At 40.4% G+C, this 72,089-nt stretch overlaps 3 protein-coding genes across 3 annotated transcripts; 1 reads left to right on the top strand and 2 right to left on the bottom strand.

Moving 5' to 3' along the window:
* Positions 1–41,325: 41,325 nt before the first annotated feature.
* On the top strand, positions 41,326–46,388 carry LOC107809775 (uncharacterized). The gene is made up of 6 exons (XM_016634465.2): positions 41,326–41,657; positions 41,759–41,793; positions 43,922–44,104; positions 44,671–44,721; positions 45,958–46,016; positions 46,108–46,388. The coding sequence occupies exons 1-6, from the start codon at positions 41,578–41,580 to the stop codon at positions 46,207–46,209; spliced, it is 510 nt and encodes a 169-aa protein (XP_016489951.1). The 5' UTR covers positions 41,326–41,577; the 3' UTR covers positions 46,210–46,388.
* A 109-nt stretch (positions 46,389–46,497) lies between these two features.
* LOC107809774 (uncharacterized) lies at positions 46,498–47,806 on the bottom strand. Its single transcript, XM_016634464.2, has 4 exons — positions 47,399–47,806; positions 47,105–47,307; positions 46,936–47,005; positions 46,498–46,852 (listed from the first exon to the last, which is right to left on the bottom strand). Exons 1-4 carry the CDS (start codon positions 47,604–47,606, stop codon positions 46,698–46,700), a joined length of 636 nt encoding a protein of 211 aa, XP_016489950.1. The 5' UTR covers positions 47,607–47,806; the 3' UTR covers positions 46,498–46,697.
* Positions 47,807–49,193: 1,387 nt separating this feature from the next.
* On the bottom strand, positions 49,194–54,126 carry LOC107809776 (adenine DNA glycosylase-like). The gene is made up of 8 exons (XM_016634466.2): positions 53,533–54,126; positions 53,378–53,437; positions 52,913–53,032; positions 52,740–52,837; positions 51,788–52,326; positions 51,573–51,679; positions 50,450–50,577; positions 49,194–49,503 (listed from the first exon to the last, which is right to left on the bottom strand). Exons 1-7 carry the CDS (start codon positions 54,004–54,006, stop codon positions 50,494–50,496), a joined length of 1,482 nt encoding a protein of 493 aa, XP_016489952.2. The 5' UTR covers positions 54,007–54,126; the 3' UTR covers positions 49,194–49,503; positions 50,450–50,493.
* Between the last annotated feature and the right edge of the window lie 17,963 nt (positions 54,127–72,089).

Below are 72,089 nucleotides of genomic sequence, written 5' to 3'. Positions count from 1 at the left end.
TTGTCTATATCCCCATTTGGCTTATGTTTTATCTTGTATACCCATTTGGATCCAATAGCCTACTTCCCTTCTGGTAGATTTACTAGCTCTTATGTATGGTTTTGCTCTAGAGCTGTTATCTGTTCTTTCATTGATATTATCCAGTTGTGGTCTTGAGATGCCTCAGTGAAATTCTTTGGTTTCATTTGGGCTGAGAACAATCCCAAATACTACTGATATCCTGGTGACAATCTGCTATAATCCACATAGTGGGATACTGGATATGAACACTATCCAGAGGGTCTACTTGTCACATAGTCCCTGAGCCAAATTGGAGGTCTGGTCACTCTCTTCCCCCGCCATTGTATGTAGGTTGATCCATCATATTTGGTTCCTACATTGGTGCAATTTCATCTTCAGTTTCAGCATGAATCTTCAGTGTGTCATCCATAGTTTCTGCAATTTCTGTAGGATTTGCGGGAACTATTGGCTCAGGTTATGTATTACCAGTATCATGGGTGTGTGCTTCTATTGGGGGATTTGTGGTATTTGTGGGATTTATGGTATTTGGCATGGTATTTGTGGGATTTGCGGTATTTGGTAATTCAGGTTGCAAAACCTTTCCAGTGGCTCTGTTATGGGAACAAACAACAGATCATAATCACATGCCTTCCCCATTTTGAAAGGGAAAGTGGTTTCCTTAAAGCTGACATCTCTGCTCATAAAGAATGTCCTTGTATCAAGGTCAAACAACTTGTAGCCCTTTTGAGTATCAGAATTCCCCAGAAACACTGCTCTCCTTGCTCTTGCATCTAATTTGTCACCCTTAGGAAAATTGATAGCATAGCTCAAACACCCAAACACCCTTAGATGTTCTAGTTTAGGTGCTTCCCCATATAGCAGCTCATAGGGTGTTTTCCCATTCAGAACTGCAGTAGGTAATCTGTTAATAAGATAGACTGCAGTCTTGACACATTCTACCCAAAAAGTGACTGAAACTGAGCTCTGTATTTTCAGGGATCTGGCCATTTCTAATATATGCATGTGCTTCCTTTCTACCACACCATTTTGGTGTGGTGTATATGGGCAGTTACTTTAATGGACTATTCCATGTGAAGTAAACAACTCATTACATTGTGAATTGAAAATTTCTGTCCCATTATCTGATTTAAGCCTTTTCACAACAACTGCAAACTGAGTTGTTATCATAGCCAAGAAATTTTTCGATACAACTACAACTTCACATTTTGATTGTATCAAACACAGCCATGTAAATCTACTGTAGACATCTACAATAGTAACAAACTAAGAAGAGTGTAAATGTTTGAAGGCACAACTAGATTTTTGCTCACTACTAGGAAATTTTAATCTGCTCTGCTTAGCCATAGGACACACCATACACTCTTCTTATATCTTGTCAGTCACTTTGTTCTTCAGTAAGGCAATGTGCTTCATTGCTCCTATTGAGGGGTGTCCCAATCTCAAGTGCCATAAAGTTGTCATGTCTTCATTTTTAGTTATTGTCGCTCCCATTGGTGATTCCATTCCTCACCTTAGAATGTAGAGGCCATTACTCTCTCTACCAATCCCCATTACCTTCCCACCATAAAGTGCCTGAAACACACAGAAGCTAGGGAAGAATGAAACTGAATATGAAAGTTCCCTAGTTAATTTCAACACTGACAACAAATTAAACTTAAAATCTGGCACATGTAACGCATTAGTGATCTTGTAATTTCCTAGTATCTATGTGCTCTATGTATTAGCTATGTGTGATCTCCCTCTAGTTGGCACTTGTACCTTAGTATTCTACAGTTTATCTATGTGTCTGAGTTCTTGTAACAACTCTATGCAATGTATAATATGGTGTGAGACACCTGAATCTACTATCCACCCACAACTATATATATTGGATAGTAATGAAACAGTAACTGCCATGTTGCTACTGCATCCATCTTGTGGAGACTTATTTAGCAATCCCATTAGTTATGATTATTCTTCTTCTGTGAAGAAGTGTCCTTGAACTTGCCTTTCACCTGCTATGTTGTTGGCATAGGATCTGAAGCCAGTGTTGTTCTGATTTGTTCCTCTGAACTGCCCTTGTTTGAAGTTGTTGTTTTGCCACACTCCACTTTGTTCCCCTAATTTTTTCTTACTTTTAAAATCTACTGGATAACCAACAATTTTGTAGCAATTTTCCTTTAGATGCCCTTTTGTCACGACCCAAAATCCATTGGTCGTGATGGCACCTAACCTAACCCGCTAGGTAAGCCAATTATTAACTATCCAATTTCAATTATATTAACAAGACAATTAAATGAAAGTAATTTACGGAATTTTATACGTTTTCCAAGGACTGGAAGTACAAATTATGAGCTTCTACGAATGGAGTTTACAAAGCAACAATGAAACAAATACGCAGTCTATTTGAAAAGTACATAAACAGAGTTTTATAAGTTAAGGCTACCACGAACAAAGGAGGCAACAACAATAGGGACGTCGGTACATCTTCAAGTCCCACAACCATCGAGCACAACAACAACAACAACCGACATCTGCACGCAATGTGCAGAAGTGTAGTATCAGTACAACCGACCACATGTACTGAGTAAGTAACAAACCTAACCTTAGGTTGAAAGCAGTGATGAGCTAACACAATATCGGGTCCAATGCCAATATTTTCACAATAGTTCATAACAACATAATACAAGTAAAAAAATAAGATATCTCAAAAATAAAATACTCAGCTCGTTCACAATTCCAGAAAATGGTCATGCTTTTCAAATATCTCAGTGAAAGAAAATCTCAAATCTCTTGCCGAAAATGCCAAAAGTACGGGTAAGTTTGAAAACTGTAATTTTTCCAAATATCCTTTCCACAATAAATAAAATGTCTCATTTTCTTTCCAAATAACAAGTGTAAAGTGCCTCTCCAAACCCACATATCAATGTGTATAATAAGTAATGAATGACGTGATACTATCGACATGAAAAAAATGCATCTCTATGCATGTATGTCATGTATGCATGTAAATGCCATGTATTTCAGAGATGATACATGTACTCACACTCTCAGAGTAGCCAATATCATTACCTCGCATCCTTTCCTACTAAGCTTAATACTCATCACACTAAATCACTCAGCATTGTGTAATAACCGCTGCGATGTGCAGCCCGATCCATATATATATATATATATAGTCGACTGCGCTCACTGGGGGTTTACAAACCCCGGAGGGGTTCCTTCAGTCCAAGCGCTATATCGCTGCGGCGTGCAGCCCGACCCAATATCGCTGCGGTGTGCAGCCCGATCCAATGTCGTTGCGGCGTGTAGCCCGATCCATATACATATATAATCAATATATCATTGCGGCGTGCAGCCCGATCCATATACATAAATATAATCAATATATCACTGCGGTGTGCAGCCCGATCCCATAAAGTATAATAGATATAATATGTTGTGGCGTGTAGCCCGATCCAAAAATGTCACTCTCACTCAGGCCCTCGGCCTTACCTAGTCATGAATCTCTCCATTCTCACTCACAGGCACACAATGTCATGAATCTAGCTCGGCAACAATGATACGATGTATCAATAACAACAACTGAGACTGAGATATGATATGAATGTATGAATATGATTGAGTACAAAAATATCAATGGAAATCAGTGAGATAACAGCCAGAAATAACCATTATGGATACAAACAATATCAACATGAAGCCTAAACATGATATTTAGAATGATTGACAACAAAATTACTTTACCACATGGTGAAACACAAATATCCACAAAATAGGGCCACTATACAGGGCCATGGGAATAACAGAGTCCCAATTCACAGGGTGCATGCCCACATGCCCGTCACCTAGCATGTGCATCACCTTAAAACCAATTACATAACACATCGTTCGGGGTTTCATACCCTCGACACTAAGCTTAGAGGAGTTACTTACCTTGAACGAGCCAATACCAATGTCGAGCAGGCCAAGCGATGCTCCAAAAATGCCATCCCATGCATTCCGACCTCCAATTGGCTCGAAACTAACCAAAAATAACTCAAATACATCAAGCAATGTTAAAGGAACCAATCCCAATCAAAAAAGGTCGAATCTTTAATCAAAAGCCCAAAATCGACGAAAAAGCCCAACCCGGGCCCGCACCTCGGAACCTGACAAAACTCACAAAATCTGTCAACCCATTAAATTACGAGTTCAACCATACTAGTTTCACTCAAATTCGACTCTGAATCAATGTTCAAAACTCAAAAATTCCTATTATGAAACTTTAGGCCAAAACCCCCAATTTCTTCTTTAAAATTCATCAACCAAAAGCTAAAATCGAATATAGATTCATGAAATATAACCAAAACCCAGTAGAGAATATAGATTCATGAAATATAACCAAAACCCAGTATAACCAAAACATATGCTGAAAAGAACCTCGAAAAATTGACCAATTCCGAGCTCCCCAACTCAAAATATGTTAAATGCATAAAACCCTCGTTTTAACACTGTTCTGCCTCGTTTCTTATGCCAAAAGATCTCGAAACTCACTTTTGATACCTCCAATGGATTCCTTGTGAATTCTAGTCAAGTTAGGCTCTTGAATCACTCCATTTGACCTTATATTGAAGGAGATATGTTGGTTTCAATATTTAGAAATAGTGTAGATTTTTAAATACGCAGCAGTGGCAATTTCGTAATTAATCTGAAAAATCTATCAACCCAATTCTTAGTATAATGACCATAAAATCCTCGTATGATGCCTAAATTTGAAGATTCTTTTTGCTATGGATCCGTAATTACGATACGGATCTAATGCTTCAATAAAAATAAAAATAGGAGCTCATTTGTTCAATGTGGTACCATTTATGCTCGAAGAAACGATGTCGAAACATAAGAAAAATGAGCGTAACACAACCCAAACCTATTCGAAACTCACTTGAGCCCCTTGGGACCCTGTCTAAACATACCAAAAAGTTCCACATCATAATAGCGGACCTACTCGAGGCCTCAAAACACACATAACAATATCGAAATGACGAAATGCACCTCAAATCAAACTTAATGAACTTTCGAACTTTCAACTTCCAAAAACTCACGCCGAAACATATCAAATCAACTCGGAATCAATCCAAATTTTGCACATAAGTCCTAATACATCATACGGAGCTACTCGTGCCCCCAAACTACCGATCAAAGTGCAAATGCTCAAAATGACCGGTTGGGTCGTTACATTCTCCCCCACTTTAACATACGTTCGTCCTCGAACGTGCCTAGAGTTGTTTCAAAAGCCATCAAATCGCTGTGTAACCTCACTATGCACATACCCGGAGATGATCCCACATCACCCTATCTCATATAGATCTGATAACACAACATGACTGAAATTTTATAATCCAACCTAGCCCATAAGACTTCGAATCCAATTTCCACATCCAAAATTTTCTATAAGATCAGAATCTCGCATCTACACACTGTGTAAATATGAACAAGTTGTATTAAGCTATAGCCATAACTCGAGATGAAATCACATGATATACCATATAACTCAAACATTCATAGCGATAACTTCTAATCACAGTAGCTGCTCTAAACAACCCAATACAAGTAATAAACCTTTTATCAAACAGAGCCTCATTCTAACACCTTCATATACTGCCAACGATGAAAGAAACACGCACAAACTCATAACCATTTGTCAGACCAACAAGTTATGGAACTCCCTCTCCTTTGATAGGAACTATAGCAAATTTCTAAGTAGATCAACATCAATATCCTTCCAAATATACTGCAGTCTGATCCGATAGCACCCATTCTAGGTATGATGACCTCATCTCATCCAACATAATCACTCTAGTGACATGACATATTAATATAGTCTAAAGCCGCAACTCATGCAATCTGCGCACCAATAAGCAACATTCCAAATGTAATCAATCATGGAAAATGACTAAGCTAAAGGAACTATCTCACAAGCTCAACAGGTACCGCCAAAAAGCAATGCTAAGAACCTATCACACACCGTAACACACAAATCTAACACATAGGATCATGTCTCAACATAACTTCGCTACAATATCTCTGCTACAATGTGTGACCCATCCAAATGCTGGTCCATATTATGTACCTCGAGTCACCCTACTCAAATCAATAACCATGCAAAATTCGACATCAAGCACCCAAAGTGCATTACCATAACCACGAAGAGCAAATAACACAATACCACAATTAGGAAAGAACATAGCCAACGCGCAATCAATTATACAATACCCAAATACTCATCTCGCTCAAATTCCGCTATAAAGCTCAAATAAAACCGCACCATATATGCATAACTAACGAATCACAACTGCTCGTGGTATAGAAGAGTAACTCATAGATCATTTCAGAACACGAATAATCTCAACAACAACCAGATGGCACATCCCTCAGTAATAGCAGTATGGAGCCAACTAATCCGACTCGGTGTAGAATACACATCCTAATTGGGCCTACCAATGGACCCCCAAATCAACTTTGGTCACCCACAAATAGATAAATAATTCTCTGAAAGTCCACAATGACTGAATCATAACACATACTATCACCTGGCTAGCTTCGGCCACACTTCACAGTCCACAACCATGCAACAATCTGCTCCTGAGAGCTCCCAGTCTCCAAATCCATACAACACATGAATCACCATATCTGATCCCAACTCTACCACCTTAATGTCTAACACATCTCTCATATACGATCATCCCGCGAGGAATACTTTTATAATTCTTCTGTGCCACAAATCAAAAATTTGAACACCAGCAGTCGATCAACTAGGAGAGTGCCGCAATATCAATGAAGTATCCATAAATAAAATACATCCCCCTTCTGAAATGTATACTCTCATCAAGCCATAGCAAATAGTAATATTATTTACCTAGTCATCTGAAACTGTCCATGTTGCCTAAGGACTCATGACCTCCCCTTCAAAACTGAACCGTGATCTTACACATGCAAATCTCAATCCTACACAACACATCGCATATACTATGCCATCATATGAAAAATACGAGAACTTCGCACTCCTAGTCACAAGAAACTACTCACTCAATTAGCCAAGAACTTTCCATTTGATTTCATCCGAGGAAAATCACTATACATCACATGCTCCTCACACCAGTAGAAAATATACATCTCAAACCGTGGTAGAAACTATTGAGAACTCTCCGAAACCCATTTGAACATAACCAAACTATCAGAACTGAATCTCTATACCTCAACCAAGCCACGCAGGCCACCAAAACCCAAGAGTACCACCACAAAACACCTGTAGAAACTCACTACCTCATAAGGACCAAAAGAGCCAATCGCATCCATTACCATGCCGATCCAACCTACTACCAAGATGTCCTATTTATCCTAGTTCCTTCTTAATTACCTTCAAATTGATACTTCTCCTTGCCATAATACCACAATCTTCAACCAAGACTCACCACACGAGACCCTAACATAAACCACACCGCCCTAAGGCTCATAAGCCGTTGAATGCTCTTAATCACCCCAAAAGTACCACAACTTAGATACCCACTCTGAAGAGACCTTTTGCGATCTAAAACTATTACCTTCTCCTTCCTGATACTGATATGTAAAATCTATAATGATATAGAAATGCCACAAGTCCTGACATCCACCAATATGAATATTAGTTTCTAGCCAAATACACATCTTGAAGATTCCCAATTGCCACGCTCAAATGTTGAATTCATTTGAACCATTCTCGAGAGTCTTCCACTCTACTCAAATCTCAATTAGACTGACCAAATAGACCGAACGACCCGTTCCCCATTAGCACTCCAACATCCAAGGAAGTAACTCCACCTTAATGCAACTAAATAAATTTCTGCTCCATACACATTACATCCTTCATCAATAACAACTCAAATCATTCCGTGATTCTCATATACTCATAAAGTTTACCCAGAATTTCCTTTACTCAAGTCATCCTTGATCTCACCCTCTGCAAAACATAACTCATTTACAAGTATACCTCAAACCGAAACCAATACAACACATAACCGTGAAATCAACTTATCAATAGCGGACTCCCCTATTTGGCTCAAAGCCATAGATCAAAACACGCCAAAACTTATGATGCCCATACTTTATTACAGCGATAATATCGCAGTACGGTTCAACTAAATCCTCCATAAGTTCATGCAACACAAACCATATAATACCTCAAATCATTTGCAAATCTCGTATTTATCCTCGTAACAGTCAAGCCCACTCTCATAAGTGATCCAAACTCAAATTGCAACACATATTTCACTGGTAAAAGAGAACTCCCAACAAACAATCATAGGGATCACATAAACCTCAGGATATCCCATAGGAGATAGCCCACCTGCTTTGCCTCAAACCTACCTCTCTCTATACCCTTCCACGGTCATAAACATTATGCAATCACTTAATCTTCCTGAGTTTGAACTCATATCACGACATGAAATCTACTTCACTCCTTAACTAATCAACATGAAAAGACCCTTCAACACATCCATAACTCAAGACTATACATTAAATCAAGTACCAAATAGTTCTTTCTACACTCCAAGCAGACCCCTCTCGTCATATTCAACCATATGAACACATCTCGCAGTCACATCATACGCATCATGTAGCCATCTAGCCATAAATTCTACGAATAAGGACATTGCCGGACATATAAATCCAAAAGCACGTGCTCACACAATCAACACCTCTATGCTCAAACCACAGTCTAAACCCTGCCTCAAGTCCTCCAGACTGGCTCATCATCAGCAAACTGAAATTACATCTTGCACCTCTTCCATGGAATCACAATCCGTCGATGTACAACTGATACCGAGCGCTCACATGCGCATACGAATGCATGGAAGGAATTCAAAGAATTACACTTCAAGCTGAATTAATGTCGCACGATAAGGAAAGAAAGATGGGAAGTATATCCTAAATGTCCTATAGGCTCTCGAAGATAGATATGGACATCATCATACCGATCCGCAAGACTCTACTAGACACTTGCTCATGACCTGTAGAACCTATGAACCTAGGGCTCTGATACCAACTATTACGACCCAAAATCCACTGGTCGTGATGGGACCTAACCCAACCCACTAGGTAAGCCAACTATTAATTATCTAATTTTAATTATATTAATAAGACAATTAAATAAAAGTAATTTACGAATTTTTATACATTTCCCAAGGACTAGTAGTACAAATCATGAGCTTCTACGAATGGAGTTTACAAAGCAACAATGAAACAAATACATAGTCTATTTGAAAAGTACATAAACAGAGTTTTATAAGCTAAGGCTAACCCGAACAAAGGAGGCAGCTACAACAGGGACACCGGTAAATCTTCAAGTCCCGCAACCATTGACCACAACAACAGCAACTGACATCTACACGCAATGTGCAGAAGTGTAGTATCAGTACAACCGACCCCATGTATTGTGTAAGTAACAGACCTAACCTTAGGTTGAAAGTTGTGATGAGCTAACACAAGATCGGGTCCAATGTCAATATTTTCACAACAGTTCATAACAACATAATACAAGAAAAAAATAAGATATCTCAAAAATAAAATACTCAGCTCGTTCACAATTCCAGAAAATGGTCATGATTTTCAAATATCTCAGTGAAAGAAAATCCCGGATCTCTTATCGAAAATGCCAAAAGTACGTGTAAGTTTGAAAATTGTAATTTTTCCAAATATCATTTCCACAATAAATAAAATGTCTCATTTTCTTTCCAAATAACAAGCATAAAATGCCTCTCCATACCCACATATCAATGTGTATAATAAGTAATGAATGACGTGATACTATCTAGCATAAGGAAAATGCATCTCTATGTCGGTATGTCATGTAAATGCCATGTATTTCAGAGATGATACATGTACTCACACTCTCAGAGTAGTCAATCTCATTGCCTCGTATCCTCTCGTACTAAGCTCAATACTCAGCACACTAAATCACTCAGCACTGTGTAATAACCGTTGCGGCGTGCAGCCCGATCCATATATATATATATATATATATATATATATATATATATATATATAGTCGACTACGCTCACTAGGGGTGTACAAACTCTGGAGGGGCTCCTTTAGCCCAAGTGTTATATCGCTGCGGCGTGCAGCCCGATCCATATTGTTGCGGCGTGCAGCCCGATCCATATACATATATAATCAATATACCGATGCAGCGTATAGCTCAATCCATATACATAAATATAATCAATATATCAATATGGCGTGCAGCCCGATCCCATAAAGTATAATAGATATAATATGTTGCGGTGTGCAGCCCGATCCAAAAATGTCACTCTCACTCAGGCCCTCAGCCTCACCCAGTCATGAATCTCTTCAGTCTCACTCACGGGCACACAATGTCATGAATCTAGCCTAGCAACAATGATACGATGTATTAATAACAACAACTGAGACTGAGATATGATATGAATGCATGAATATGACTGAGTACAAAAATATCAATGGAAATTTGTGAGATGATTGCCAGAAATAACCACTATGCGTACAAACAATATCAAAATGAAGCCTAAAAATGATATTTAACATGATTGACAGCTCAATTACTTTACCACATGGTGAAAACACAAATATCCACAAAATAGGGCCATTATACAGGGCCATGGGAACAATAGAGTCCCACCTATCAGGGTCGCTTTTACCACCTATCAGTTTTCAGGAGCTGCTTTCACTTGGTGAGAGGATTTTGAGAGGCGTAGGCCTGTTGGTGCAGCACCCCTTTCCTGGCAGCAGTTCTCTATTCTCTTCCTAGAGAAATATGTGCCGCAGTCCCGTAGAGAGGAGCTGCGTAGGCAATTTGAGTGGTTGCGACAGGGGGATATGACTATGTCACAGTATGAGTTGAGGTTTTCTGAGTTGGCTCGTTATGCCATCTAGTTAGTTCCGCCCAATCTAGAGAGGATCAGGAGGTTTGTTGATGGTCTTACTTATCAGCTCCATATTCTCATGACCAGGGAGAGGGTGACTAGTGCCACGTTCGAGGAGGTCGTTGATATCGCCCGTGAGATTAAGTCTGTTCGTCGACAGGAGCGAGAGGAGAGGGAGGCCAAGAGGCCTTGAGGATCTGGCAGCTATAGTGGTGCTCCTTCGAGGAGCCAGTTTCAGCATAACAGAGGTCGTTCATTCAGGCCTGCTCAGCTAACTCGCCCAGGTTATCATGGGGCATCTTCGGGTCATAGTTATCACGGATCTCAGCAGGGCCAGTCATCACTTAGTGCCCTTCTAGCTTAGAGTTCGACCCGTGCTCCATCAGCTCAGGGCTCTTCTATGCCGAGTGTATCTGCTAGTCACTCCGGTGCGAGGGGTTCCCTTCAGTCCCCTTCTCCAGCACCTGGGAGTTGTTTTGAGTGTGGTGAGATGGGTCACATGTGGAGGCAGTGTCCTCGTCGTTTTGCTAGTTCATCCCTACAAAGGGGTCAGTCATCGGCTTCAGCGCCAGTTTCTTCATCACCAACCGCTCCGCCAGCTAGGGGTGGAGGTCAGTCAGCCAGGGGTCGCCCTAGAGGTAGAGGTCGATCAGGGGGCAGTCAGGCCCATTTCTATGCACTCCCAGGCAGACCCGACGATATCGCTTCAGATGCTGTTATTACAGGTATTGTTTCAGTCTGCCACAGAGATGCCTCTGTATTATTTGATCCCGGTTCCACCTTTTCTTATGTGTCATCATACTTTATTCGCTATTTGGGGATGCCCCGTGAGTTTCTTGATTTACCTATTCATGTTTCTACCCCGGTAGGCGATACTGTTGTTGTAGACCGTGTAAACCAGTCGTGTGTGGTGACTATTGGGGGTCTGGAGACCCGAGTGGATCTATTATTATTGAGCATGGTGGATTTCATATCATTTTGGGCATGGATTGGCTATCTCCCTGTTGTGTTATTCTAAACTGTCATGCTAAGACAGTTACGTTGGCTATACCGGGTGTGCCACGGATCGAGTGATGAGGTGTGACTGATTATGTTCCTAGTAGAGTGATCTCGTTCTTAAAAGCCCAACGTACGGTTGGGAAGGGTTGTCTTTCGTATATAGCCTTTGTGAGGGATGTCGGTGCTGAGACTCCCAGTATTGATTCTATTCTAGTTGTGAGGGATTTTTTCGATGTGTTTCATGCTGACATGTTGGGCATGCCATCGGATAGGGATATTGATTTTGGTATTGACCTGGTGACGGGCACTCAGCCCATTTCTATTCCGCCGTATCGTATGGCACTAGCGGAGTTGAAGGAATTAAAGGAGCAACTTCAGGAACTCCTTGATAAGGTGTTCATTCGGCCTAGTGCGTCACCTTGGGGTGCGCCGGTTCTGTTTTTTGAAGAAGAAGGATAGCACTATGAGAATGTGTATTGATTATAGGCAATTGAACAAGGTAACAATTATTAACAAGTATCCTTTGCCTCGCATTGATGATTTATTCGACCAGCTTCAGAGAGCAAGAGTGTTCTCCAAGATAGATCTCCGTTCAGGTTATCCCTAGTTGAAGATCAGGGATTCGGACATTCTTAAAACAGCTTTCAGGACCCGATATGGTCATTATGAGTTCTTGGTGATGTCTTTTGGGCTAACCAATGCCCCAGCAGCATTTATGCATTTAATGAACAGCGTGTTCCAGCCTTTTCTTGACTCGTTCGTCATAGTCTTCATTGATGATATTCTGGTATATTCGCTTAGTCAAGAGGAGCACGCGGAGCATTTGAGAGTCGTGTTGTAGAGATTGAGAGAGGAGAAGCTTTATGAAAAATTCTCCAAGTGTGAGTTTTGGCTCAGTTCAATGGCTTTTTTAGGGCATGTGGTGTCCATCGAGAGTATTCAGGTTGATCCAAAGAAGATAGAGGTGGTTCAGAGTTGTCCCAGGTCGTCCTCAGCCACAGAGATTCACAGTTTTCTTGGTTTGGCGGGTTATTATCGCCGGTTTGTTTAGGGATTCTCATCCATCGCATCGCCCTAGACCAAGTTGACTTAGAAGGGTGCTTCATTTGTATGGTTGGACGAGTGTGAGGAGAGCTTTCAAAAGCTCAAGACAGCTTTGACCACAGCTCCAATGTTAGTTCTGCCATCAGCTTTAGGTTCATATACCGTGTATTGTGATGCTTTGAGAGTTGGGATTAGTTGTGTAATAATGCAGGAGGGTAGAGTTATTATTTATGCTTCTCGTCAGTTGAAGCCCCACGAAAAGAACTACCCCGTTCATAATTTGGAGTTGGCTGCCATAGTTCACACATTGAAGATTTGGAGGCATTACTAGTATGGCATATCTTATGAGGTGTTCACTGATCATCGCAGTCTTCAGCATTTGTACAAGCAAAAGGATCTTAATTTGAGGCCGCAGAGATGGTTGGAGTTGCTTAAAGATTATGATATCACTATATTGTACCATCCGGGAAAGGCCAATGTGGTGGCCAATGCCTTGAGCCAAAAGGCAGTGAGTATGGGGAGTTTGGCATATGTTCCAGTTGGGGAGAGACCTCTTGCCGTTGATGTTCTGGCCTTGGCCAATCGGTTCGTGAGGTTAGATATTTCGGAGCCCAATCGGGTATTGGCTTGTGTGGTGTCTCAGTCTTCCTTATATGATCGTATCAGAGAATGCTAGTATGATGATCCGCACTTGCTTGTCCTTAAGGACAGAGTTCAGCATGATGATGCTAGAGATGTGACCATTGGTGATGATGGGGTGTTGAGGATGCAGGGTCGGATTTGTGTGCCCAATGTGGATGGGCTTCGGGAGTTGATTCTGGAAGAGGCACATAGCTCGCGGTATTCCATTCATTCGGGTGCCGCGATGATGTATCAGGATTTGAGACAGGACTATTGGTGGAGAAGAATGAAGAAAGATATTGTGGGATTCGTAGCTCGGTGTCTCAATTGTCAGCAGGTGAAATATGAGCATCAGAGACCGGGTAGTTTGCTTCAGCAGATGGATATTCTTGAGTGGAAGTGGTAGAGGATCACTATGGACATTGTTGTTGGACTTCCACGAACTTTGAGAAAGTTCGATCATATTTGGGTGATTGTGGATCGGCCGACCAAATCCACGCACTTCATTCCTGTGTGTACTACCTATTCCTCAGAGCGGTTGGCAGAGATCTATATCCGAGAGATTGTTCGTTTGCATGGTGTCCCAGTTTCCATCATCTCAAATAGGGGCACTCAGTTTATTTTGCAGTTTTGAAGGTCTGTACAGCGAGAGTTAGGTACTCAGGTTGAGTTGAGCACAGCTTTTCACCCTCAGACGGACGGGCAGTTCGAGCACACTATTCAAATATTGGAGGAAATGTTGCGTGCTTGTGTTATTGATTTCGGAGGGTCATGGGATCAGTTTCTACTACTTGTAGAGTTTGCCTATAACAACAGCTACCAGTCGAGTATTCAGATGGCTTCATATGAGGCTTTGTATGGGAGGCGGTGTAGATCTCCAGTTGGTTAGTTTGAGCCGGGTGAGGCTAGGCTATTGGGGACAGACTTGGTGCAGGATGTTTTAGAAAAGGTGAAGGTAATTCAGGAGAGGCTTCGTACAACGCAGTCGAGGCAGAAGAGTTATGCTGATAGGAAGGTTCGGGATGTGTCCTACATGGTTGGCGAAAAGGTTCTGTTGAAGGTTTCATCCATGAAGGGTGTTATGAGATTTGGGAAAAAGGGAAATTGAGTCCTCGGTTCATTGGGCCTTTTGAGGTGCTTCGGAGGATTGGGGAAGTAGCTTATGAGCTTGGTTTGCCACCCAGCTTGTCGAGTTTGCATTCGGTATTTCATGTTTCTATGCTCCGGAAGTATATTGGGGATCTGTCTCATGTTTTGGATTTCAGCACAGTTCAGTTGGATGATGATTTGACTTATGATTCGAAAGTTAAGGTCAAAGGATATAGCTTCAGTGAAAGTGCAATGGAGAGGTTGGCCCGTGGAGGAAGCTACCTAGGATACCGAGCGGGAGATGCGAAGCAGATATCCTCACCTGTTTGAGGCTTCAGGTATGTTTTTTGACTCGTTCGAGAACGAACGTTTGTTTAAGTTAGGGAGGATGTGACGACCCGACCAGTCGTCTCATGAATTACTGCTCTATTTCCCCATTTCTGCTTCTTTATGCTTTATTTATCCGTGTTAAGTGGTATCGGGTTGGTCGGATCGAGTTCGGAAATGATTTGGTAAGGTTTGAGACACTTAGTCTCTTTAGAGTGAGTTTAAGTTGGAAAAGTCCACCGGATGTTGACTTGTGTGTTAGAGGGATTGGATGTGAGTTCCAATGGTTCGGTTAGCTTTAGGAGGTGATTTGGAACTTAAAAGTGTGATTGGAATGAGTTTTGGAGGTTCGGAGTAGATTTAGGCTTGAATTGGCGATATTGGATTTTTGACGATTTCCGGTTGATAGGTGAGATTTTGATATAGGGGTCGGAATGGAATTCCAAGAGTTGCAGTAGTACTGTTGTGTCATTTGGGACATGTGTACCAAATTTTAGGTCATTCGGACGTGGTTTGTTCGGGTTTTTGATCAAAAGCGGAATTTAGAAGTTTTTGGAAACTTAGGCTTGAATCCGATGTGTTTTGGTTGATTTGATGTTGCTTGAGGTGTTTTGCAGATTGGTACAAGTTTAAATAAGGTTTTGGGATATGTTGGTGCCTTTGGTTGAGGTCCCGGGGGCCTCGGGTGAGTTTCGAAGGGTTGAACGAATCATTTTAAGTTGAAGAAAATTGCAGATTTTGGTTTCAGTTGTTGCAGGTATTTTACTCTTCGCGTTCCCGAGTAGACCCTCGTGTTCGTGAAGAGTCAGTTGAGGAAGGTGGAATTTAAGCCTTCGCGTTCGTGAGGAAGGCTACGCATTTGCGAAGGGCTAAGGGTTTGTGCATCGCGTTCGCGGGGGAAGAGTCGTGTTCGCATAGAGCAAAAAGGGCAGCTGAGCTTCTGTGGATTTTATTCATCGCGCCCGCGAGAGGCGAAATGCGATCGCAAAGATTGGTCTAAGCAAAGCACTGCGTTCACGATGGGGATGTCGCGATCGAAAGTATTATTCATGTTTCTATGCTTCAGAAGTATATGGGGGACCCGTCTCATGTTTTGGATTTCAGCACGGTTCAGTTGGATGATGATTTGACTTATGATGTGGAGCCAGTAGCTATTTTGGGTCGTCAGGTTTGAAAGTTGAGGTCAAAGGATATAGCTTCAGTGAAAGTACAGTGGAGAGGTCGGCCTGTGGAGGAGGCTACCTGGGAGACCGAGTGGGAGATGCGGAGCAGATATCCTCACCTGTTTGAGGCTTCAGGTATGTTTCTTGATTCATTCGCGGACGAACGTTTGTTTAAGTTAGGGAGGATGTGACGACTCGGCCAGTCGTCTCATGAGTTACCGCTCCGTTTTCCCCCATTTCTTCTTTATGCTTCATTATCTATGTTTTATGGTATTGGGTTGGTCAGATCGAATCCGGAATAATTTTGGTAAGGTTTGAGACACTTAGTCTCTTTTAAGGGAGTTTGAGTTGGAAAAGTCAATCGGATGTTGACTTATGCGTTATAGGGCTCGGATGCGAGTTTCGATGGTTCGGTTAACTTCGGGAGGTGATTTATGACTTAGGAGTGTAATCGGAATGGGTTTTGGAGATTTGGAGTAGTTTTAGGCTTGAATTGGCAAAGTTGATATTTTGGCGATTTCCGGTTGATAGGCGAGATTTTGATATAGTGGTCGGAATGGAATTCCGAGGGTTGCAGTAGCTCCGTTGTGTCATTTGGGATGTGTGTGAAAATTTTTAGGTCGTTCGGACGTGGTTTGGTTGGGTTTTTGATCGAAAGCGTATTTCGAAAGATTTTAGAAACTTAGGCTTGAATCCGATGTGAGTTGGTAGATTTGATGTTGTTTGAAGTGTTTTGATGATTGGAACAAGTTTGAATAAGGTATTGGGTCATGTTGGTGCTTTTGGTTGAGGTCTCAGGGGCGATTTCGGGTGGTCGTCGGAGAAGTTGAAAGGTTATTGCAGCTGCTGAAATTTTTCTGCTTCTGGTGTTTTTGCACCTGCAGTTTGGGGACCGCACGTGCGGTGCTGCACGTGTGAAAGGGGGAACTGCAAATGCGGATCTGAGAGGAAGAGTCGGGAACCGTAGATGCGGTAGGTGGACTACACCTGTGGAGTCGCAGATGCGGTTTGCGGCTAGTAAGTGAATTCCGTAGAAGCAGAGGATTTGACCGCATATGCGGTACCGCAGAAGCGGGTTTTGGACCGGAGATGCGGAAAAGCCTGGGCAGAACATATAAGTTATTTCATTTCGCGAGATTTAGCTATTTCACCATTTTTGACTTCGGCTTGGGAGCTTCTTGGACGATTTGAGAGTGGGATTTCAAGAGAACTTCATTGAGGTAAGGAATTTGGACCTAAAACGCGTTCCTATGCTATTATTTCATGGATTAGAGCTAGAAATTATGGAAATCAAATGTTAAAATTGGGGAAACTGGGGCTTGAGAACTTAGGCCTTTAATTGTGGATTTGAAGGACCATTTGGGTCAGATTTGAGAACTTTTGATATGTATGAACTCGTGGGAGATAAGGAATCTATTGATGTAAAAATTTTTGACTTTCGAGACGTGGGCCTAGGGGTCGGGTTTTGGTAATTTCGGGATTTGTGCCCTTTATTAATTGTTTTCTCTTGGGCTTTGCCCCCTTAGCATACTTTGACGTCCTTGTTCTGATTTTGGATAGATTCGACGCGCCTGGAGGCGGCCGATTCGAGGGGCAAAGGCGTCGCGAGCTAGAGATTTAGCCGGTTCGAGGTGAGTAGTGATTGTAAATGATGTTATGAGGGTTTGAAACCCCGGATTGCACATCGTAGTGTTATTTTGAGTTGAGGCACACGCTTGATGACGAGCGTGGGGTCGTGCACTATTGGGGATTATGACTTGGTCCGTCCCGATTGATGATTTTACCGCGTATTTGATTGAAAATTATTTGCTATCATCATTATTTGGGCTGAATGTCATATTTGGGCCCAGTGCCAACTATTTGAACCCTTCGGGGATTTTTATTGATATTTCCTCACTGTTTTGACTTTATACTTGAACTCAGTCATGTTATTTTCCACTGTTTTACTACTAAACCCTGCCTCAAGTCCTCCAGACTGGCTCATCATCAGCAAACTGAAATTACATCTTGCACCTCTTCCATGGAATCACAATCCGTCGATGTACAACTGATACCGAGCGCTCACATGCGCATACGAATGCATGGAAGGAATTCAAAGAATTACACTTCAAGCTGAATTAATGTCGCACGATAAGGAAAGAAAGATGGGAAGTATATCCTAAATGTCCTATAGGCTCTCGAAGATAGATATGGACATCATCATACCGATCCGCAAGACTCTACTAGACACTTGCTCATGACCTGTAGAACCTATGAACCTAGGGCTCTGATACCAACTATTACGACCCAAAATCCACTGGTCGTGATTGGACCTAACCCAACCCACTAGGTAAGCCAACTATTAATTATCTAATTTTAATTATATTAATAAGACAATTAAATAAAAGTAATTTACGAATTTTTATACATTTCCCAAGGACTAGTAGTACAAATCATGAGCTTCTACGAATGGAGTTTACAAAGCAACAATGAAACAAATACATAGTCTATTTGAAAAGTACATAAACAGAGTTTTATAAGCTAAGGCTAACCCGAACAAAGGAGGCAGCTACAACAGGGACACCGGTAAATCTTCAAGTCCCGCAACCATTGACCACAACAACAGCAACTGACATCTACACGCAATGTGCAGAAGTGTAGTATCAGTACAACCGACCCCATGTATTGTGTAAGTAACAGACCTAACCTTAGGTTGAAAGTTGTGATGAGCTAACACAAGATCGGGTCCAATGTCAATATTTTCACAACAGTTCATAACAACATAATACAAGAAAAAAATAAGATATCTCAAAAATAAAATACTCAGCTCGTTCACAATTCCAGAAAATGGTCATGATTTTCAAATATCTCAGTGAAAGAAAATCCCGGATCTCTTATCGAAAATGCCAAAAGTACGTGTAAGTTTGAAAATTGTAATTTTTCCAAATATCATTTCCACAATAAATAAAATGTCTCATTTTCTTTCCAAATAACAAGCATAAAATGCCTCTCCATACCCACATATCAATGTGTATAATAAGTAATGAATGACGTGATACTATCTAGCATAAGGAAAATGCATCTCTATGTCGGTATGTCATGTAAATGCCATGTATTTCAGAGATGATACATGTACTCACACTCTCAGAGTAGTCAATCTCATTGCCTCGTATCCTCTCGTACTAAGCTCAATACTCAGCACACTAAATCACTCAGCACTGTGTAATAACCGTTGCGGCGTGCAGCCCGATCCATATATATATATATATATATATATAGTCGACTACGCTCACTAGGGGTGTACAAACTCTGGAGGGGCTCCTTTAGCCCAAGTGTTATATCGCTGCGGCGTGCAGCCCGATCCATATTGTTGCGGCGTGCAGCCCGATCCATATACATATATAATCAATATACCGATGCAGCGTATAGCTCAATCCATATACATAAATATAATCAATATATCAATATGGCGTGCAGCCCGATCCCATAAAGTATAATAGATATAATATGTTGCGGTGTGCAGCCCGATCCAAAAATGTCACTCTCACTCAGGCCCTCAGCCTCACCCAGTCATGAATCTCTTCAGTCTCACTCACGGGCACACAATGTCATGAATCTAGCCTAGCAACAATGATACGATGTATTAATAACAACAACTGAGACTGAGATATGATATGAATGCATGAATATGACTGAGTACAAAAATATCAATGGAAATTTGTGAGATGATTGCCAGAAATAACCACTATGCGTACAAACAATATCAAAATGAAGCCTAAAAATGATATTTAACATGATTGACAGCTCAATTACTTTACCACATGGTGAAAACACAAATATCCACAAAATAGGGCCATTATACAGGGCCATGGGAACAATAGAGTCCCAATCATAGGGTGCACGCCCACACGCCTGTCACCTAGCATGTGCATCACCTTAAAACCAATTACATAACACGTCGTTCGGGGTTTCATACCCTTGACACTAAGCTTAGAGGAGTTACTTACCTTGAACGAGCCAATACCAATGTCGAGCAGGCCAAGCGATGCTCCAAAAATGCCATCCCACGCGTTCCGACCTCCAATTGGCTCGAAACTAACCAAAAATAACTCAAATACATCAAACAATATTAAAGGAACCAATCCCAATCAAAAAAGGTCGAATCTTTAATCAAAAGCCCAAAATCGACGAAAAAGCCCAACCCGGGCCCGCACCTCGGAACCTGACAAAACTCACAAAATCTGTCAACCCATTCAATTATGAGTTCAACCATACTAGTTTCACTTAAATCCGACTCTGAATCGGTGTTCAAAACTTAAAAATTCATATCGTGAAACTTTAGGCCAAAACCCCCAATTTCTTTTTTAAAATTCATCAACCAAAAGCTAAAATCGAAGATAGATTCATAAAATATAACCAAAACCTAGTATAGAACACTTACCCTAATTCATATGCTGAAAAGCACCTCAAAAAATTGCCCAATTCCGAGCTCCCCAACTCAAAATATGTTAAATACATAAAATCCTCGTTTTAACATTGTTCTACCTTGTTTTTTATGACAAACGATCTCAAAACTCACTTTTGATACCTCCAATGGATTCTTTGTGAAATTCTAGTTAAGTTAGGCTCTTGAATCACTCCATTTGACCTTATATTGAAGGAGATATATTGGTTTCAATATTTGAAAATAGTGCAGATTTTTAAATACGCAGCAATGGTAATTTCGTAATTAATCTGAAAAAATCTGGCAACCCAATTCTTAGTAAAATGACCATAAAACCCTCATACGATGTCCAAATTTGAAGATTCTTTTTGCTATAAATCCATAATTACGATACGGATCTAATGCTTCAATAAAAACAGAAATAGGAGCTCATTTGTTCAATGTGGTACCATTTATGCTTGAAGAAACGACGTCGAAACATAAGAAAAACGAGCGTAACACAACTTAAACCTATCTGAAACTCACTTGAGCCCCTTGATACCCCGCCTTAAATATACCAAAAAGTTCCATATTATAATACGGACCTACTTGAAGCCTCAAAACACGCATAACAATATCGAAACGACGAAATGCACCTCAAATCAAACTTAATGAACTTTCGAACTTTCGACTTCCAAAAAGACACGCCGAAACATATCAAATCAACTCGAAATGAATTCAAATTTTGCACATGAGTCCTAATATATCATACGGAGCTACTCGTGCCCTCAAACTATCGATCGAAGTACAAATGCTCAAAACGACCGGTCGGATCGTTATACCTTTATATCCACAATGTTCACATACTAGTCTTGGAGGTTTAGGTCTAACCATTTGAGCCTTTACTGCCAACAGATTCAATGGCTCTTTGTTGTTAACTACACCCAAAGTTCTTTGGCTTTCCTCTTGTGTAACAATAGCATACGCTTCATTCACTGTAACACCAGGTCTCCTTGCTAATATATTGATCCTAATGTTGCTATAACTCTCATTCAGTCCCATCAAAAATTGCAATAACTATTGGGATTTAAAGTGTTCAATAGAAGGTCTTGCCTCCTCACAGTCACAGCTTGACAGTGGAGCTAAAATGTCCAGTTCATCCCAAAAATCTTTCATTTTCGAGAAGTAAGTAGTGACTTAGTCTGTACCCTGCCTCATTATTGCAATCTCCATCCACAAATGGTAGATTCTCGTTGGATTCGATCTATCGAACCTTTCTTGGAAATCATTCCATATTTCCTTTGCATCCGAAGCAAACATTATGCTAGGCATCAATTCACTCGATATTTTACTTCTATCCATGATAGCACAATAGCATTGCATTTTTTTCATTGTTCAGCTAATTCTCCTCTATATCTACTCTTCGCACAATTTCCGTCTACAAATCCTAATTTTTCTTTACCTCGCAGAGCTAATTTCATAGCTCTACTCCATAAGGCATAATTTTCAAGTCAAGTGAGTTTAACGAGAATCAGAACCAAAACTGGTGCATCTCCGGCCTGGAGGAATAGTGGATAGTTATGATCGAGCATCGTCATCTCATTTCCTGCCATTATATTTAGCGAATTGAGCCAATTGAGATTCCTTTCTCGTTGTTTTTTTTTTATTCTCAAAAATCAAACTTTCCGGTGAGAATTACTCAAGTCTTCACGTCGGAGCTCCGGTCACACGAACATTGCTCTGATACATGTCAAAATGGCAGAGGATCAGTTAAGAGAAAATGTCATGGAAGGCAATGGAACAGTGGAAACTTCTAGAGAATTTTTTGTGTATTTTATTTTTGTGTTACATAGAAGGAAGTGAACCTTCCTTTTATACAGAGTAGACAAAGATGACAGTTGGACACACAATAATCACGTGTCCTTTCCACTAACTAACTAAAACTAACTCCAATTGTATTTGTATACCTTTCCAATAAATATATATATATATTATCAATTTAAAATTTAGTAGCTTAAAATAGCTAGAATCTCAAACTTATAAGTTTCAAATCATAGCTCCGTTTCTATAAGTTAATGTTGAACTGATTGAGACTCTTAATTAGTAATGTAGAAAGATAGCTTCGAATTCAATAGGATACAACTAAAAGGGTCTCATGACAAGATAATTGGATTCTATTCCCCAAGAACCAGCAAGATACTATGTCCATGGGTCCTCCAATGCATCCCCTACATACAAGGGCAAATTCATGGTATTTTCGTCAAATTGGATATTTTATATACATAATTTGCAGAATTTATCCAATGTTATATATTGGACCGCATGCTTCAAAAAGGTTGAATGATGCACTTTATGAATGATGAGTAATTTATCCAAAGGAACAAGGATCAATTCCTACTTAATATTTTTCCACCCTTTTCTCGGTAGTACACTCATATTCTAGAAATTCTAGATCCACCTTTGCTTACATAATTAGAAGATACTTACATTCAAGAAGTAATGTTCATGAAGGGAAAAAAAGGCATAATATATTGGGACTCCCCCTGAACTTGATACTTTTTATTTGGTATATACCTGAATTATTTTGGTCCTAATTACTCCCCATAACTTGGCAGTTTGCTGGCGTTCATCCTCTAGACGACCTCAGCCCAAGGAGGTATGATGCACTCGTTGCCACGTGAATATTATTTGTTATATATATCTTTTTAAATTCATTAATTTTTAAAAAATATTTTTCCAGCTAAATTTGTATAAAGTGCGTTTAGAACCTTATTATTTAAGTTTATTTTATTTTAGCTAAACATAATGAAGTTTTGTCCAAATTTTCTTTTTACATATTCGACCCGAAAAATATGCAGTTGAAACAAATTGTCAACACATCTAAAGATGAAATATAAAATATACAATTAAGATATATTATTTTGGCTAAAAATACGTATTTGACTAAAAATAATTTAGTTCTAGCAAATTTTTTATAGGTTTCATAGGAAAAAAGTATATAATTGAGATAAATAGTAGTTGCATCTAAATAATAAATAAAAGAGACTTTCATAGTTAAGGGGGATTTGCATCTATACCCGCTTTTTGGGTCACGTTTTTAACTTGTGCCCGCTTTGCAAAAACAATTGCAAGCGTACCCACTTTTTTGCATAACTTCAGCATACGGGGCTGAAGTAGCAAAGGCAATCACGCAAAACTTCAGCATTCTAGTAGATGGGCATGAAGTAGCAAGTGTGTTGAACCAAGTGTACTGAAGTTTTTATTTGTAATTGTTGAACTTAAGCATAGTAGCTGAAGTTTTCTCTATTTGTTGAAGTTTTTGTTTGTAATTGCTGAACTTAAGCATAGTAGATGAAGTTTTGTTCTCTATTTGCTGAAATTTTTGTTTGTAATTGCACAAAATAAGCTAAAGTTTTTTTCTCCTGGATTCATTAGTTTTGTCATTAAGTTTTTTCAAAAACTTCAGCAGAAGATGCTGAAGTTATTTAGTTCATTTATAAAAACTTCAGCACTGAATAAGCTGAATTTTTTTGTCCTGGATAAACTTTTTCAAAAATTTCAGCAGAAGATGTTGAAGTTATTTAGTTCATTTGTAAAAATTTCAGCACTAAAAGCTGAAAATTTTTTGTCCTGGATTCATTAGTTTTGTCATAAAGCTTTTTCAAAAATATCAGCATAAGATGCTGAAGTTATTTAATTCATTTGTAAAAACTTCAGCACTATTGTGATGACCCGGCCAGTCGTCTTATGAGTTATCACTCTGTTTCCCCCCATTTCTGCTTCTTTATGCTTCGTTACCCGTGTTTTATGGTATCGTGTTGGTTGGATCGAATCAGGAATGATTTTGGTAAGGTTTGAGACACTTAGTTTCTTTTAAGGGAGTTTGAGTTGGAAAAGTCGATCGGATGTTGACTTATGCGTTAGAGGGCTCGGATGTGAGTTCCGATGGTTCGAGTTAGCTTCAAGAGGTGATTTATGACTTAGGAGTGTGATCGAAATGGGTTTTGGAGGTTTGGAGTAGTTTTAGGCTTGAATTGGCAAAGTTGATATTTTGGCGATTTCCGGTTGATAGGCGAGATTTTGATATAGGAGTCGGAATGGAATTTCGAGGGTTGCAGTAGCTCCGTCGTGTCATTTGGGATGTGTGTGCAAATATTCAGGTCGTTCGGACATGGTTTGGTTGGGCTTTTGATCGAAAGCGTATTTCGGAAGATTTTAGAAACTTAGGCTTGAATCCGATGTGAGTTGGTAGATTTGATATTGTTTGAAGTGTTTTGATGATTGGAACAAGTTTGAATAAGGTATTGGGTTATGTTGGTGCTTTTGGTTGAAGTCCCAGGGGCCTCGGGATGATTTCGGGTGGTCGTCGGAGAAGTTGAAAGGTTATTGCAACTACTGAGATTTTTCTGCTTCTGGTGTTTTCGCACCTGTGGTTATGGGATCGCAGGTGTGGTGCCGCACGTGCGGAAGGGGGATCCACAGAAGCGGATCTGAGAGGAAGAGTCAGGAACCGTAGATGCGGTAGGTGGACCGCACCTGCGGAGTCGCAGATGCAGAGATTGGATCACAGATGCGGTTTGCGGCTGGTAAGTGAATTCCGCAGAAGCAGAAAATTTGATCGCATATGCGGTACCATAGAAGCGGGTTTTGGACCGCAGATGTAGAAAATCCTGGGCAGAACATATAAGTTATTTCATTTTGCGAGATTTAGCTATTTCACCATTTTTGACTTCAGCTTGAGAGCTTCTTGGACGATTTGAGAAGGGGATTTCAATAGAACTTCATTGAGGTAAGGAATTTGGACCTAAAACTCGTTCCTATGCAATTATTTCATGGATTAGAGCTAGAAATTATGGAAATCAAAGATTAAAATTGGGGAAACTAGGGCCTGAGAACTTAGGCCTTTAATTGTGGATTTGAAGGACCATTTGGGGTCGGATTTGAGAACTTTTGATATGTATGAACTCGTGGGGAGATGAGAAATCTATTGATGTAAAAATTTCTGACTTTCGAGACGTGGGCCCAAGGGTCAGATTTTGGAAATTTTGGGATTTGTGCCCTTTATTGATTGTTTTCGCTTGGGTTTTGTTCCTTTAGCATACTTTGACGTCCTTGTTCTGATTTTGGATAGATTCGACGCACGTGGAGTCCAATTCAAGGGGCAAAGGCATCATGAGCTAGAGATTTAGCTAGTTCGAGGTGAGTAATGATTGTAAATGATGTTATGAGGGTTAGAAACCCCGGATTGCACATCGTAGTGCTATATTGAGGTGAGGCACACACTTGATGACGAGTGTGGGGTCGTGCACTATTGGGGATTGTGACTTGGTCCGTCCCGATTGATGATTTTACCGCGTATTTGATTGAAAACTATTTGGTATCATCATTATTTGGGTTGAATGTCACATTTGGGCCTAGTGCCAATTATTTGAACCCTTCGGGAATTTTTATTGATATTTCCTTACTATTTTGACTTTATACTTGAACTCAGTCATGTTATTTTCCACAGTTTTACTACTCAGCCATGTTTACTCAGTTTTAATACTTAAATGACATTTTAAATGATGTTTGGGCTGATAAACACTGTTTTACTATTGCCCGAGGGGCTTGTGAGGATTTTTGACTGAGTAAGGCCGATGGCTTATGTTGTGAGGAAACACTGATACTAATTTGAGGCCGAAGGCCTAGTTTGATGCCATGAAATGACTTGTTATTGCACTTGGGCCATAAGGGGCTCCTCCAGGAGTCTGCACACCCCCAGTGAGCGTGGGTACCCATTGTGATGTGAGATTGAGCCCGAGGGGCTGGTATTGTTCTATGTGATTGCCCGAGGGGCTGGTACTGTTCCGAGATGTTGCCCGAGGGGCAGATTTATTGATACTGTGCCCGAGGGGCGAACTTCTATTTTTTTACTTTACCTTAATTATCTTCAATTACTTGTTTACTTGTTGAAAGAGGATTTTACTTGACTTTCCACTATTTTACCGCTTTTAAATGGTTTTACTGCTTCATTTTAGAATGCCTTGTTCCTTACGTGTTTTCTTACTTTCAGTCGTTATTTACATTTGCTCCTCACTGAGTTGGAGTACTCACTTTACTCCCTACACCCCTGTGTGCAGATTCAGGCGTAGCTGGTTCCGGTCTCGAGTGCTGATTCCTCCAGCTTCAGGCGGGCCTACGGAGATTACGAGGTAGTTATTGACGTCTGCAGCCCCGTGTCTCTACTCCTTTATCATCTCTATCTCTTTTCAGACATCTGTACTAGCTTATAGACTTAGTAGACTTGTATTATGACTTATAGATGCTCATGACTAGTGACACCCCGATTAGGGTTGTGTATGGGTGTTCTTCCGCGTATTTATGTTATCATTGTTATTTCACATATATTTTATCATGATTAGACCGTTTCTTAAATGCTTAACTATTAATAATTGGAAAATGGAGTATCGGTTGGCCTTGTCTTCACGAGAGGCGCCATCACGACCGAGTCCGGGTTTGGGTCATGACAAGTTGGTATTAGAGCCTAGGTTACATAGGCCTCACGGGTCATGAGAATGTTTAGTAGAGTCTCGCGGATCGGTACAGAGATGTCTGTATTTATCCTTGAGAGGCTGCAGAATCTTTAGGAAAAACTTCATATTTTTGAAATTCTTGTCGTGCGAACTTGTTGATCAGAGTACTGAACTTCAGTTATTCTATTCTCTCACAGATGGTGAGGACACACGCTACCGAACAGGGTGGACGACCACCAGTGCCACCAGTTGTGGCCACCAAAGGCCGAGGACGCGGCCGTGGTTGTGGTAGAGGCAGAGCAGCGAGGGCAGCACCTATAGATCCACCAGCTGCCCCAGCTTAGGATCAGGCTCCAGCAGCACCAGCTCAGGTACCAGTTGTGCCTATTGTGATTCTGGGTCTTCAGGAAGCCTTGGCACAGATCTTATCAGTTTGCACTGGCCTAGCTCAGGCGGTTTCAGCCACTACAGCCGCAGCTACTTCACAGGCCGGGGGAGGCAATCAGACTCCCGTCGCTCGCACACCTGAGCAGGTCGTGCAGGGACTTCATATGCCAGGGGCGCATCCAGCCCAGCCGGTTCTAGCTGCTTAGGACTATGTGGTTCCTGTCATACCGGAGGATGAGCAACGTAGGTTGGAGAGATTTGGTAGATTATAGCCTCCGACCTTTAGGGGCGTAGAGGGCAAGGATGCCTAGGGCTTTTTGGATAAGTGTCAGAGGATGCTTCGTACTGCCGGTATTCTGGAGACTAGCAGGGTCGCTTTTACCACCTATCAGTTTTCAGGAGCTGCTTTCACTTGGTGAGAGGATTTTGAGAGGCGTAGGCCTGTTGGTGCAGCACCCCTTTCCTGGCAGCAGTTCTCTATTCTCTTCCTAGAGAAATATGTGCCGCAGTCCCGTAGAGAGGAGCTGCGTAGGCAATTTGAGTGGTTGCGACAGGGGGATATGACTATGTCACAGTATGAGTTGAGGTTTTCTGAGTTGGCTCGTTATGCCATCTAGTTAGTTCCGCCCAATCTAGAGAGGATCAGGAGGTTTGTTGATGGTCTTACTTATCAGCTCCATATTCTCATGACCAGGGAGAGGGTGACTAGTGCCACGTTCGAGGAGGTCGTTGATATCGCCCGTGAGATTAAGTCTGTTCGTCGACAGGAGCGAGAGGAGAGGGAGGCCAAGAGGCCTTGAGGATCTGGCAGCTATAGTGGTGCTCCTTCGAGGAGCCAGTTTCAGCATAACAGAGGTCGTTCATTCAGGCCTGCTCAGCTAACTCGCCCAGGTTATCATGGGGCATCTTCGGGTCATAGTTATCACGGATCTCAGCAGGGCCAGTCATCACTTAGTGCCCTTCTAGCTTAGAGTTCGACCCGTGCTCCATCAGCTCAGGGCTCTTCTATGCCGAGTGTATCTGCTAGTCACTCCGGTGCGAGGGGTTCCCTTCAGTCCCCTTCTCCAGCACCTGGGAGTTGTTTTGAGTGTGGTGAGATGGGTCACATGTGGAGGCAGTGTCCTCGTCGTTTTGCTAGTTCATCCCTACAAAGGGGTCAGTCATCGGCTTCAGCGCCAGTTTCTTCATCACCAACCGCTCCGCCAGCTAGGGGTGGAGGTCAGTCAGCCAGGGGTCGCCCTAGAGGTAGAGGTCGATCAGGGGGCAGTCAGGCCCATTTCTATGCACTCCCAGGCAGACCCGACGCTATCGCTTCAGATGCTGTTATTACAGGTATTGTTTCAGTCTGCCACAGAGATGCCTCTGTATTATTTGATCCCGGTTCCACCTTTTCTTATGTGTCATCATACTTTATTCGCTATTTGGGGATGCCCCGTGAGTTTCTTGATTTACCTATTCATGTATCTACCCCGGTAGGCGATACTGTTGTTGTAGACCGTGTATACCAGTCGTGTGTGGTGACTATTGGGGGTCTGGAGACCCGAGTGGATCTATTATTATTGAGCATGGTGGATTTCATATCATTTTGGGCATGGATTGGCTATCTCCCTGTTGTGTTATTCTGGACTGTCATGCTAAGACAGTTACGTTGGCTATACCGGGTGTGCCACGGATCGAGTGATGAGGTGTGACTGATTATGTTCCTAGTAGAGTGATCTCGTTCTTAAAAGCCCAACGTACGGTTGGGAAGGGTTGTCTTTCGTATATAGCCTTTGTGAGGGATGTCGGTGCTGAGACTCCCAGTATTGATTCTATTCTAGTTGTGAGGGATTTTTTCGATGTGTTTCATGCTGACATGTTGGGCATGCCATCGGATAGGGATATTGATTTTGGTATTGACCTGGTGACGGGCACTCAGCCCATTTCTATTCCGCCGTATCGTATGGCACTAGCGGAGTTGAAGGAATTAAAGGAGCAACTTCAGGAACTCCTTGATAAGGTGTTCATTCGGCCTAGTGCGTCACCTTGGGGTGCGCCGGTTCTATTTTTTGAAGAAGAAGGATAGCACTATGAGAATGTGTATTGATTATAGGCAATTGAACAAGGTAACAATTATTAACAAGTATCCTTTGCCTCGCATTGATGATTTATTCGACCAGCTTCAGAGAGCAAGAGTGTTCTCCAAGATAGATCTCCGTTCAGGTTATCCCTAGTTGAAGATCAGGGATTCGGACATTCTTAAAACAGCTTTCAGGACCCGATATGGTCATTATGAGTTCTTGGTGATGTCTTTTGGGCTAACCAATGCCCCAGCAGCATTTATGCATTTAATGAACAGCGTGTTCCAGCCTTTTCTTGACTCGTTCGTCATAGTCTTCATTGATGATATTCTGGTATATTCGCTTAGTCAAGAGGAGCACGCGGAGCATTTGAGAGTCGTGTTGTAGAGATTGAGAGAGGAGAAGCTTTATGAAAAATTCTCCAAGTGTGAGTTTTGGCTCAGTTCAATGGCTTTTTTAGGGCATGTGGTGTCCATCGAGAGTATTCAGGTTGATCCAAAGAAGATAGAGGTGGTTCAGAGTTGTCCCAGGTCGTCCTCAGCCACAGAGATTCACAGTTTTCTTGGTTTGGCGGGTTATTATCGCCGGTTTGTTTAGGGATTCTCATCCATCGCATCGCCCTAGACCAAGTTGACTTAGAAGGGTGCTTCATTTGTATGGTTGGACGAGTGTGAGGAGAGCTTTCAGAAGCTCAAGACAGCTTTGACCACAGCTCCAATGTTAGTTCTGCCATCAGCTTTAGGTTCATATACCGTGTATTGTGATGCTTTGAGAGTTGGGATTAGTTGTGTAATAATGCAGGAGGGTAGAGTTATTATTTATGCTTCTCGTCAGTTGAAGCCCCACGAAAAGAACTACCCCGTTCATAATTTGGAGTTGGCTGCCATAGTTCACACATTGAAGATTTGGAGGCATTACTAGTATGGCATATCTTATGAGGTGTTCACTGATCATCGCAGTCTTCAGCATTTGTACAAGCAAAAGGATCTTAATTTGAGGCCGCAGAGATGGTTGGAGTTGCTTAAAGATTATGATATCACTATATTGTACCATCCGGGAAAGGCCAATGTGGTGGCCAATGCCTTGAGCCAAAAGGCAGTGAGTATGGGGAGTTTGGCATATGTTCCAGTTGGGGAGAGACCTCTTGCCGTTGATGTTCTGGCCTTGGCCAATCGGTTCGTGAGGTTAGATATTTCGGAGCCCAATCGGGTATTGGCTTGTGTGGTGTCTCAGTCTTCCTTATATGATCGTATCAGAGAATGCTAGTATGATGATCCGCACTTGCTTGTCCTTAAGGACAGAGTTCAGCATGATGATGCTAGAGATGTGACCATTGGTGATGATGGGGTGTTGAGGATGCAGGGTCGGATTTGTGTGCCCAATGTGGATGGGCTTCGGGAGTTGATTCTGGAAGAGGCACATAGCTCGCGGTATTCCATTCATTCGGGTGCCGCGATGATGTATCAGGATTTGAGACAGGACTATTGGTGGAGAAGAATGAAGAAAGATATTGTGGGATTCGTAGCTCGGTGTCTCAATTGTCAGCAGGTGAAATATGAGCATCAGAGACCGGGTAGTTTGCTTCAGCAGATGGATATTCTTGAGTGGAAGTGGTAGAGGATCACTATGGACATTGTTGTTGGACTTCCACGAACTTTGAGAAAGTTCGATCATATTTGGGTGATTGTGGATCGGCCGACCAAATCCACGCACTTCATTCCTGTGTGTACTACCTATTCCTCAGAGCGGTTGGCAGAGATCTATATCCGAGAGATTGTTCGTTTGCATGGTGTCCCAGTTTCCATCATCTCAAATAGGGGCACTCAGTTTATTTTGCAGTTTTGAAGGTCTGTACAGCGAGAGTTGGGTACTCAGGTTGAGTTGAGCACAGCTTTTCACCCTCAGACGGACGGGCAGTTCGAGCACACTATTCAAATATTGGAGGAAATGTTGCGTGCTTGTGTTATTGATTTCGGAGGGTCATGGGATCAGTTTCTACTACTTGTAGAGTTTGCCTATAACAACAGCTACCAGTCGAGTATTCAGATGGCTTCATATGAGGCTTTGTATGGGAGGCGGTGTAGATCTCCAGTTGGTTAGTTTGAGCCGGGTGAGGCTAGGCTATTGGGGACAGACTTGGTGCAGGATGTTTTAGAAAAGGTGAAGGTAATTCAGGAGAGGCTTCGTACAACGCAGTCGAGGCAGAAGAGTTATGCTGATAGGAAGGTTCGGGATGTGTCCTACATGGTTGGCGAAAAGGTTCTGTTGAAGGTTTCATCCATGAAGGGTGTTATGAGATTTGGGAAAAAGGGAAATTGAGTCCTCGGTTCATTGGGCCTTTTGAGGTGCTTCGGAGGATTGGGGAAGTAGCTTATGAGCTTGCTTTGCCACCCAGCTTGTCGAGTTTGCATTCGGTATTTCATGTTTCTATGCTCCGGAAGTATATTGGGGATCTGTCTCATGTTTTGGATTTCAGCACAGTTCAGTTGGATGATGATTTGACTTATGATTCGAAAGTTAAGGTCAAAGGATATAGCTTCAGTGAAAGTGCAATGGAGAGGTTGGCCCGTGGAGGAAGCTACCTAGGATACCGAGCGGGAGATGCGAAGCAGATATCCTCACCTGTTTGAGGCTTCAGGTATGTTTTTTGACTCGTTCGAGAACGAACGTTTGTTTAAGTTAGGGAGGATGTGACGACCCGACCAGTCGTCTCATGAATTACTGCTCTATTTCCCCATTTCTGCTTCTTTATGCTTTATTTATCCGTGTTAAGTGGTATCGGGTTGGTCGGATCGAGTTCGGAAATGATTTGGTAAGGTTTGAGACACTTAGTCTCTTTAGAGTGAGTTTAAGTTGGAAAAGTCCACCGGATGTTGACTTGTGTGTTAGAGGGATTGGATGTGAGTTCCAATGGTTCGGTTAGCTTTAGGAGGTGATTTGGAACTTAAAAGTGTGATTGGAATGAGTTTTGGAGGTTCGGAGTAGATTTAGGCTTGAATTGGCGATATTGGATTTTTGACGATTTCCGGTTGATAGGTGAGATTTTGATATAGGGGTCGGAATGGAATTCCAAGAGTTGCAGTAGTACTGTTGTGTCATTTGGGACATGTGTACCAAATTTTAGGTCATTCGGACGTGGTTTGTTCGGGTTTTTGATCAAAAGCGGAATTTAGAAGTTTTTGGAAACTTAGGCTTGAATCCGATGTGTTTTGGTTGATTTGATGTTGCTTGAGGTGTTTTGCAGATTGGTACAAGTTTAAATAAGGTTTTGGGATATGTTGGTGCCTTTGGTTGAGGTCCCGGGGGCCTCGGGTGAGTTTCGAAGGGTTGAACGAATCATTTTAAGTTGAAGAAAATTGCAGATTTTGGTTTCAGTTGTTGCAGGTATTTTACTCTTCGCGTTCCCGAGTAGACCCTCGTGTTCGTGAAGAGTCAGTTGAGGAAGGTGGAATTTAAGCCTTCGCGTTCGTGAGGAAGGCTACGCATTTGCGAAGGGCTAAGGGTTTGTGCATCGCGTTCGCGGGGGAAGAGTCGTGTTCGCATAGAGCAAAAAGGGCAGCTGAGCTTCTGTGGATTTTATTCATCGCGCCCGCGAGAGGCGAAATGCGATCGCAAAGATTGGTCTAAGCAAAGCACTGCGTTCACGATGGGGATGTCGCGATCGAAAGTATTATTCATGTTTCTATGCTTCAGAAGTATATGGGGGACCCGTCTCATGTTTTGGATTTCAGCACGGTTCAGTTGGATGATGATTTGACTTATGATGTGGAGCCAGTAGCTATTTTGGGTCGTCAGGTTTGAAAGTTGAGGTCAAAGGATATAGCTTCAGTGAAAGTACAGTGGAGAGGTCGGCCTGTGGAGGAGGCTACCTGGGAGACCGAGTGGGAGATGCGGAGCAGATATCCTCACCTGTTTGAGGCTTCAGGTATGTTTCTTGATTCATTCGCGGACGAACGTTTGTTTAAGTTAGGGAGGATGTGACGACTCGGCCAGTCGTCTCATGAGTTACCGCTCCGTTTTCCCCCATTTCTTCTTTATGCTTCATTATCTATGTTTTATGGTATTGGGTTGGTCAGATCGAATCCGGAATAATTTTGGTAAGGTTTGAGACACTTAGTCTCTTTTAAGGGAGTTTGAGTTGGAAAAGTCAATCGGATGTTGACTTATGCGTTATAGGGCTCGGATGCGAGTTTCGATGGTTCGGTTAACTTCGGGAGGTGATTTATGACTTAGGAGTGTAATCGGAATGGGTTTTGGAGATTTGGAGTAGTTTTAGGCTTGAATTGGCGAAGTTGATATTTTGGCGATTTCCGGTTGATAGGCGAGATTTTGATATAGTGGTCGGAATGGAATTCCGAGGGTTGCAGTAGCTCCGTTGTGTCATTTGGGATGTGTGTGAAAATTTTTAGGTCGTTCGGACGTGGTTTGGTTGGGTTTTTGATCGAAAGCGTATTTCGAAAGATTTTAGAAACTTAGGCTTGAATCCGATGTGAGTTGGTAGATTTGATGTTGTTTGAAGTGTTTTGATGATTGGAACAAGTTTGAATAAGGTATTGGGTCATGTTGGTGCTTTTGGTTGAGGTCTCAGGGGCGATTTCGGGTGGTCGTCGGAGAAGTTGAAAGGTTATTGCAGCTGCTGAGATTTTTCTGCTTCTGGTGTTTTTGCACCTGCAGTTTGGGGACCGCACGTGCGGTGCTGCACGTGTGAAAGGGGGAACTGCAAATGCGGATCTGAGAGGAAGAGTCGGGAACCGTAGATGCGGTAGGTGGACTACACCTGTGGAGTCGCAGATGCGGTTTGCGGCTAGTAAGTGAATTCCGTAGAAGCAGAGGATTTGACCGCATATGCGGTACCGCAGAAGCGGGTTTTGGACCGGAGATGCGGAAAAGCCTGGGCAGAACATATAAGTTATTTCATTTCGCGAGATTTAGCTATTTCACCATTTTTGACTTCGGCTTGGGAGCTTCTTGGACGATTTGAGAGTGGGATTTCAAGAGAACTTCATTGAGGTAAGGAATTTGGACCTAAAACGCGTTCCTATGCTATTATTTCATGGATTAGAGCTAGAAATTATGGAAATCAAATGTTAAAATTGGGGAAACTAGGGCTTGAGAACTTAGGCCTTTAATTGTGGATTTGAAGGACCATTTGGGTCAGATTTGAGAACTTTTGATATGTATGAACTCGTGGGAGATAAGGAATCTATTGATGTAAAAATTTTTGACTTTCGAGACGTGGGCCTAGGGGTCGGGTTTTGGTAATTTCGGGATTTGTGCCCTTTATTAATTGTTTTCTCTTGGGCTTTGCCCCCTTAGCATACTTTGACGTCCTTGTTCTGATTTTGGATAGATTCGACGCGCCTGGAGGCGGCCGATTCGAGGGGCAAAGGCGTCGCGAGCTAGAGATTTAGCCGGTTCGAGGTGAGTAGTGATTGTAAATGATGTTATGAGGGTTTGAAACCCCGGATTGCACATCGTAGTGTTATTTTGAGTTGAGGCACACGCTTGATGACGAGCGTGGGGTCGTGCACTATTGGGGATTATGACTTGGTCCGTCCCGATTGATGATTTTACCGCGTATTTGATTGAAAATTATTTGCTATCATCATTATTTGGGCTGAATGTCATATTTGGGCCCAGTGCCAACTATTTGAACCCTTCGGGGATTTTTATTGATATTTCCTCACTGTTTTGACTTTATACTTGAACTCAGTCATGTTATTTTCCACTGTTTTACTACTCAGCCATGTTTACTCAGTTTTAATTCTTAAATGACATTTTAAATGATGTTTGGGCTGAGAAACACTATTTTACTATTGCCCGAGAGGCTTGTGAGGATTTTTGACTAAGTAAGGCCGAGGGTTTATGTTTTGAGGAAACATTGATACTGATTTGAGGTCGAGGGCCTGAGATATGTACGCCATAAGGTGGCTTGATTGATATGAGGCCGAGGGCCTAGTTTGATCCCATGAGATGGCTTGTTATTGCGCTTGGGCCGTAAGGGGCCCCTCCAAGAGTCTGCACACCCCCAGTGAGCGCGGGTACCCATTGTGATGTGAGATTGAGCCCGAGGGACTAGTATTGTTCGATGTGATTGCCCGAGGGGCTGGTACTGTTCTGAGATGTTGCCCGAGGGCCGGATTTGTTGATACTGTGCCCGAGGGGCGAACTTCTATTTGCTTACTTTACCTTAATTACCTGTCAATTACTTGTTTACTTGTTGAAAGAGGATTTTACTTGACTTTCCACTGTTTTACTGCTTTTAAATGGTTTTACTACTTCATTATAGAATGCCTTGTGCCTTACGTGTTTCCTTACTTTCAGTCGTTATTTACATTTGCTACTCACTGAGTTGGAGTACTTACTTTACTCCCTACACCCCTGTGTGCAGATTCAGGCGTAGCTGGTTCCGCACCCGAGTGCTGATTCCTCCAGCTTCAAGCGGGCTTTCGGAGATTACGAGGTAGTTGTTGACGTCCGTAGCCCCGTGTCTCTACTCCTTTATCATCTCTATCTCTTTTCAGACATCTGTACTAGCTTATAGACTTAGTAGACTTGTATTATGACTTATAGATGCTCATGACTAGTGATACCTCGGTTAGGGCTGTGTATGGGTGTTCTTCCGCGTATTTATGTTATCATTGTTATTTTGGATATATTTTATCATGATTAGACCGTTTCTTAAATGCTTAACTGTTAATAATTGGAAAATGGGAAGTGTCGGCTGGTCTTGTCTTCACGAGAGGCGCCATCACGACCGGTCCGGGTTTGGGTAGTGACAACTATATAAGTTGAAGCAGATAAATAATCAGATTGCCAACAGTATTTAAACCATAAATTTTGGAAACAGTAAACGTGAAAAGAACAGAATTATCATTGTCTACTAACTTACGTACGTGGAAATATTCACAAATTATTGTCTACTAACTTACGCAATTATTTATAATTTATTTTTAAATAATCTGATAAACATATTTATGGCAATCATCCCATGAACTGAAGTTTCATAGCAGCACCAACAGCAGCAGAAGAAAGAATAAGAAGAAGAAGAAGAAGAAGAAGAAGAAGAAGAAGAAGAAGAAGAAGAAGAAGAAGAAGAAGAAGAAGAAGAAGAAGAAGAAGAAGAAGAAGAAGAAGAAAACGAAGGAGGAGAAGGAGGAGGAGAAAGGGGGCTGAAATTGTTTAAAAAGTGGGTACAAGTTAAAACTTTTTTTAAAAATGGGTATAGGTTAAATGAGGGCAACCAAATAGGGCGCCCCGTGCAATTTATACCATAGTTTAAGGACCATTATATTAGACTATTTTTATTTGATTAAAAGTAATGAAGTTCTAACTCACTTCTTTCTTTCTTGCAGTTGACGCGAAAACAAATTACACAATTAGGATAAGTATTTTGCATCTAAAAAATGAAATACATATTTGAAACACCATTACTTTGGCGAAAACTTTATCTGGCTGAAAATAATAATTTTAGTCAAGTCTTTTTTATATATTTGGCTCGAAAAAAATAACAATAAAGTAAATAGTCATTGCACCGAAAGAAGAAATTAAAACTTACAAATTTGAGGTAAAATATATGTGGTATTTCAGAAGAAGTAAGAAAAACACACAATTAGAATAAAACAAACTATTTCTTATGTCTATGTGGCAATTGACGATTAAAAAAAATATCTCATTTGAAAGCTGCTTTTTAAATTTTTCATCATTCTCATGCGCCTAAAAGAGAATATATCCACTTTGTTTTCCGTATTAGTATTCAGGTGGGCGAATGCTATAAAACTGCCAAGTTTGGGAGTAAATAGGATAGAAAAATAGTTCAAGTGTGCACTGAACAAAAAATATTAAGTTTAGGGGATCCGATATTTCTAAAGCTAGTAAAAAAATTATAAAAAATTGTGACGACCCGGCCGGTCGCCTTAAGAATTAACGCTCTGATCCCCCGTTAATTGTTTTTCCCAAGTTTATTTCTGCTATTTTGATTTGCCGGGATATTCGGTTTTGGGTTTCGGAGAGTTTTGGGACACTTAGTCCCTAAATGAGAGCTTAAGTGTTGGAAAGTTGACCGTAGTCGGAACAGTGTGAAAATGGCCTTGAAATGGAAATTTGATGGTTCTGTTAGCTTCATTGGGTGATTTCGGGCTTAGGGGCGTGTTCGGATTGTGTTTTGGAGGTTCGTAGCAAATTTAGGCTTGAAATACCAAAAGGTCGAATTTTGAAGTTTCTGATTCGATAGTGAAATTTTGATCCGAGGGTCGGAATAGAATTCCGGAAGTTGGAATAGTTCTGTAGTGTTGAATGTGACGTGTGTGCAAAATTTCATGTCATTCGGACGAGGTTTGATAGACTTTTTAATCGAAAGCGTATTTTGAGAATTTTGGAGTTCTTAGGCTTAAATCCATGGTTAATTCGAGGTTTCGATGTTGTTTTAGGTGTTTTAAGGATTGGTACAAGTTTGGATAGTAGTTTCTGACTTGTTGGTGCCTTTGGTTGAGGTCCCGAGGGCCTCGGGATAGATTCGGATGGTTGACGGAAGGATTTGGAGTTGAAGTTTGTTGCAACAGCTGGTTTATTGTCATAACCGTACCTGCGGTTTGGGTCCTGCAGGTGCTGAGCCGTAGAAGTGGCGGAACAAGCGCAGATGCGGATTTGGGAAGGATAAGCGCAGATGCAGATTTGGGGAGGATCAGCAGGTTTTGTAGATGCAGGTAATTCACCGCAGAAGCGGTACCGCACCTGCAGAAGGGTAACCGCAGATGCGGAAATTGGCCTTTAAGTGAAAGTCGCAGATGCAACGAAGTCCTCGCAGAAGCGGTCCCAGGGCCGCAAATATGGAAATCGCTGGGCAGAACATATAAATTCTTGCCTTCGCGAAATTTAGCCATTTTTCATCTTTTTCAAAACGGGAAGAAGCTTGGGGAGCACTTTTCAAGAGGGATTTTCAGAGGAGTTCATTGGGGTAAGGTCTTTAGTCCCTAAACTCGTTATTGGAATGATTTTTATCAATTTAAGCATGAAAAATTAAGGAAAATCAGTGATAATTGGGGGGGGGGGTAGAGCTTGTCTAATTGGAGAACTTTGAGTGATGATTTGAGGGACAAATTGAGGTTCAATTTTGGTACTTTTGATATGACTGAACTTGTGAGAGGTGCGAAGGTTCTGGAAATAGAAATTTTACCTGATTTCGAGACGTGGACCCGAGGGGCGTTTTGGTTATTTTACCTAATTTCGTGTATTAGTTTAGAATTTCTTTATAGAATCAGTTACTTGAAGTGTTATTTACATTATGAAATTGAATTGAATAGATTTGGGCCATTTGGAGTCGAGTACTCATGGCAAGAGAGTGGTTTCGGATTGATTATTGAGCCGGATCGAGGTAAGTGGCTTGTCTAACCTTGTGTGGGGGACCTTCCCCTTAGGATTGGTATATTTAGTAATTGAAATGCCTTGTACGTGAGGTGACGAGTGAGTACTTGTGCTAATTGTTGGAAATCCGGTTTTCTTTAAGTAATTACTAGTATGTTTCCTTTCCTGTTTCTATTACTTGCACTATTAAGGATGTTGTTAACTTAGGAAAGCATGTCTAAGTGACTTAATTGCTTTATTTGCTTAATCTGCCTTACCTGAATTCTGTGCAGCATGCTAGGCTAGAATCACTTGTTGCCTTAACATGAAATTTTGCCATTTCTGTATATTTTCCTGTTGCTACTGTGTATTTATCTTGGGACTACGGATGTGGGATTCCGATAGCTCCCCCTTGCCTGTTTATTTTGGGACTACGGATTTGGATTTCGATAGATCCCTCTGCATAGTTATATGAAACTACGGGAATGCACCCGGTAGATTCCTCCAATATTGGGTATTTACATTTGGGACTACGGAACGAGATTCCGGTAGATCCCCGCGCACTATGAGTTGGACTACGAGACAGGATCTCGGGAGATCCATTGGATATGTACATATGGGACTACAGGATAGTATCCTGGGAGATCCCCGATTGTCATTCTTAGTGCTGAGTTGTATTTCTTTTCCGTATTTACCTTGTTTATGTATAGTTGCTGATGTCTTGTATATCCTGTGTTATTTTACTGTTGTACTTATTTATACTCTTCTGTTCTATACTGTTGATCTTTATATTTTATTTAACCTCAGTAGGGCCCTGACCTTCCTCGTCACTACCCAACCGAGGTTAGGCTTGGCACTTAGTGAGTACCGCTGTGGTGTACCCATGCCCTTTCTGCGCATGTTTTTCATGTGCAGATCCAAGTACCGCTACTCAGGCCTACCATCCTTGAGGGAGGCGACTGCTCTAGAGACTTCGAGGTACTTCTGCCGCGTCCGCAAACCGAGGAGTCCCTTTATATTCTAGCTGTTAAACATTGCCCTTCTTTATTTTCTTTCTTGTTAGATATTCTGGAGTTATACTGTTAGATATTCCAAAGGCTTGTGTTTCCGTGAGTTTTCGGGTTTTGGGATAGTGTACTTGGTTTTGAGAATGTTGTGTGGTATATGCCGAGCGGCATCATAACTATTGTTTCCATTCAGTAATTTTGGTTTTTGATTATTTCTTCCGCAAGTTTCGTTCATGTTCCGCGTTTCTTAGGCTTACCTAGTCGTAGAGACTAGGTGCCGTCACGACAGTTTACGGAGGGCGAACTGGGGTCGTGACAAAAATATAAAAAAAATGTACACAATAAGGGGTCGCAAAGAATGTACTTGATGTCTTGTACGCATATCTTCCCCGTTGAGTTCATCTTGCTCTTTCAACTTGTGCATGTATCTTTCCTCTTTTTTTTTTTTTAGTAACAAAGATATTAATATTAACTAAGCAGGTGTCTTTGAATATTACAACCCATATTGCCGCTATTGGCACCTACATACAAGCTACAAGCTGCTAAAGCATTTTCATTACCTAAGGCAACCAACTTAGTGCATATACTAGACTAAACCTATTTTAGATAAGAAAAGCATTTCATGTCCCTTTGATATGGTTCCATCGCCGGGGCTTGTATCTCTCCTTCCTTGCTTCCTCTCTCTTTTAACTTTTGGTGTTGTCTCACTTTTTTCAGTTGTCTCCTGTTATTTACTCAAAGATGTAAATATTACTCTGTTGTTATTTATTATAGAACTAGCATCTGTAAGATATTTCAAAGTTATATTATTTTTTAAAATTTGGTCGATCTTTATACGAGAATCTGAATTTTCGTAATGAACATGCTGCAGAAAAAATAATTCAATGAGTATATTAATTATGAAACAACAAATATCTTAAAGAAACTTTTAGAGTTAATTATATCTTGTGTACACAGAGGATCAAGCTAATATTTTTGTTTAAACTTTTCAAAATTTATGAAATTACTATTTTTACGTTCTGCTTATTGGTACAAAATTAAAATCACTAAATCATAAGAGTTTTCAAAAATATTACATTAATCTTGAGTGTTCTTCAAATTAAGTTTTGGTGTAATTCTACTTGTTGATATGCATGCATCTAAATAGAAACATATACAAGTTTTACTAAATAATTTAATGCTTCTTATTAAGGTTTCATTTTAGATCATCAATTTTATCAGGTATTTAGGCAACATAACTAATACTACAAGATAAATAATGTTATGTTTGATTTATTGTATTCTTAAAACAAGCATTGTTATATAACTTGCACGGGACTTTAATTATTATTTTATGTGAGATAAAATATAAAATAAAAATCTTGATGATAGTTTAAAAAAAAATATTTATGATAACGAACTAAAAAATTCTCTTTGAGAAATAAAGAGTTGGATTCACCTTCCTGGGTCCGCGTGCTCTATCTATCCTTTACTCGGAAGCAATAAAAAATATCACCAAATCCATCAATCGAAGCCCTCGCGTTAATCTCTCGGAATTCGTCGACGGGAATACCTCATTACCATTCTGTGATGTTCGGCTGATATTTTCACCGGAAATTCGTTCTCAAGAAACAAGTAGCTCATTTTCCACTGAAACACCGTGGGCGGCGGGGCGACACGGCGGCAGAAGCGTCGGTGAACATCTTTTAAAGACCAAAAGTAAATATGCTGGAAAGTCCTGCCATAGATTCATCAATCACAGCCAGCATTGCAACCGTTAAACGCTATGCCCCTCCCAATCAGCGGTATTTATGGCCCTGTTTCCATAAATTTGTATTTCTAAATTTGGACATGTTTTATTGAATTGATTTTTTTTTTTTTTTTGTGATTTCCTTTTTTGTTGCAGGAATCGCTCGCTTGGTAGGCGAAAATCCGGAGGAGGTAACTGATTAGTTGTAGTAGTAGTAGTTATTTTGATGCAGCTACAAGTCAAATTATATTTTTATTTTATTTTGTTCAAAAGCTCGAACTTTTAGTCTCAATCTGTCTTCCAGTAGAATTAGAAGTCAAATTTAATCTTCGAAAACTAGTTTAATAAAGTGATTATTACATTGACCTCAATTTAATTTAATTTCGAGCAGTGCTCAGCAGTATCAATTATTGCCATTAAGGCTGATATCATGTGAAGGATATGCATAAATTCTAATTGTAGCTCTCATAATAAAAGTTTATTCATTTTCTATATTTTCCAGTAACTATCACGCAATGTTCAGTGAAGTAATGCTTTCTGCTCCTGTCAGAGATTCTGGGAGACTAAAGTTTGCGCTCGTTTTCCTATCTTCCTTCACAAACAGTTGGTGTGAATCCAGCACTGATCATGCATCTAAATCTGTCTTTGTGTCAATTCTGACAATAATGGAAGTTGGAAAGTTTGGGCTGGGTAATGCTAAATCTCCCCATTACCTTGGATTATCGACCCAAGATACTTGAAATTATTTCTCATGTGGATGACTTGTGTATCAAGCCTCACTTCCTTGTCAGCCTCCTGAGTAGCGTCACAAAATTGCTATGTGATAAGAATGTGCCGTCAAGACTTAAAAGGCAAGTTCTAAGGGTGGTTGTGAGACCGACTATATTGTATGGGGCGGAGGGTTGGCTAGTCAAAAACTCTCATATCAAAACATGAGAGTGACGGAAATGAGGATGCTGAGATGGATGTGTGGGCATACTCTGAGGGTAAGTTCAGGAATGAAGATATTCGGGACAAGATGGGAGTGGCCTCCGAGGTGGACAAAATGCGGGAAGTGAGATTGAGATGGTTCGGGCATGTGAAGAGGAGAGACCCAGATGCACCAGTGAGGAGATGCGAGAGATTAGCTATTGTGGATTTTAGGAGAGGTAGAGGTAGACCGAAGAAGTATTGGGGAGAGGTGATTAGGCAAAACATGACATGTCTTTAGCTTATATAGGACATGACCCTTGATAGGAGGGTGTTGAGGTTGAAATTTAGGGTAGGAGGTTAGTAGGTAGTCGAGCGTTCTTCTTTTTCATACCAATAGTATTAGTATGTATTCTCGTATTTTCTTATTCTTAGGTTCCTATTACAACCTGTTGTGTTTCTCGTTTCAATCATCTTATTATCTTGTTGTTGTGATTGCTTCATTTTTATGGCTTCTACACTTTTTTTTCCCATTACTGTCGTGCTTATGCTTTTCTTGAGCCGGGGGTCTATTGGAAACCTGTCTACCTTCACAAGGTAGGGGTAGGGTCTGCGTACATACTGCCCTCCCTAGACCTCACTATGTGGGATTACACTGAGTATGTTATTGTTGTTGTTGTCAAAAGTTTGGGCAAATTATTGCCATTTGAATTTACTCTGGAGGGTTACAGGACCCTTTTAACATGACTCTGTTCTGCTGATGAAATGATCTAACTATTGCAATGACTTGAGGACACTTGTAAATTACTTTTGCGTAGGGTGGTATAACTGCAAACACTTCTATTGATCTTTTGAGCTGGTGGCTTAGTTGGCTTCAGCATGTTCAACTCTAAAATGTTGCTTTTTGGCATTATTGTAGCATCACCTTGGAATGCAGCTTTAACTCAATGTTCTTTCTCACTGATTGTATCTAGATGATTGTGCGAAGAGATAGTGGTTTTTCATTTTTCTTTTCTTAATGCAAATCCAGCCAGTGGTTTCTTTGACATAGCATATATTAAGTTTTACTAGGGAGAACACTAGGTTGTAATGTGCCGGGGTTGAAGATCACATGAGATGTTATCAACCTAGTTAGTAACTTAGTATCGCAACCAGTAAAATTAGACTTTCTTCTTCGGGCTGTAATCGTTAAGATGTCAGATACGGTAGAGCCTTGTTCCGGGATGGGTAGATGATGCCCTAAAAGTCTTAGCTGAACCACCCGCATGAATGTTAATCTAAAACGAATGTGTTTGTCATTTGGTACTTTATTTTCTTCAGCTGCCTAGCATATTTTGGATAAATAGCTGATTGAAGTTTTTCAAACTGCAGTTCTTGGTCAACATTTTCTCTGATAGTCTATTTTTGCAGATCACCTCGAACGAGCTAATGGCAATAGTAATGATGGCGAGAAGAATCAAATTAGTGCCTCTAGGTCTACATCTACTTTAGATGATGCTGGTGGCAGATATCAAGCAAATGATAGTCATCGGACAGGGTTAATACCGCTACAAGGATGTTCTGGCAGTGATGCTTTTCAGCTTCTGAATAACCGTATGTTTCTTAGAATCAATTCTGAATTCCTGAATTTATTACTTCCAATAACGATTTAATATCTCATTTGTCAATTACATTGTTTCTTGCATATTCTTTCTGTTAACCATTTTCTATGCTGTATTATGTTATGATCATTCGATTTCAATTTTTTTTCTCTTTAGTTTCATTTGGTGTGGTGGAATATTTGGCCATGCATTTTCCTTCATTTTCTTTATTATCTATGTGGGCACTCAGTTCTGTGTTAATGTTGAATTCTTCAAATCATGCCCATGATGCAAAAGAGATGAATGGTGATATGGCTCTTGACAGCATAATTTCCAATCATTCATGAGCAACTATCTCATACCAATCCTTGTTGACCTAATTGGGAAGAAGAAATTGACCCCTGTCAAATTCAGTTAGCCATTATCAGTAAAGGTCTCAATTAAGATGAGCGAGCAAGTCTCACATGCCATCTCTTTTGGATGTTGTGGTTCCTTATCAGCCAGTTTCTACTCTTTCGTGAATGGTGATGGTAGCAGTTACTGGCGAGAATGTTAATAAAGTGTTTTATGCTTTTGTAGGTTGGATGGCTGTTCTGAATGCTTACAACAATTTACCATATGATTCTCCTGGTGAGTAAAAGGGCAGCCTGCTGCTCTTTACTATTTCAATTGGTCTACTTTCTTCCTAGATGGAGCAGAGTGGATATACAGGACTCAGATAGCTATCCCCAGCTAGTCTGGAATTTATTTGTAGTTTTTGTTATTGTTAATGTCTTCCTAGATGACCATATCAACTCTGTCTTGGTATTCTGTGACCAGATAATTTGGTCAGGATTATGTTCTGAGTCATCTCTTAGCAACAACTTATCTTAAGATTGCATATTTTGTGAAATCTAGTGGTGGCGCACAAGGGTTCCACTCTGGAAAATTGGGCTATGGCCGTGCTATTTTGTGTACTGAAAAAGCTTCTGCTTGATGGGATACTTGTTAATGCATAAAGGGAATTAACTCTACTGATAGATGGAGACATAAATATACTTATAATTTCGAGAGTGCAAGCAAGCTTAACTAGAAAAGGTAATGTGGTGTATACTGTATAGAGAGATAGACTCTACTGATAATTAAGGTGAAATGCCTTAGTCCCATAAGCTTATGCCTTTACTTGCTTTCCCTTGAGATATACATTATAAAAGCTTTAAACTCGCATTTACTCTAATGATTGGATACTGGTGGCAAAAGTAGGACATCAGCACCTACATGTTTTACCACCTATATAGTTTTGCACATGGTAGAGGTTCATGATATAGGAGCTGGATGTAATGTGTTGTTTGAAATACGTTTTTCTTGAGCAAGATTTGAGTTAACCCTGAGGTAAGCATATTTTGATGACAATATTGCTTAGAAATTTAAAAGCAATCTGTACTGGGGAGAATGTGACAAGTTAAAGAAAATGAAGAAAGAATTAAGAATTGCCGCTCTTTCTTTCCTTCTTTCTTTTGTGTCGGGGTTGGGGTGGAATGAGGTGGTAATTTTTTTTATTTACTTTTCTAAACCACGAAATAAGAGGAGGAAGGAGAGAATGGACAGTTTTTCATCTGATATTAGTAGTCAGTTTCTGGCCCCTGGGTGATTATACAATATGTTCAGTGTTATTCTAATTTCTTGTGGTTGATATGGCTTAATTTTATATCGTTGCCTACGGTTTACTTATGGAGGACCTGAAGAGTAGACCTGAAAGGTCTCCGGAGACTTTCCGAGAGCATGAATGAATCACTCACTTTGTACTGTTACATAATTTGATGATTTGTCCACCTACACTAGCAATCAGAACTCAGTCATCTGTTCTTTTCTTTTTTTCTTTCGCAGAAAGGCCAGTTATGTACACAAAAAAGTCACCTTGGGGGCATGCAATGGTTCCCTATCAGGTAAGACGCAATTTTGCTGTGCCCCCCAATTCCTACATCCAACCTTCTTTTCTCTCTCCATGACCACTGAATATTCATATTTTGCCTTCAGTTAATGTCACAAGCTGGAGGTGCATCTTCTTCTGGGTTGCAGGACTTCTTAAGTGAGCTTCAACTTGCAATGCATGGTACAAGTGTCAGTTCTAATTCCTAATTGTTACGTTTAAGTGCCCAAAGCCATTGTAAAATCAGGCAGTTTGGGACTGTTTGCAATGTAATATTAGATGCATGTTGTAAGTTATTATCACCCCTGATAAGCTACTTGTTTAAGAAGACAGCCTCTGATTGCACCATGAAAACATTGGCAATTTTGCACTCTTCCTTTTATTTGTACGTGTGTGTGTTGCATTAGAATGATCACCCCCCGCCCCCGGCATTATTACTTTTTAGTGTGGCACTGTCAGTGTTACCTTAATGGTGTATGTATGATGAGATGCTACAATTTATGAACTTCAGGCTTAAAGATCTTTTGGTAGAGGAAATGTTCTTTTGGTAAGTGTACATTTGTTATATTAAATACACATTGGAAGAGGAAGAGCAAGGGTTGACTACATATAAATGGAATACACAGCATGCTGTTATGGACCCTTAAAGAAAGAAGAAAATGGAGAAAAGTAAGTGGCAATATACATTGCCAAGACATTATTCATTCCAGACAGGAATAATGCCTTGAGCAGCCAACCGCTTCTCTACCCAGAATACAATGTGTTTTGCTGTTATCTTTTTCTCATCAACGAGAAAAGGTTCCACAGTGCTCGGGCCGGAACCATAGGAAGACAAAGAGAAACCTTTAGCACCTGCCAATTATGTGTGTCCGATCATATAAGCAATCTGAACTCGCATAACAAACTTAAATCAAGTCAAAAGACTGAAGACATACCTGTGAGTCCATCAGGAAAGAACGCCCAAAATGAATATGGATTACCCTTCTTTGAAAATGAACCCTCCAACTGCAACAACAGCATTTAGTGAAAATTACAATCAGAATGAAAGAATCTTAGTCGGATAAACTTGTATTAGCATAAGTAAGATGATAATAAGAGACTCGCCTTGTTGTCATTAAACAATAACTCGAGCTCAGAGATATCGTCTTGTGCTTCAAGAATTGATTTCAGGGACGGGATAACATCCTCCTCCATCATCTGAGGTAGAGACTTGGCTGGAGCTTTTGCTGCAGGCTTTGGCTTTGGTTTTGCTGGAGCTGTTTCTTCAGCAGTCTCTGACTCTTTCTTCTCCTTCGTTTCAGCAGCAACTAGTTGTATTGGCAATTATCAAATGGATATAACAGTACCAGGGAAATGACCAATTTGAAAAAATAAATGAGGAATAACTTAGAAAATTACCAGTTAAAGATGATGATTCTTGCGCTGCAAAGCAGGCAATGTTTCTAGGAGAAGGGACTAACACGTTGGCGCATTTGCAGATTTTGATGTGTCTTAGTTCAAGAGAATCAGCATGCAGTAGTGTGGAATTTGGTTTAGCTCTACGGCTAAATGAAGAAGATGGTGATGGGAAGCTGGAAAGTGAAATAGAACCTCCTGTTGTTGCCATGTCTCGCAGCCAGCCAAGTCTATTAATTTGTCTATATGCTTTGCATATTGTACAATTTTTATTCTTTTCAGCAGTTGTTGGTTATCATATCATATCATATCAGGTAGAAGAGAGGATGTACCAATGCTAGTGAAGCAGTGAAAACGTCAGAGAGGCAGCCAAAAGAAGCTGCTTTGTCATCCACACACTCTTAGGAGAACCAATGCCACTAATTTTCAATTTTAAAACTGCATATAAATGGGCCTTATCCGGTGGAAGCACTAGTTACAGCTCGTTAAGCCCATTAAACTGGTCAGGCGAACGCGGTCATTAGTAAGGATCTTTACATAAATAGCCAACCCGATTCACTGTTTACTTTTTCTTGATGGCATACAGATTATCCGCTTATTATATACGGTTGTACATAGATTATACATACATTAGAAGTATGCTGGCTATTTTTCGTTTGAATGGCTGGGTGAGCGGCTATTTGAGTTAGTTCTTCTATTTATTATAAGATGAGACGCTCATATAAGGAAGAAATTGAAATACAACCACTTTTCAGGCTAAATTATAAAAAATATAATTGTGGAATATGATACATTTTAAGGTGGTCTTTAACTTTTGACCTTCATGGGCAGAATTTCAACTCAAAAGCTGAAAGTGTTGCCCATGGAGCAAGCGAGGGCAACACTTGTTAAACTTGAAGTTCTGCTCATAGGGCAAGCGGGGACAAAAATTCAAGACCATCTACTTTGAGGGCTATTTGTGTACTTCACCCAATTGTAACTCAACAACTGTTTCAAAATTATTCAAACTTTAGCTGCTTTTAATACAAAAATACCCCTAATTACATTACGGGAAAAAAAAAAACTCCAACACAATGTGTCAAAGTTCAAATCTTTTACAAGTGAAAATCTAATACATTATGTTGGAAAAATCTCCCCATATGTGAAACTCCAATAGTGTGATGGTGTTTTGAATTTTTACATGTGAAACTCTATCATATAGTGATGGATGTGTTGATAGAGTTTTTTCATGTTTTAGATAAGGGTGTTTTTATCTAAATTTTATTCATGTTGAAAAAGCGGCTAGTTTTCAATTACATTCAGTCAATGGTTAAATATTACTAACATGCCCAAAAAGTGGACAGCTTGTACCATTTTTACCTATATGTGAATATTGACGGTCAACGTTTCAGTGACCTTCCTTAGCTGATTGAACACCAACAAAAAGATAAATTGGTCGCAGACCTGGATACTCTTTAAGTAAAATGAGGACTATTACTATCGTTTTATTATCTTTAGTTATAATCAGTGCTCTTTAAAGTTAGATTTCCTTAAAATACAGCGAAGACCAACGGCCATAAAACATGCTCCTGTCATTTACTTCGAGTTGTTCAGCCACTATCCATTTCACTATGATCATTGTATCAGGAATCAAATAGTGTTCTCCTTTTTAACCCAAATGAAACAAGAATCCAGGAGATAATTGAATAAACCCATCTTATTAAACAAGTAACTCCGTCAATCAAAAATAGTATCATTCCTTAATTTCTCACATCTGAAAGAAGGCAACAAATCAAAATGGGGAAAAGAAACAAAAAAGTTGAAGCTCCAAAATGTATGACTGCCAAATGCGTTCCAATATAAAGCTACTTCATACAGGTGTACAAAATATTTTACAACCAATAGATTCCTGGAACCGCTGGCACTGCTTACACATCCACTTTAATTACTTAAAAAGTACGAAATCCAATGCATCTGCTTAATAATGCAGACAAGAGCTTGGAAACACATGCCAATAAGATACAATAATTTAGCATCTGTATGATCTGTTATACACCAATTGTCAAACAGCTGCACAATAATGTCTTCCTGGCTAAATTTCCCGTCACTAAGGGAGCCTTTAATATTTCCTGAAACCATACAACCTTTCTTGTAGCAATGAATTATGTGATGGGAATAAACCCCTTACCAAAATAATATTCACGGTAATAAAGCGGAATAATAATGTAGCACCGAGATACGGTAATTAACAAGAATAAAAGAGTAACAATGACACCAAGATTTTTACGTGGAAAACCCTTCTGAATAAGGGGGAAAAACCACGACCCCGAGAGGAGCAACTGATATCACTATAGTAAGGAATTTTACACTTTGTAGGTCGGAGATAAATACTCCAAAGACCACTACAACACTCAAAAGAAATAACCCTCTTTTGATATTCCCACCTCACTACAATATCGCTCACTCTGTATTTTCCTCACAGACTATTTTCTTATACCTTGTCTGTGAAACCTCACTCTTTCTTTCTCTCTTTGTTGGTGTGAAGAAATGAGAGTTGAAGCTCTCCTTTTATAGCCAAAGCTTCACCCTCTAAAGCCTACAATATTTGACAATTTACACACACTTTTCACAATTCAACAAAGTTGGCTACCAAACCAAAGAAATTCAACAAGGTTGGCTACCAACCAAACCAAGTCAACAAAGTTGGCTACCAAACCAAAGAAAACTCTTATTAAGCACATGCCTAATACTTTTTCATTGAGATGGACATCATCATTATGAACATATATGCTCTTACCTTTTTAATAGGGGAACTATAATTGAAGCAGTTCGATTCTTAAAAAGACAAAGCATATATTATCATTCTGACACATTGCTTGGCTGAAAATGTTAAAAAGGAGAGGCTCCATTTAATATAGAAGTGACTGTTAATGAAACAAGAACAGACATTACCAGGAAGTTCAATAATAGTTGACATGAATAGAATCCAATCAGAAAATATTGAGACCTTACGCATAATCCTAGACCAGAATGGTATATCCTGGAAAACATTGCCAGAATTTGGAGAAAGAGTACCTGAGTGGTCAGTAAAGGTTTCATTGGCACAGCCAGTACCATCTCTATCTTCTTAATGCTGGCTTCCTCCTCCTTTCTGGGATGGTACCCTGGTCAGTTTGCTTGTGTTTCTGTACCATGTTATAAACCTGCATTAGAAGAAAATTCTTAGTCATCATTGGTTGGTTCGCCCATTCCCAGCCAAATGTTCAACAAACAAAAGCAGCAGAAAAGTAGGGTTATTGATCAAGAGAAATTCTTTATAGACAGGACATCCAAGAAATAGTACTCTTGGTTGCAATGTTGGCCATTGAACCAAGTGTTCGAAGGCTATAAATCTCATAATCCTTAGATGGTAATAAGTGAAACTAATGTCGCACATCCAAACACCGTAGTAATGTTGTTTTTATACTAGCTAACTATGTTGCACTATGTTATAATTTGAACGGCCGGAAAAAGTTACACACGAGCTAAGCACGAAGTGACAACATAACTTCATATATCAAGTATTTTATAATGGCTACTAAAACATATATTGGCAGGATCCCACCGGTAAAGCTCTCGATAGGTGCATTATAGATTGCAACAACAACTATGCCGTAGTCCCAAACTAGTCCGGGGCAATATGAATCCTCAGTTCTCCATTTAAGCTCAACTTATGTCATCATAATACCAAATAAAATAGAAGTAAAAAATAAGTTTTATATATATGTATGTATGTATAGTGATATTAATAATAACCATATTAGAAGTTTTCCAACAAGCCTAAAACCTATTCTCAACTAGTACAAATCACCTATATGGATCTTTTTACTCCATTGTGCGCTATTTTTTCTTTAGCTAAGTCTACAATGATTCCAAGAGTTTTTAGGTCTTTCGAGAAACCTTCCTTCCATGTGATTTTAGTTCTATCCCGTCCCTTTGTTACACCTAAGTGCATTATAGATTAAAGAAAACAATTCAACTCAAGATGTGATTTGTCAAGTCATTCTGCATTAGTCAGTAAGATAGTTTGCCATTTCAGAAAAGTTTTTATTTCCTTATTTACAACTCACTTATGTGATCTATCAAATTTCTTCATTATAACATTCAACCACACAGTAAAGGCGAGTAGATCCAGGTATTCTTTGATTTTCAGCAGTACCTTTCTTACTCCAGATGTCAATCCCATGCTATCGAGGTTTTTACTATCGACATATTTCCATGTCATGCTCTCTTTGTCCCGCTTTTTGTAGTCAATGCTTCTATTTCCTTCATGTCAACAGAAAGCACATGCAATTAAGTATATGAAAAAAGGTGCTACACTCTAAGCATTTGAATCAGTAACCATGAGGTAATAAGTCAACGCATAGAATGCACCTTTTGGACGTAAGACCAGCAACTCTATGTACATCTTGAGGCGTATATGACTGAAGACGTGGACATATTCTCCAATATATTCTCGTGAAACTATTCTAATAGACTCTTTAAGATCTAGATTGAATGATGACTGTAAAAATTTATCAATTGCTATTCTTCTTGAGGCCAAGTCTGCTTCCTTTTCCAAGAGAACTGATGGAAACTCCCAGAGGCCAGCAAGTAGACCCTTATTTGGTCTTTTCACAAGAATAAATTTGCTGCTGGATTGAGGTCCTATCGTTTCCTGGCAATCCAGTATCTCTACAACACTAACAGCGGAAAACTCATGCCTTTGTTTGGCCTTCATAACTTTAATTGGGTAATCTGTAACATGAACTGATTCGTTCTGCCTAGAGAGTGATAAAGCATGACATTGAGCAGAGATGGGGCATGCAGCACAACCTGGATTCGAAAGAGAGCACAACGTAGCCCCAAGTTCCATAAGAGCTTGGTTGAAATCTCCAGGCCTAAAAGGATCAACTAATTGCCCTGCAAGTTTCCTAATTCAAAAGGAAATAGATAACATGACACAGGATGGAAAATTTACTAAGAAATAAAGTAATATCCAAAATTGGGTAATTACTAATATCTGGCATGATCACTGCTTAAGGAAGATAACAATTTAGATTCGTTTCCCGAATATATTTGATAAGAAATAGAAAGAAAAGATAGGTAGAGAATGGAATATGAGGCAGTTCACTGTAGTGCTATGTTGCTCCAATCCTCCAAAAATATTGTCGCACCCATGTCAGATCCTAAAAAGTCATTTTAGGAGGATCTGACACACACCCGGCAGTATCTTCGAAGATCCGAGCAATATAGCTGCAGTGTATTGTTCTTCCAACTTGCTTACCAAGTAACTATTACAGTAAGAAAGCAACAAAAAACTGCATTATACATCACAAAGACTCACCAAATTTTCTTAACTGTCGCTGCGTCTTTTGGATTTGCAGATATAGCCTTCAGCCTAGAAATAACTCTGACCACATTTCCATCAACAACAGGCACTGCCTACAGTAATAACTTAGAACATGTGATAAGAGGAAGAGTGTATTAGTCAGTCAAAACTTTGCAAGAGCTATTGACCTTTTTGAAGGCGATTGAGGATATAGCACCAGCAGTATATTCACCAATCCCTTTGATGTTGCGAAGATCTGAAACTGTCTCCGGAAAAGTACCTCCTTGTTCGACAACCTCTTTTGCACCCTGCGAAAGCACAGATATCTATAATAAACAAACTAGATAATGAGTACTTCAGCAGAGTTGTATGCTAATTTGCATACTTTAGCAGTACTCTTTAAATCAGTTAACAACTATAGTTTCTCTACAAATACAGTTTGATGTTTTCATCTCTTAGTCTGCAAATTACTTTTCAACTCTTCAACTGTATCCAATCCATGGCACTGTCTGTGTTGTGCGACAGATGTAAATACTTCTTTTTTAATTTCCAGTATTTCGTAATTTTCACATATTTTTACCTTTTTTTCTAATGTTAGGATGAGACTATTGACCAGAAAATTAAATAACCCACAGCAAAAACAGAAACCTCACCTCCAGCAAAAACCGAGCTCGTCTATAGTATCCTAAACCTGCCCACATTTCATTTACCTCCTGCAAGGTAGATAAAAGATAAAACTCCGAATTCAACAAATTCCAAAAAGAAAAGAAGAAAAACATCAACAAGGTAAGCAGCTAAGTGTTACTACCTCAAGAGAAGCTTGAGCGAGATGATGAAGAGTAGGCCATTTATTCATCCACCGATTAAAATAGTCAATCACAGTTGAAACCCTAGTTTGCTGAAGCATTACTTCAGATACCCACACTGCATAACCCCTTTTCTCTCTCTCATCATCATCATCTTCTTCTTTAAATCCGCAACTGCTACTGCTACTTATTCTTCGCCAAGGAAGGTCTCTTTGATTATTATCGTACCATTCCAATAGAGAAGCCCTAATTTGTAGGGCTTCGTCTTTGCTGAAACTGAAGTCCTCTATATCGCCGCTAGTTGGAACTTCAATTTTAGGTTTTGGTTGTGTGGTACGGCGAGGTCTCTTCTTGGAGATGGCCGTTCTCTTCTCTGCTCCGGCGCCGATGGCGTCCATCGATGACAGAGAGTAGTGCCGATTGTGTTTTCCCGCTAAACAATGCGTTTGAAAGTGTGAGCAAATGGCTAGTTGCATACTTTTCCTTTTCAAAAAAAATTGGTGCCTTTTTCAATGTAATGTTAAATGAAAAAAGAAATTCAAAAAACAGTCCCACGAGTACTTTTATTCTTCAAATTACGACTATTATTCTTCCACTAAGGATTGATATTTTTTTTTCCTATCCTGTCCTATTTCTACTATGTGTATTTTTTAGCCACTAATTTAGCATTGAACTGCTTCATTAACTTTTTGTCGACTTTATTATGAGAGTCTCACTCTCACATGGTGTTAGTCTTACGTCTTTCTGTACCACACTTTGACGCAATTGATGTAGTTGACCTCATGGCCAAATACCAAGGAGAAAAAACATTGACAAGAAGGAAAATTATATTTTCATTGGCAATTAATACTGACTCCAATGGAATAATTATATTAGTGTCCTGCAGGTTGTAACATTGTACCAGATCAATAATAATTAAACACCACTATAGTAAATACTATAATAATAAAATACCAGGACACCAGTCATCATCAGAGTGGAAAATGTTTAAAACAACAGAAAAATGCAAAACTATCTAAAATTAGGCCCAACGTAATCGGATCTTGTCTTCCTGCACGTATATTGGCAGGGAAAATTGTTTAACCAAAAATCTGAGTCTTTGGTCAAAGCTAAAAAGAAATTCGGGTTACTGATAATCAAGAGACAAAAATGAAATACTTTTGAGAATGATGGTAAAACAGCAAATAGTTTTGTATTTCAATGAATTCTCAATAATATTCCGTGTCTTTACAAATGATGATACTTCTTCCTTTTATAGATAATTCTAGGTAAAGGAATGAAGCCTCAGCTTTAATGATATAATTATGAATAATAAATGACATTAAATAAGCCGTTATACAATCATTCCTATTAAATACCAATTTTCTAACGTATCAAGTATTTAATAATGAATTTGGACTCCTTCCTGTCATCAGATCTTTATCTTTAATGCCTTCTAATCTGTTGACTGTAAATAATTTAAATTGGTACGAGACTCGTATCTATACTTCGTCTCGTGCCTATTTAAATTCTTCTTCCCGTGGCTGTCTCCATCTGTGTCTCTTAGTCAATTGTTGCGCTTTGACCATTTAACTAAACCACGTGTCATGCCACATCATCTTTAATATAAACTCAGTTTTTTCCCAATACAGATAGTCCCCCCCACTTTCCATTTATTTATCAATTAAATAATTGGGAAGTGGATCTTCATAAAAAAGGAATTTTTGCCACAATGAATGCTTATGACAGTATTAACGCCTCAGTAGTCTTTTCCATTTAATGTTCTGCCCATGTGTCATTTTCTGATTGATTCCGCTATTTACACCCTTTTTCGAGACTTCTTCATTCTCACTATTCACGAAGTGATAGCTGCCTTTATTATAGGCTTTCCATCATTACACTTCTAAGGTTGACGGTTCTCATTTTATACATAACTTTTTCTTCCTTTGTCTTCTTCACAAATCTTCAGCAAGCACTTTCTTCTTTATTTTCACTTTCTTTCGACTTATCCTTCCTAACAATGTCTTCTTCAAACCCTAACCGTAAAAAAGTTCCAATTCTAGACCAATTCCCCAACGACCCTGTTAGACACAGAAGAGGCGGAGGAGGTAGGCTTCGAACAGGGTTAGAATCTACTCGAGGCGGCTCCTCTGGTTTTTCTTCAAGGAGTTCTATCCCAAAGGCCCCCTCTTCTAAAAGTAGAGAAATTCTTGATTCTTCTCAAGAACCCTCAGTTGATGAGATAGTTCCCAGCGATTTGTCTTTTGAAAGTGACAAAATGTCTCTTCAAAAATAAATTGCAAATTTAGAAAAAGTCGATACTTACCCTACAATAGTAACCGAGCTTACAATCCCCACTATAAGAAAAGATTGTAAATGGAAGGATAGTCTCCGAATGTCAATTCCTTCCCCAAATCAAAGAATTTCCTCCTTTAGAAGTGGGTATTCTTCTGTTTATACTTACCCCTTCACTTTAGGTTTTAATCCTCCGATTGACCCAGTTATTCTTGATTTTTGCCGTTTCTTTACAATTTGTTTGGCCCAAATCGGTCCACTAGTGTGGAGAACAATGGCTTGTTTGAGATACTTATCCTCCAAAGCCAATGTCAACTTCACCTTCTCTCACCTCATTCATCTATACCATCCTAACTTAATACGTCATGGGGTTTTTACCTTAACTGCAAGGAGCAAAAAAGTTCTGGTAAATCCTGAAGACGACAAAGATCGTGGATGGTATATCCGTTACGTTGCTGTTCGTACGGTGGACTTGATTGGCGAAACAAATATTCCCTTCCCTGAGAAGTGGAATTTTGAGCGTAGGTTTCCTTTTATTTACCGTACCTACTTTTGAGAATTTCAAAAGAAATTTTGCTTTTAACCTCGTCTCTTCTTGGTTTTTTGTAGCAACCATGGGAGATGTGGAACCTATTCCCAACTTCCGTGGTTGGGTAGACTCACTTTTGAAGATTGCTTCTAGGGAGCAAAAAATTTGGAAATCAATTTCTTCCTTGCATGGCTGGAAGGTCAAAACACATGGTATCCTCCTTTTTATATGTTTTTTTTACATGTTAAGCATTTTTTCCTCAACTTTGATCATGTATATCCATCCTTTAATCAGGATTTGGCGTTAGAGGAATGACGGCTGAAGTAGCTATGGTCATTCGCATGTCTGCGAATGTTGCTCTTGATTTGGATAAGACTCGAGCCTTGCTGCCAAAAAGGAAAGCTATAAAGGAAAGTTCTGAAGAAGAAGAGGATGGTACCTCCCTAATTACCAGGCCAAGGGTCAGGAGGCGAATAATCATTAATGATGAAATTGAAGACACTCCTGCTCGAACCTCCACCACCGAGCCTGTTTTGATTCATTCTAACGAGGACACCGAACCAAGAAATAATAATGAGTCAATTCAGCATCTTTTTGATAGTGGTTTCGGGAGTGGCGAGCTCGGCCCTGTTTTTGATGAAGCTCCTCTTTCCTCATTTGTTCATATTTCCTCCATTCATTTGTCAACCGTAAGTATTTCTTTATCAGTTTTGACGACTTCCGTTCTTTTGCCAGTTTCTACCGCTCCTATGTCCGTTCCCTTGGCAGTTTCTACTGCACCTGCTTCCGCTCCTGCGTTGGTTTCTACATCTTCTCCTTCCATTCATGTTTCTACATCTTCTCCTTCCATTCCTTCCATTGCTCCTCTTCCCTCTGTTCATCGTACAGAGACGGGTTCTAGCAGTGGAAGTATGACTATGAGAAGTGTTACTCTGGAAGTTCCTGCCAATCATAGCCTCTTGAGGAAGACTGGTAGAGCCGATGTTTGGCTCGAGCCCCTAATTGGAGATATCGAGAAGAAGAAGATGGAGAGCCATAGCTTCTTAACTCTGATGAATGACATAGTTCATTCTACTTTGAAGGTATTTTTCCTCTTCTTACCAATAAGTTTTTTTTTTAATTATCTTCAATCCTTCATTTCTATGAGTTGTCTCTGTAGGCTAACCTCATTGGTACGGAATTAATGGGAAGAATTTCCCTTCTGGAAAGAAAAGCACGTGAGTCTGAAAAGACTGTCCACGAGGCCGAAGAAATAGCCAGGGGAGCCCAGCTTGAAGCAGCCAATTGGAAAGAACAGTTTGAGAATGCTCAAGGGACCATAGAGGAGTTGCAAGAAAATAAAAACCTCCTGGAGCAGCAAAACCGTGGTTTGACTTCTGAACTGGCAACTGCCAAGGCTTCTTCAAGCCAATTTAAAAGAGACAAAGAGCTTTTGGAATGCTCTTTGTCAGAACAATTATCCAAGGCTAGTGAAGAAGTTAGGGAGCTTAAGGCACTTTTGGCTAAGAAAGAAGAGTATGCAGGAGAGTTAGTGCAAAGCTTGACTCAAGCTCAGGCTGACTTACAGACCTCCTCTGACGAGATTCATGCCTTGAAGAGTTCTCATGCCTCTCTTGAAGCTTCCCTTGATTCCCATTTAGCTGAGCACCAAATCTTAAAAAACGATCTTGCTATGTGGGAAAAGGAATATGGACTTCTGGAGGAGAACTTCAACATAGAGGTGAGTTGGGCTTTCCTGAAATCTCGCCGTGATGCTTTGACGGAAGCTACTCAAGAAGGTTTTGACTTGCAGTCTGAACTGGCCAAAGTCGTAGATACCATCGAGTCAACAATCTAGTGATACTCCTTCTCCTGTACTTTAAGCTCCTGGAACGGAAGAACTTTTAAATGAAGAAGTGGCTACTGCAGCAATTGGGGTTGCAATTCCTGCTCCCGAGGGTGAAACTTTTGATGCTCCAAACCCTTCAGTGACTAGCTAAAAATGAAATTGCTGTAAAGGATCTTTTGATGAAGTCCCCAGTTATCATAATGGGGCATTTGTAAAAAACAAATGCTTTGTTGACTAAGTTTGTACTTAGTTTTTTTTTATATTAAGTAGTTTTATCGGTACTTCTGCATATTCTATTCTTGCCTATTTATCTAGGACTCATAGAACAACTTAGCATTTTTATCCTTTTAAAATGCTTTATGATTCTTCTCATGGATTATTAACATGAGGCTTATAAAAGAGGGCCCTTTTATTTTATCGACACTTAATGAAGAAGACGTCTCAACTTCATAATGGTGTTATAATACGATGAAAGAAATAGGAAGACACATGTTTTGTATGAAACAACTTTGGTAAGTTTTTATTCATAAACTTTAACAAGTGTTTGACTGTTACATGTATTACAATACATCTACAACTTTCTCGTAACTGTTTTTCTTGTAACAGATTTGTACATAACATAGAATAAACAAGGTTTTTCTTCATAACCTGTTTCAGTACATAATCATGACCCTATCTTTATATATTAAGAAGGGTTTGAGAGATGACTTTGCTTATGAGTTTTGAGAGATGACTCTATTATTCTCATAACCGCTGAAGGCTTCGTAACTTTTACTCAACACTTAACTCTGTTGTTCGATATTCGTATCTGCATTCTACATGTATCTGTGTACAGTATTGTAATCCCCCAAGTGTTTGAGCGGTGAAGTATGAAGCCTCGAGCACTTGTTTATTTCTTTTACTTTTGGCCCTTTTTCCTGAAATAGAAAGATATACGGGACTCGAAGGTGCGATTATAGATGAAGACTGCCTAACTCGTGTGTATTTCCATCAAATTAGTTGTAACCCTGGGCTAGGAATTTAAGAATACTCCATTTTGCCTTGCAGGTTGTGACTCATCATTTGGCACGAGTTAGGGTATTTTGCCTAGCATCTAAAATCGTTAGTAAAATATTAATAATCCAAGAGAGAAATTTTAACATGATGATACCTGACCGTAGGTACTTTCTCAAAAGTAATATCTTTTTAAGTGGACGACATTCCAATGTGAGGGTAAAACTTTATCGTCCATTGTCTCCAACCGGTATGCTCCTTTTCCCGCAATGCCACGGACTTTGTACGGTCCTTCCCATGTTGGACTTAGCTTTCCTGAGTTAGCAGCCTTTGCAGATTGGAACACCTTTTTAAGCACGAAGTCCCCAATTTTGAAAAATCTGAGGCGTGCTTTCCTATTGTAATATCGTTCTATTACCTGCATTTGTGCTGCCATCCTTATTAATGCAGCTTCTCTTCTCCCTTCAAGTAAATCTAGGCTAACTCACATCTCTTCATTATTAGATTCCTCCGTCGCTTGATCGTACCGTGTGCTTGGCTCACCTATTTCAACTGGAATTAAGGCTTCCGCACCATAAACCATTGAAAATGGTGTTTCTCCAGTGCCTGTTTTGGTCGTTTTACGATAAGCCCATAATACTCCAGGTAACACCTCAGGCCAATTACCTTTTGAATCCTGTAACATCTTCTTCAAGTTGTTGATAATGACTTTGTTAGTAGATTCTGCTTGTCCATTACCTACTGGATGGTATGGCGTAGACGTTATTCTTTTGATCTGCCAACTTCGAAGAAATTCTGTGATTTGAGCTCCAATGAATTGTGGTCCATTGTCACACACGATCTCCTTTGGTGCTCCAAAGCGGCATATTATATTTCGCCATATGAAGTCTTTAACTTCTTTCTCTCGTACCTGTTTAAATTCCCCTGCTTCTACCCATTTAGTGAAATAATCTGTAAGTACAAGTAGAAACTTTACCTGACCTTTTGCTTGTGGAAGTGAACCTACGATATCCATTCCCCATTTCATAAAGGGCCACGGGGCTATAACATGATGTAGTAACTCAGCTGGTCTGTGCATATTATTGACGTACCTTTGACATTTATCACATTTGGACACGAAACTGGTTGCCTCTTCTTCCATCTTAGGCCAATAATATCCTGTGTGAATTAATGTTCTTACCAGTGACCGTCCCCCTGCGTGATTCCCATAATGTCCTTCATGTACTTCTCTCATCACATATTCTGTTTGAGAGGGTCCGAGACACCTTGCTAGTGGTCCACCGAACATCTTTCGATAAAGATTTCCTTGATATAAACAATATCGTGCAGCTTTTTTGCGAAGCGCGTGAGCCTTTCCTTTGTCATTAGGCACGGTACCGTGCTGTAAAAAGGCAACAATTTCATTTCTCCAATCCCATGTTAGATGATTAAAATTTACCTCGTTTTTATCAGATTCGAGAACGGAATGAAATAGATGTATGACTGAAGCATTTGTATTGTTTGTTACGTCTGCTGCGGATGCGAGATTTGCTAAAGCATCTGCCTCTACATTCTCATCTCTTGGGATCTGCACTACTTTCCAAGTTTGGAATTGCTTTATTAACTCCCGTACCTTTGCGAGGTATTCTTGCATTCATGACTCTCTGGCTGTATAAGTCCCCAGCATTTGATTAACCACGAGTTGAGAATCACTCTTGATTATAATCTGTGTTATGCCGAGTTCTCGTGCCAATTCTAAACCTGCAATTACAGCATCTACTCTGCTTCATTGTTAGTTATAGAATGACATTTTATAGCCTGTCTAATAGTCTCACCCGCAGGTGGTACGAGGACTATTCCTAGGCCTGCCCCTTTTACATTAGATGAACCGTCAGTGAAGAAAACCCAAGTCCCCGGGTTCGCACCATTAAAAACTAGTAATTCTTTTTCTGCTTCTAAATGCATCCCCTAGCTAAAATTAGCCACGAAATCAGCTAGTACTTGAGACTTTATAGCAGTCCTGGGTTGATAAACAACTTCATATTCATTTAGTTCTATAGCCCATTTTGCTAATCTTCCTGAAAGTTCGTGTTTATGCAAAATATTTCGAAGCGGAAAAGCAGTAACTACATTAATAGGATGACATTGAAAATAAGGTCTTAATTTTCTAGATGCCATGATCAAAGCTAATGCTAATTTTTCTAGCTGTGGGTATCGTGTCTCAGCTTCCAATAAGGACTTACTTACATAATAAATAGGAGATTGTTTACCTTGGTCCTTGCGGACTAAAACAGCACTCACTGCGACTTCAGATACGACCAGATAAATGAGATGTTTTTCCCTCACCTTTGGTTTTGCCAACAACGGTGGTTTTGACAAATAAGCTTTCAAATTTCTAAGGGCTTGTTGACAATCTTCATTCCATTCAAAATGATCTTGCTTTTTAAGTGCAGAGAAAAACTTAAAACACCTTTCTGAGGATTTGGAAATAAATCTCCCCAAAGCTGCAATTCTTCCCGTTAATCTTTGTACTTCCTTTTTATTAGTAAGGATATCAGGGATTTCTTCTATTGCTTTGATCTGAGAAGGATTCACTTCAATACCACGATTAGAAACAAGAAAACCCAAAAACTTACCTGATGCAACTCCAAATGCACATTTTTCTGGGTTGAGTTTCATATTAAATTTTCGCAAAATTTCAAAAGTAACAGATAGATGAGAAATATGATCATGAGATTGCTGGGTTTTGACGAGCATATCATCTATATATACCTCCATTGTTTTCCCTAAATGTTCTTGGAACATTTTGGTGACCAACCTTTGATAGGTTGCCCCAGCATTTTTGAGACCAAAGGGCATTACTTTATAACAGTAAGTCCCCCTGTCTGTGATGAAATAAGTTTTTTCTTCATCACCAGGATCCATTTTAATTTGATTATACCCCGAGTATGCATCTAAAAAACTTAAAAGTTCATGACCTGAGGTTGCATCAATTAGTTGGTCTATATGCGGTAAGGGAAAGGAATCTTTTGGATAGGCTTTATTTAAATTGGTATAATCCACACAAACACGCCACTTACCATTTTTCTTGGGTACGACCACCGTGTTAGCTAACCAAGTAGGATACTTACCTCACGGATTGATCCGATTTTTAATAATTTTTGGACTTCATCCTGAATCACCTGGTTCTTGAAAGCACCTTGCTTTCATTTCTTTTGCTTTATTGGTGTGAAAGAAGGGTCCTCATTGAGTTTGTGAGTCATCACATTCGGTGGTATCCCTGTCATATCAGCGTGGGACCAAGCAAAGCAGTCTAAGTTATCTTTTAAAAATTCGATTATCATACCTCGCATGTTTAAGCTTAAATTGGCCCCGACATAAACCTTCCGTTCAGGCCATTGATCAAATAACATCACTGCCTCGAGCTCTTCAATTGTCGTTTTGATGCTTTCATTTTCTTCAGGTTCCTGAATTGTGTCAGGCCTTGAGTCCAAATCTGTCTTTTCTTGTTCAGTTGAAGTTTGATCTTTTTTACCTTCAACTGTTTCCTGTAATTGCTATTTTTCTTTATTTACGGCGCTCATACTTGTTACAGCGTTGACACTTCTAGCCATCTGCTGATCCCCACGAATTTGGCAAATTCCCCATGGTGATGGGAATTTAATAACCTGATGCAGAGTTGATGGGACAACATCCATATCGTGTATCCATGGTCTCCCCATGATTATATTGTAGGCCATTTCCATATCAACTACCTGAAATTTAGTTTCCTTCACAACACCCATAGCAAAAGTTGTTAGAATTACCTCACCTTTTGTTACTATACTTGAATTGTCGAAGCCTGACAAGGTGTGCGCCTTGGGTATCATTTTGTCTTCAGCTTGCATTTCCCGTAGTACCCTTAGTAATATAATATTTACAGAACTCCCTGGATCAATTAAAACTCGTTTCACATTAGTATCATGTATAAGTAAAGATATTACCAGTGCGTCATTATGTGGAGTTGTCACTCCTTCGGTATCTGTGTCATCGAACGAAATATTTTCATTTTCAAGGATCTGCCGCACCCGTTTCCCGTGTGTAATTGTTACCTTAGAAACCTTGTTGGAGGCTGTGTAGGTTATGCCATGAATATCTTCTCCCCCACTTATGACATTCACTGTCCTCTTGGGTGAAGGAGGTTGTGGTGGCTCTTGCCTATTTTTCATATAAGATTGTTTTCCTTTCTCACTAAATAACTCAGTGAGGTACCCTTGCTTCAATAGATGATCCACTTCACTCTACAGGAATCTACATTCTGAAGTTTTGTGCCCGTGATCGTTGTGGAATTCGCACCAATGATCTGGATTGCGTCTATTTGGATTTGACCGCATCTCTTTTGGCCACCGTACCTTATCTCCCATGCTTCTTAAAATAGCTACGAGCTCGGAGGTAGAGACATTAAAATTATATCCGCCGAATCGTGCCTTTAAACTTCTGTCATCTTCTCGTGATTCTTGTCTATTCCGATCATTCCTGAACTTTGAAGAAGAGCCAGAATCCCGGTTCCTCGATTTTTGATCATATTGCTGGCTATCTTGTTTCGACCGTGGGTCTTTTCCTGCAGGTCCCATATATGGATCGTACCTATTTTTACCTGATCTTTTTTCGGTTTCTGATCTTCGGGGACCGCCCCTTTCTTCATGATGAAACTTAGGTACGGTATCTTCTTCAATTCGCAGCTTCGTACTATACCTGTTGTAAATATCATTCCACGTGGTTGCAGGAAATTCTCGAAGGCTTTCTTTGAGTCGTCTCATGGCTTCAGAACTTTTGTCATTTAAATTACTTGCAAAGGCTATTGCAGCCCAATTGTCAGGCACACGAGGTAGAGTCATTCTTTCACGCTGGAATCTATCAACAAAGTTTCTAAGCAGCTCCGAATCCCCTTGTTTGATTTTGAAAATATCTTCCATTCTTTTCTCAAACTTTTGTGCTCCCGAATGTGCTTTAATAAAAGAATCTGCAAGCTCAACAAAAGAATTAATAGAATTTTCAGATAAAAGAGAATACCAGGTTAATGCACCCTTGGTGAGTGTTTCTCTAAATTTCTTGACCAATACTGATTCAATTTCTTGTTTGGTCAAGTCGTTGCCTTTTACGCCTGTTGTAAATGCAGTCACGTGGTCACGTGGGTCTGTAGTACCATCATATTTCGGGATGTCAGGCATTTTGAACTTTTTCGGAATTGGAAGGGGAGAAGCACTAGGCTTCCATGGTTGTTGTGGGTATTTGTCCATGTCTACTCCTTTTATTACAGGCGGAACTCCAGGGATTTGTTCAATACGCTCATTTTGTTCCTTAATCTGTTTCTGCAAGGTTAGTACTAAATTTTGCAAATATGAATTATTTGAATTACCTGGTCCCCCTTCCTGTGGTTCACTGGGGGTTACTCCGTTTCCAGAATTATCAAGACCAGAACGGGGATTCTCCAATGTATTATTATTAGGAGTTGGTGTGGGTGGTGCAGCAGGCAATCGACTAACAAGTGCCTGAAGAGCTTTGCCGACCTGTGCATCAATTAGCCTTTGTAAAGCTTCAGTTGTAACTCCTTCAAAATGCTCAGATTGCTCTTGTTGATCAGCACGGGATTCAGTAACAGGAGTGCCTTCACGAGATTGACATGGTGAATTTAGAGGAGAGGGAACCACGTCATCTTGATTTTGATGTATTTGATTCTCATGGTTTCCCAATGTGTTATTACTGTTGTTGTCGGTGTTGTTGTTTGACATGGTGACGACAATAGATAAGATATAGCTTAAAAGAAAAGATTATCAGATTCCCGGTAACGGAACCAATTTGTTTAACCAAAAATCTGAGTCTTTGGTCAAAGCTAAAAAGAAATTCGGGTTACTGATAATCAAGAGACAAAAATGAAATATTTTTGAGAATGATGGTAAAACAGCAAATAGTTTTGTATTCCAATGAATTCTCAATAATATTCCGTGTCTTTACAAATGATGATACTTCTTCCTTTTATAGATAATTCTAGGTAAAGGAATGAAGCCTCAGCTTTAATGATATAATTATGAATAATAAATGACATTAAATAAGCCGTTATACAATCATTCCTATTAAATACCAATTTTCTAACGTATCAAGTATTTAATAATGAATTTGGACTCCTTCCTGTCATCAGATCTTTGTCTTTAATGCCTTCTAATCCGTTGACTGTAAATAATTTAAATTGGTATGAGACTCGTATCTATACTTCGTCTCGTGCCTATTTAAATTCTTCTTCCCGTGGCTGTCTCCATCCGTGCCTCTTAGTCAATTGTTGCGCTTTGACCATTTAACTAAACCACGTGTCATGCCACATCATCTTTAATATAAACTCAGTTTTTTCCCAATACAAAAATCTTAGGTCCCAATATCTTTTTGAGTTGACTGTATTTATCCGTGATTCAACTCCAATATTTCTGATACCAAAGAATTTTGAAACTAACTTTACTTAATAATAATTGATGTTTGCCGTAATTTAATAAACATCTTCATTAAGAGGTTCCTTCCACCTTTAATTGCCAAAGTGCAGCCATTTGAGGGTATATATATGAAACTGTGAGTCGCCTCACAGTCTACAATTAAGCACTACTATGGGTTCATTCAAGATGATCAGCCCATAAATTTTGGTTGTAGTGTGGCTTCTATAAGGGCCCTCCAACATGTATGCTCATTCTTGTTTCTTCCTCCACTTCTTGGTCAGCCCCAATAATATTAACCCCTGCCTCGACTCCCATAAAGTCATTTTCCAGTACCTCTTTGTTTTGTCTAGTTCTTGAACCTTCTACTAATTCAACAATTGTTTCCCTTTCATTCTCTTCCAAAGTGTTAAGGGTAAATATATTTCATGACAATTATAACAACCTAATATCCCTTAATTAGTGTTTCCATGGTAGGGTTTCTTTTTGGTCAGTTTCAAATTGCTACCGGTGGCAATGGGTGGAAGTGTTTTGGTATTTTGGATCGCAAGTGCTTTTGGGCTTGGTGGAAAGGTAATTCTATGCATTGTACGTAGTGGAATTTCTGATTGGCTGGAGGTTCTTAATTATAAATGGTTGTCAAGGTTTTTTCATGATGTTTGACTACATCAACTGCATCTATCATTGTTTAAGGGTTAAAAGCTTTCACCATCCACTGCAAATCAACTTTCAAACCTCTCACAAAGCAGCAAACAAAATAGGCTCCATTGAGTGAAGAGTTAACTAGAAGTAACAAGTAGAAACGTAACTCTTCAAACTTATTAAAGTAACTATCCACATCTGCCCATTGTTGAAGTCTGTTAAACTCAACGTCTATAACCATCGGCCTGATGTTACTGTATTGGTCAAAATTTGACTGTCACGGTCGAGCTGACCAACGTCCCGCCCAAGTGACCGGGCAGTAAAAGATAACATAGCCCACTCTACATCCCATTCTCGACACCCATCGAGTCGGAAGGAGCAATGTCTAAAAGAACGACCAAGGCACACTTGGTGCGAGAGAGTGTCGGACCAAGTAAATGGCAAAGATGCCTTGACTATATATAGTAGGGAAAAACCCTCGATAGGGGGCGGTCTCCTTCCCTTTCTCTCTCTCAAGCTCTCTTCTGTAATCTTCATAGGAAAGAAGTAAGCTGCAGAAGAACATGTAAAGTTATCTCCTCATCAATCAAATGTTGAATTTCAATAAGATCGATTATATCTCTTTCATCATATATATTATCTATACTATTAGCTCTTTGATCTGGAATTTATTATGTCTGGCTAAGATTTACCCCTTCATTTTCTTTGATTGATTTATTCAAAAAGGTCTCGATATCTTTTGAGTCAAACAATTTGGCGTCGTCTGTGGGGATTTCTTAGTGAAATTTCCTAGTCTCTCCCAGATTAAAGACAAGAAATGCGATCACCCACCGAAAAGAGCGATAAGGCAAAACCCAACCTACACGGGACAAAGGCGCAGTACGGTAGGGGGAGGACAGCCAAGTAGAATCACCAAATTTAGAAATCCTCGCCCCATCAACCATCGAAATACCAAACAAGACGAATAACATTACAAACCTGTTCTCCTCCATCGGACCATCGGGTGGGGGCAAGGAAAGTATCATTTTAACTCACCTTATGCTCTTTGCTCAAGCAGGAACACAAAGGCCGCACGGGCGAGCGAGTAAAGAAACATATCAATTAAAGAACAAGAAACTACTGTAAAACAACCGAAATACCGCCCGCCGGTGACACCTCCAAGCCGGAAGGCAGGAGTCAGACAAGGAAATGACAATGTGTGCGTAGAACGAACCAAAGCGAAACAGAAACGTTTCGTATTCTCCAACATTGCACTCTCTGATGCAAGTAATGTCAAACGAAGTGGGACTCCCCAGAAAATGTCTGATTCTCCAAAAACTGGGACTGACGACGGGTTACTATTTCGATAAGTTTGAAATAACACCGTTTAAGGCCAAGGGCCTTTGCCAAAGAAGAGAGTTCGACCTCGATCGAACAACGACGGGTTACTATTTTGATAAGTTCGAAATAACACCCTTTAAGGCCAAGGGCCTTTGCCAAAGAGAAGAGTTCGACCTCGATCGAACGACGACGGGTTACTATTTTGATAAGTTCGAAATAACACCCTTTAAGGCCAAGGGCCTTCACCAAAGAGAAGAGTTCAACCTCGATCGAACGACAACGGGTTACTATTTTGATATAATCGAAATAACACCCTTTAAGGCCAAGGGCCTTCGCCAAAGAAGAGAGTTCGACCTCGATCGAACGACAACGGGTTACTATTTTGATAAGTTCTGATCTAAGCACTCTCGATGCTCTCCAACCCACAACCTTGTTTTCCAGCCCAGTCAATTTCCACATCCACTCCGCGCTCAGCGCCTCGACCTTGATCAAGTTCTGATCCATCTCCGACTGCATTGACCTCAATTTCTCCTGCAGATGCTCATACTCTGTGGCGACCCCCTTGCCCAACTCGAGCTCCTTATCCTTTATTTGAAGTTGCTCCCCAAGCACACTCTTGCTGCAGATAGCCTGCATCAATTCCTGGTCCCTCTTCTCCAACTCCTCACCAAAAGCCCAATTATCGGGGTTTGCCCTTAGCCGCTCATGCATCTCGCGACACTTGTTGAGGTAGCGACGATATTTCTCCAGCATCTTCAAGAAAATCTTGGCCCGAATGTTGGCCCTGCGAATTCTCTCCAACTCCACCATATACGTCTGAAAAATGAAAAGACGGGTTAGAATCCTATCATCAAGAAAGATGAGAGAAAAGCAAAAGTGTAACATACCCTTAAGCCCATAGCAGCTACCTCGTCCATCATGTCAGCACCGGGAACGGTCCGAAGGGCCGCATTCTCAGCTGCGGAGCATAGCATGTTGAACTGCGGCACTAGATCCTCCATGTCCCCCAGGAGATTGACATCCGAAGGTATCTCAAGAATACGGGCCGAGCCTCCCACACGAACCACCGAGTGAGTAATGCCCTCCTCAAACATCCTAACATCATCAAGGTCGAGGTCCGATTTAGATTCGTAATCGTCCACCACCGCGCCTTTTCCTCTTTCAGTAGTTGAAGAGGAAGCACGACCAACTGCAGAGGACGAGAGTATGTCTGAAACTACAATGGCGGCCCCAGAAATTTGACATTCCACCATGATAGGTCGCTGATCACCGACAATGGTGGGAATCTCTGATTGAGCAGAGGCAACGACTGGCTTCGTCCCTATGGGGGAAGCCGTGACAACCCCCTCTCTAGATCCCGTCAAAGGAGAGTCGTCTAGATGAATCACTGTTGGGGGTGCTGTCTCGAACTCCACTCGTCGTCTTTTTGATGGACCGTCTTCTTCCCCAGTAGGCGGAGATTCACCCGTCGGGCGAACGACATGGGTCGGAACTTCGACTTGAGAAGCGGCCCTCGCAGGAGTAACCACGACTACAGACTCAACTGAAGCTGCCCTCGACGAAGGTCGGGCGGTGGATACTGCGATAGAGCGAGTAGATGAAGCTGGCTACCGGAAAGCTAACGGAGGAGCCCTCATTCTCCGCACCCTCCCTAACACCGATGAGCAGCACGTGAGGAATTAAATACAAAGAGGGAAAGGAGAAAAACGGTGAATAGAAACAACATCTTCCCAGAAAGAGGCCTGCGCCCATACTTGTCATAGAAGGCCGCCCACGTGCGGACTACCGCCGTATGAGGGAGAATAGCGCTCACCCACTCACGGATACTTTCGACAGGTGGAGGAGGCAATTTCTCAACTACAAAGACATAACAGGGTTTGGTACTGTAACAGAAAATGGTCGGATATATCTCCGACTAAAAGCATGAGACTTACATGCAAAGTTCTATTTCTCAGGGAACCCCGTCGGATGCGCCACAATGTGCTCAGTCCGCACATAGAAATAATTCTCATAAAAATGATGATTAGCCCTGTCGTCCATTTTCACCACTAGACTCTTCGACCCCTGAGGACGCATGTGAAGCATCGTGCCGCGGATGAGCTGAGGGGCGAAGATATTGAGCATATGATCCAAGGTGATCTCACGACCGGTGAGTTCCGCAAACTTGAGCAACATTAGGAACAGCTTGTATAGGTACGACGAAAGTTGGGCGGGGCATACCTCATAAAAACGGCTGAAGTCTACTACTAGGAGAGGGAGAGGAAGTGTGTATCCAATAAGGAAGGAGTAGGCGTAAAATATGCAGCACCTAGGACAGTCAAAATGAACTATGTCGTTTCCTACCGCCGATTGCATGTCGACGTAACCGGGGATCCCCCACCTAGTTTTCAACTCTACAATGTTTTCTTCTCTCATAATAGAAGGGACAGGATCCGGCTCCGCCCCGGCGTGACTGCAAAAGTCGATCAATTCTCTCCTAGGGCGAGGAAAAATCTCAACTATCGACAGGACCTCCTCGTCTTCCACCGCATCTACCCCTCCAGTGGCCTGAGCAGCATTTTCCGGTGCCGGAATTGTGATAGGGAGATTGGTGCGAGAGGAATCACCAGCCATTTTGTCCAGATGATATGGCAAAAAGACAACAGAAATAAAGGATGAAAATTTTCAGTTAACTAAGGGCAAATGAAAACTTGGAGTGTCAGAAAGGAAGTATATTTGCAGAATTCTTTCGAGTAAAAGATAAAGAAGTGTGTTAATCGAATGATAAGTTCCTTCTATTTATAAGAGATATAAATCCCCCGAGCACAAAACCCAAGAGTCGCTAATCGAACCTGATAGGGCATGAAACGTTTCAGTTCCCCAGGAACGTGTGTCATAATGGCGGTAACCACGAAATAACGCTTTGATGCCAAACGACGTTTCGGTTCCAAAATATCCGCAACGGTCCATGGGTATCGAAAGAACGCCGCTATCTTACCTAAAACCCAAGTAACGTAACTAAGGAATGAGAAGTCAAATTTCGCTCGAATTCGTAGCAATATGATCCGTCTGCCGAGCCCGACAGGGGACGACCCCGACAGATGGAGGGACTAACTGTATTGGTCAAAATCTGACCGTCTCGGACGAACTGACCAACGCCCTGCCCAAGTGACCGGGCAGTAAAAGATAACATAGCCTACTCTACATCTCATTCTCGACACCCGTCGAGTTGGAAGGGGCAATGTCTAAAAGATCAACCAAGGCACACTTGGTGCGAGAGAGCGTCGGACCAAGTAAATGGCAAGGATGCCTTGACTATATATAGTAGGGAAAAACCCTCGATAGGGGGCGGTCTCCTTTCCTTTCTCTCTTCCAAGCTCTCTTCTTGTAATCTTCATAGGAAAGAAGTAAGCTACAGAAGAACATGTAAAGCTATCTCCCCCATCGATTGATGTGAGCCACAATGTTGAATTTTAATAAGATCGATTATATCTCTTTCATCCTATATACTATCTATACTATTATCTCTTTGATCTGGAATTTATTATGTCTGGCTAAGATTTACCCCTTACATTTTCTTTGACTGATTTATTCAAAAAGGTCCTGATATCTTTTGAGTCAAACAGTTACCATACTGATAGTAGGCTATATACTTGATATTTACACCTTAATATGACCATATTTTGTTGTTGTTTTATATATAAATTTCCAACAAAATGCTCTAAATAGTGTTCTTTTGTTTAGCAGGGAATATTATATGAGAAGAAGCAACATGGAGTGTTTTGGAGGCGATAATGTGAAGAAAACGCCCACTCGAGAAGTACCAGAACATAAAGAAGCATAAATGGGCTGGGCAAGAAGGCCACCGCGACCGCGGTGGCACCGCGGCGAACCACAGCAGATTAATGAAGGGAGGCAGAAAGCTCAGCGTTCACCCCGGTTGGCCGCGACCGCAGTGAATTGTTCACTCCGCTGGAAGTTGTGGACCAAAGTGTAATTTCGGGGAAACTTTTGTAAAACCCTTATAAGCTTTAGAAACTCGCCCAACTGAAGGGGAAGACTAATTTTAGACTACTTTTGAAGGAAGAACAAGTGTGAGAAGATCAACCAAACATTAGAATTTTTCTATCTCCTTTTAATTCTTGAAATTTTATATTATGAATAATTTCATAGTTCTCTCCTATTTTGTTATGAGTAGCTGAACACTTATCTAGGGTTGATGGAACCAATTGTTGGTTGAAGTTTTGACTCAAGTTGTTATAATCGAGCCGGATTTACGATATGATTGTTCAACTACGTTTTGTATGGTGATTAATTGAATGGGCCCTTGATTAATCGTGTTTAATTACCTTATGTTGCTTGAGAAAGAATATTAGGTTAGATAGCTGTTGAACAACACCACTTTCTAGTAATTGAAGAGATTCATTACTTGAACTTAAAAATGGGTTTAGAGATAACAAAACTTTGGTGGGATAATTTAGAGTTGCATACCCATAGTCAGCTAGAGTAGTTCGAGAGAATGCTTTAGTAAATTATTGTAGTTGATCGAGAGATAAT

The sequence above is a fragment of the Nicotiana tabacum genome, chromosome 10, assembly GCF_000715075.1.
Source record: "Nicotiana tabacum cultivar K326 chromosome 10, ASM71507v2, whole genome shotgun sequence".
NCBI classification, from domain to species: domain Eukaryota; kingdom Viridiplantae; phylum Streptophyta; class Magnoliopsida; order Solanales; family Solanaceae; genus Nicotiana; species Nicotiana tabacum.
The sequence above is the reverse complement of the archived record's forward strand: the minus strand, read 5'-3'. Positions and strand labels throughout refer to the sequence as shown.

Bases quoted from the DNA above. Each gene is read 5' to 3' on its own strand.
- LOC107809775 (XM_016634465.2), top strand. From the start codon at position 41,578: ATGCTGGAAAGTCCTGCCATAGATTCATCAATCACAGCCAGCATTGCA. The intron at 44,722-45,957 runs GTGAGTAAAAGG...TTTCTTTCGCAG, and splicing joins TTTACCATATGATTCTCCTG to AAAGGCCAGTTATGTACACA. The intron at 46,017-46,107 runs GTAAGACGCAAT...TTTTGCCTTCAG, and splicing joins ATGCAATGGTTCCCTATCAG to TTAATGTCACAAGCTGGAGG.
- LOC107809776 (XM_016634466.2), bottom strand. From the start codon at position 54,006: ATGCAACTAGCCATTTGCTCACACTTTCAAACGCATTGTTTAGCGGGA. The intron at 53,033-53,377 runs GTGAGGTTTCTG...GTGCTTTCGCAG, and splicing joins GAGCTCGGTTTTTGCTGGAG to GGTGCAAAAGAGGTTGTCGA. The intron at 52,838-52,912 runs GTCAATAGCTCT...TTATTACTGTAG, and splicing joins CCTCAATCGCCTTCAAAAAG to GCAGTGCCTGTTGTTGATGG.
- LOC107809774 (XM_016634464.2), bottom strand. From the start codon at position 47,606: ATGGCAACAACAGGAGGTTCTATTTCACTTTCCAGCTTCCCATCACCA. The intron at 47,006-47,104 runs GCGAGTCTCTTA...CTGTTGTTGCAG, and splicing joins TATTGTTTAATGACAACAAG to TTGGAGGGTTCATTTTCAAA. The intron at 46,853-46,935 runs GTATGTCTTCAG...CATAATTGGCAG, and splicing joins CTTTCCTGATGGACTCACAG to GTGCTAAAGGTTTCTCTTTG.